Source organism: Argiope bruennichi, chromosome 4 (assembly GCF_947563725.1).
Source record: "Argiope bruennichi chromosome 4, qqArgBrue1.1, whole genome shotgun sequence".
NCBI classification, from domain to species: Eukaryota; Metazoa; Arthropoda; class Arachnida; order Araneae; family Araneidae; genus Argiope; species Argiope bruennichi.
This window is the reverse complement of record NC_079154.1, coordinates 67,764,308-67,836,396: the sequence shown is the minus strand read 5'-3', so window position 1 is coordinate 67,836,396 and position 72,089 is coordinate 67,764,308. Positions and strand designations below refer to the sequence as shown.

General features: G+C 29.2%; 1 protein-coding gene across 1 annotated transcript; it reads left to right on the top strand.

Moving 5' to 3' along the window:
• Positions 1 to 13,270: 13,270 nt before the first annotated feature.
• LOC129966346 (serine proteinase stubble-like) lies at positions 13,271 to 57,417 on the top strand. The gene is made up of 5 exons (XM_056080768.1): positions 13,271 to 13,339; positions 51,962 to 52,071; positions 53,843 to 54,123; positions 54,927 to 55,078; positions 56,647 to 57,417. Exons 1-5 carry the CDS (start codon positions 13,271 to 13,273, stop codon positions 56,812 to 56,814), a joined length of 780 nt encoding a protein of 259 aa, XP_055936743.1. The 3' UTR covers positions 56,815 to 57,417.
• Positions 57,418 to 72,089: the final 14,672 nt, after the last annotated feature.

Here is a 72,089-nt window from a genome sequence, read left to right as displayed (position 1 = left end):
AATCTGTCAAAAGAACTTCAAGGATGGTTTATGAGACTTCCCTCTTTTGATTTTTCTCTTACTCTTATCGAAATTATTCGAGGTAGAATTACAACATTTGCTCAATAAACTCTTTTCTGTGTCTGTTTATAATCATTTGTAATATGCAGAGGATGTCAGAGATTGTTTTACTTCATGCTTTAATATCATGTATAAATATATTTTGCCGCAAATATAGTAATAATTACAGGATTTTGATACCTTATTTGATTTATAAAATTGTTTATTAGTTTCTTCTCAGTCATTTTTTATCATGAAAATTATAATTATATCCAGATAATGAAAATTGCAATAAATTTTATATAGTCTTCAGAAAATCAGCATAGATATTTTCACTATCTTTTATAATGCAGATTTAAAATTTTATTTGATTATTTCATTCTAATTTTTCTGGGCATCTGTAAATTCCATCGTAATGCTGTTTTCCTTTTTGCACAAGTGCACACATTGCAAATTATTTCCTTGAAATACATGTATACAACGTAAAAAATAATTCATTCGGAACTTAACAATTCATTTCCATAACACTGGCTGGTAAAAGAAACTTCTGTGCACACGGCTTTTTTCTGCTACTTATAATGGCATTGATATATGTCGACAATTGACAAAATTTCACATTGCGAAATAACATTGACTAACATAATATGATGTTGCCCAAGTCCCAAAGAAAACTAATGCTAACTATCATTCAACCAGACTTATATCCGTTTGCCATTATGTGGGTCAGTAGGTTAAAATGTGGAACAAACGTGACTTTGTTAAAACGTGCATTCTTATGTTTATGTTTCATAATTAAATTGACACCTTTGTTTTATGCTGTGCAGTATTATTAATAGCTTTAAAAATTATCTTTAATCCCCAAATTATCTCTGCCTAAAGGTGCTACTCTATTATAAATAGTATTTTTGTAGTTTTAATTCTAGAGATTGAATAAAAATTCTAGATTCACACCAAAAATCTACATTCTTAATTAGGGCACGTCAATGATAGGCAAGGGATTCGCGCTTTTATTCAAGAAGAAGGATATATGACCTTTATTGGGAAAAATGCGAGAAAGTTTATAAGAAACCAACGTCGCTAATTTTGAAACAATAATAATAATAATAATAATAAAAATTGAGGCCTTATCTAATGTGTGTCTTGTGTACATTCGATTGAAATAGCTTTATGTGTTAAATGATTAATTTTTATAATACAAATCACAAAGCGCTGTGTGAAGATTTAATGAGAGTTAAATTGAATATTGCCTGCTCTATTTTTCAAAAGAACGTGAAAATTATTTTTATATTAATGATAAAGCTATTTTTATCTTGATTTTTTTTATCATGTGAGAACATGATGTTGTTTTGATTTAGGGTTTTAGAAGCCTCAAAATGCGTAGGCAAAAATAAAGAGCATGGATCGTAAGAAGATATCGTTCGAAGAAGAAAACGGGAATCAACGCCAAACAGAGAGGAGGTATCGAAAGGTTACATATATATTTTAAATTTTCATTTTCAATTTTTCTAGCTGCAAAACAAAGTTTAGGAGCTCAAACAATTTTGAGACTAAAAAAAAAAAAAAAAAAAAAAAAAATCCGGCCTTGAGAAAAAATTTTGGAGGTCAAACGATTTTGAGATTGGGGGCGGAAGGGAGGGGGGAGATTAAAAAAAATCGTTTTTTTTTTTTTTTTTTTTTTTTTTTTTAAATATCTATGAAGGCATAATCTGATAATCACGTGATTGCTTCAATCCTGGTTTAAACTGATTTTTTGGTCACGAGAAAAAATTTTAGAACTCGATTGATTTTTAGTTGAATAATGTTCTCTTCTGAAATTTGCGACAGCATATTTCAATTTTATTTTCTTACTCTTCCTCCCATTTTTTTCTTTTTTTGTAATACTTACCAATATAAAAATTCTCCTTAATGGCTTCGACAGTCAGCAATAAGCTGCGCTTCAACTATTGCCTCAACTACTTTACAAAATAAAGAACGATATTTTTTTCCCCTTTTACAAAAATCAGCAGATCACAGGAGACTCTTAACAAATAGATGTCAATTTCTCTCACGGGTAGAAATTCCCCCCTCCAGCAATTCCGGGGAGCGGTAAACATTTCGAAATGTAAAAGTTCACAGACGCTATTGAAAACCTATCTTCGCTTCAGTTGCCTCAAATGAAAGCGCGCTTTCAGCCCTAAATATAGATCCCGAGCTCTACTATTCAGGAAATCTGGGGAGAGTAAAATGATTTGATCTCTCTCTCACGGCTCTGAGTTCGACATTCCATTTTTGTTAAGCCGATTTATCATTTTAGGGGTATTTAAACTGATCTTTCAAAGTAGGAGAAAGTTTTCATTACAATGCAAAATACGGAGAAAAGCAGCATGTTGTCTTTTTTTTTCCTTTGTTTTATTGAATCGATTGCTTTAATGAATTAATAATTTTGACTACATTTCTATTCACTCTATGCAAAAGTTTCTTTTTTAAATGAATACATCAAAATTATTTACTGCTAATAGAAACCAAGAAATATCTTTAAATAAAGTGTTTCCTGCATTTGTGCTATCAAAAAGTTATAAATGATGGAATCACTAAATTTTCCACCTGCCAACTTCATTTGAAATCTATTGCAATGAATGATTTTTTGATATCAGAAAGTGAAACTTGATTTAATTTTTTTTCTATTTCATTCATTTTGTAATAATCAAAAATGTAAAAAAAAATTGATAGATTAAAAAAAAAAAGATTTTATTCATATTTTATAATGGTTCATTTCATATGTACCGTATACTTTATTTGGAATAAAATTATGATAACAGAAAGTGCAGCTTGATTTTTAAAAAAAAAAACTTTTTATCCGTCTTATTCAGCTTGTAATAGTTGATATTGAAAATGTAAATAAGTGTGTCATATTTAAAAAAAAATGCTTTTCATTTTTTTCGTAATAGTTTATTTTTTTCCTAAAGCGAGTCTTGTAGGATTCAGGTAGGCAATTTTGCTACACGACAAATCTTTGCACATAATGTCTGAATTCTTTAAACATCTTGAAACAAATATATTTGAAAAGATTTAAACTATTAGTCCGAAATATCGCAGCACAATTATATTTTAGGTTTGATTAGTCTATTGTATTTTTAAAAATATATTCGAATTTATCTATAATAGCCATAACATGATAAAAAGAATGTGCTTAATATTATCGCGACGAGCACGAGTACAAATACTATAAAAGGGAATGAAAAGAATTGCTTTAAAACATATTTAAATATATTTTTAATTAACAAAATTAGGTAAAATAATATTATACTTAAATTAAAATAGCATTATTTAAAGGTTAATTTTTTTAAAGCTTTAAAGTGGTTAAAATATGTTTTTTCAACAACAATATGCTTCAAAATTTTTGAAAGGGGAAAAAAATTAAAATTTTGTTTAGTTTTTAGTTAGAAATCTTTTATATGTAATATGTTTTATCTCACCAACGCTTGGAAAGTTATTTGTTCCTTCCTTTGACTGCTCTCTAAATTAGAATGATTCGAAAAGGCATAAACCAATGAGCAATTTAGAAACAAATTGCTCACTATGGTCGAGATTGGTTTTAGAGCCTTTCCTTCCAAACAAAACACAAAAAAGTCAATTTCCATCCATGGAAGTAATTCATCACCAGATCTAAAATTAAGGCAGAATTTTATCTCAGGTGCAACCAATATACTCCAATATCTACGAAAGATGCCATATTTATCTTAATCTAGACATGCCACATTAATTCGATTGGAAGAAGATCATTCAAATATCAATTTGTTAATTTTTAACAATTATTTCATAGCTATTACTTTGTTTTTCATTCACATGCATTATCTAGACGGCGATAAAATTTTGCTCGAGAATGGTATCATGAAACATTTTCTAAGATGAGGAAATACGAGAAGAATTGTTTTAGAAGCCATTATCTATATTAAAATGGTAAATCTATTCTATTTCTTGTTATGACTTATTTTATAAAATTAAAGAAATTTCTGAATTAAAGCCATTGTGCTTTAAGAATAGAACTGTGTCTATTTTTGAAGATGGATACTGTTTCAGTCTACATAAAGACAATCAATAAATTAATGCATATAAAATCCAAGTTCCCTTTCATCTCTGAATACAGTGACTTATGATTTGATAGCAATAATCAATTTCTACACCTTCAGGAGCTTTCTCCTTCGTGAAAAAAATAGCATACCAAAACTCCTATCGGACAATGAACGAAAAAGGAATCTCGTCCAGATGCATTTTCGCAGAAATGAAAGCAATTATTAGATCTTCATTCCTTTTCAAATGCTGAATGCCCCTCGTTAATGAGCAGTTCTTTGTGAGAATAGAAGGATCTCTACTGGTAGAAATGGAGTCGAGGGCTTTATAAAGCCCGCAGTAAAACTAGAAAGTATAGATAAAAGAATGCATTTCAAAATAACTGATGACAAAAGAAAATTTGTGAAGATATTAAAATTATTCTTTGCACAGGAAATCATACGCCTAAAGGTGAATTTATGGATATTTCGTGGAAGAATTGTTTGAAAGATATTAATGAAAGAGTTTTGTGGAAATAAAATTTTTTACTTTTGGAATGAAATAAGATTTCTAAATGAAATCAGAAGTATAAGTCACTCATTAGGAACTCCATTTATTATAAACAACTCCTATTATAAAGATGTTTTTGAGGGAAAGGTTGTATTTGACTGAAATTATTTATGTCAAATATCCCAAAAGGCTTCATCATCTGAAATGGTTTCTTCATTCTTTATCATTTTAAAACAAATCATTTTGTTCTTACTTGTAAGGCAACTCAATTTCTAATTGGATGTGGTAAGCATAACACCTATTTGAATGAATTCTATATATCTCTTACTATCTAAGTTCCTTCTTTTAGAGAGTTCAGATATTTAATACTAATTCACCGAATTCTCTTTCAAAAAGAGTTGATGCACTTATAATCTATCGAAAATAATAGTCTCATTACAGAATTCAAAGGTTGCATATCATAAATTAAATTTGTTTGAAATTCATTTGCTGGTAGCTCATCATATTGTCAACGGATTCCAAGTCGTTGATGATATAAAATATGATGACGCTGACAATTTTTTTATGAGTAGGTGATATTAAAGATCCCAAATAATGAATTTTATCGAATTTAATGTTTGATATTCGGTCTTTAGCACCATGAACAGCAATACATGGTATTCTTTTTTCTTTATTTAAAGCATATAATCATGAATAGGATTTTATGCATTTATTCACAGTATTTTGTCCCATATTACGTCCTAAAATTTCGATTATTTTATACATTTAATTTTACATTTTCGATTTTAATCTATTTTTACCTACCTTATTATTTCTTATCTGAAAATAGAGATCCCATATTTGGACCATGTGACCCCTTTGTATAGAAATGAATATATTTTGTCAATATTTGAGACTATGCTTTGTAAATTACTTCATAACATTGCCTGAGCACGGAAAGGATCCTTTTAGAAAACTTTGTCAAGCACAAAGCATTTTAAAATGATAAATGAAATAGAATATTTAACTTTTTCAACATAAAAAGTGATTAATATTACTGAGATAATTATAAATATTTAATATGGTTTCGTGCATTTGGATTCATTCATGAACAATTCACAAGTTTCTTCATCAAAATCATTTAGTACTTAAAAAGTGAGGGAATCATAAACGTTTAATTCTTCTTTATTTAATTATGTTAACGCAATAAATTAAGACAAAGCAAAACAAATTATACTGGTTATTAGAAAAAATGGTTAAACCCTCTTATCTACTAAAATTATGAAAAATTACTTCTTGTTTTACATTAATTATTTTTTTTGTCAGGGTTTAATATTATTCACAATTTTTCTTACTTATTTTTCTCCAACCAAATCCCTTTGTTAGTCTTAAAATTACTGCTTCTTAATAATGACGTAACATAGATTTTTTAAAATTTTTTCCCTATCCGTATAAAAAAGAAAATACTGCTAATTGAAAGATTACATGTTTAATTTGTAGAATTTCGAAACTTTTAGAATGACTAAATCTTTCTTCTAATCTTTACCCAATACCATTAAAAAAATAACTACTAATTGAATTTTTTTTTAATCTTGGTATTATTATACAATAAAAGAACAAATTTAACAAAAATTAAATAGAAGAGATTATATTAATAAAATACCCGATTTTTAAAATTTTTCACTCCTTATAGTTTATAAAAACATTTAATTAAGTTTCTGAAAATATTTAAATATTTACATTTCGAATCATGGAAAAATAATGAAAAATAATTTATTCCAGATACTTAGCAAAAACAGTTTTCTATAATACCATTCAATGTAGATTTTATGTAAAATAAAGTTTTGTTAAGAAAATTCTCGTGGAATTTCTGATTGAGGTAATACTTAAGATTCTTACAATTTTATGAATTATTTATCTAGTGTTTACTATAGCAACTTGTGAAATACAAATAAATTTCTAAAAGCATTTATAACAATACACTCTTAATGTAATAAAAAGCATAATTTAATTTAATTATTTTTTATTAACCTTTTATAAGGCCATGGGAAGTATGCTTCCACCAAATTCATCAATCTTTGGGTGAAATTATGTAGATTGGCTTAAGTTCTGACAAATTTTTCAATAAGACAAAAACTTTCTTCAGCTCCTTTTCTCGCACAAAATGGTGTGTCTTGATTTGTTAATTAATAATTAACACAATAAATTAATTAATCAAATTAAATTTATCTGATAAGTTAAATGAATCACTTTCCTTAAGCCAGTCTCATTCCTAACAGTTTTTTACTATACGATGACTAGAAAAAAATGGCCTTTTAAAGGGTTAATTTTTATTTTCTCTCGTTCAGCTCCACTATCCCCCTATTTGTGCAAAATTGTAAAGATTCGATTGGAAACATTTCGGAGCACCCACCATACAATCCGAACTTTTTACACTCAAATGTTTATGTGTGCAAATTTAGCATCCATGAAAACATTACTACCTATCAGAAGTTAAACTCTTACAAAGATTTCATATAGACCGACGGTTCTTTAGAAAATTTAGATATTCAAACCGATCCCGTGCTGGTTCAAATTCTTCAATGTGAATGGAAGTTAGTAAGTAGTGAAGTAATAAATACTTTTATTTCCATTTCATATTATCATTCATTTCATTTTTTTATTATTTTCAAAATTACGAGCGTTACTTATTTATACTCTCGTTTCCCGGGAATTTTATAGGAAAGTATCTCAAATGATTTAAGAATCCTCACATTACACTTTATATTTCCCCAGCCATTTCGAAACATGTATAAATGATGACTGAAACAAAAAATTACAAAACCTTAGGAATCAATTTTCATGTGAAAAACTTGACTGATTTTTTTAATTTATTAATATTTATTACATTAACGAATTTAAAAAGAAACTCCCAAGGCTCTATTATCCATAAAATTTCCAAATTAAAGAAGTTGTGTAAGCACCTTAATAGCAAACATTTCACAAAGCTTTATTTACTTAATAAATCATTATTTCAACAAATGCTGCTTAATTTATTCTATTTTTTGTCGTTCTATTCAAACAAGACCTGCTTCATCACTTAGTTCTGAATTTTTTTTTTAAGCATGACTTGGAAAGGAAAGAAAGAAAGAAGCTTATTAAACATTTTTTTAGATAATTGCTCGTGGAGAAATCGTTTGCCATTGATATAAGGGGAGAAAGATCTAAAAAGTAAGTTGTTTTTAATTAAAAGGAAATAATGTTATGAAAATTGCTATCTTTCTAATATGGTGTGCTGGGAGAGGTCCACTTTTTTTTTAACGTCGCATATTAAGACTTCTGATTCTTTCATTTTTCATTTCTTTTTTTAAAAATATTACTAAGCTATTTACTTTGAAAATGTAAAAGAGGATTAGATTCAGTTTAAATTGCTTTTAGATTTTTTTTTTTTTGCTAGTACTGTATGCACTTAAATGAAAGTGAGTGCCGAAGGGCTCAACCAAACAATTTTGTGCAAAGAACTTTTGAAAATAAAAATGCATGTTAATACGTTGCTTTGAAAAAATTATGCATTAATATTAAATGATTTAATAAATCTTATGATAAATTTCAATTCAAAGCAAATGCAATTTCTAGTGGCATTTCAATCAACCATTAGTGCGTAAGTATGAAAAAACTTTTCTATTTATAGTCTTGACGCAATGCATGATGGATGTTATTTTACGCACAGTAATGCGCAAAACAACACGGAATTAGTTCTCAGATGGCATGCATAATTACATCGCAATCAGATTACTATGTGATTGCGATGCTGCGATGTCTTGTGAAATAACACCACTTTCTAGAATAAGCAAAGGTTTTAAATCTGCTTTTCCAACTTCTGAAACAAAAAAAAGGAACGTGCATTTATTTGATTAAAACTAAATTTAGTTTTTGTTTCGAAAGATGACATTCATCAGAATAATTTGTCATCACTTTCCATAGTTTACGTAATTGATATAACTCTTTTTCCTTAATGTTATTCACTTAATTAAAAAATAAATAAATGGGGCTATCTTTCGTTACATTATTTAGCAAAAGTGATCAAATTTTTTGTACAACACATTTTGCCATTCGCAGATCATTTAAAATTTGGCAAAAGGCTTTAATTAATGACCCATATGCTGCATTTTTAACTCGTACTTTTACATTCTAGTTTACAAAATATAGAGGAAATACTGTAATCATAAAAAAAAAAAATTGAACTCGAAAATTTGACCTATCACCGCGTTTCAGATCTCCTTAGTTTAAAAAACACATTGTCTCTCTCTTTCTTGTCTGTCAGTTGTAACTCAAAAGCGCTTTGAGTTAGACAGCTCAAATTTGATTTATGGACTTACGACCAAATAAGTAGATTTCCATCGCATTATGAACGAAATCCATGCAAAGGACGTTTATCTCTCTTCCTAGTCGAGAACAAGAAAACTCGATAACTACAAAGCACGAAGAGCTGGGTAGATAACATTTGATACACAGGTTTAGCATCTAAAATATAAATATTAAATTTTGAATCGAATTTGTCAAAGAGTTGCACTCTTTCAGGTATGTAAATGTTATAATTCATAAATGTGAGGGCTCATGTTTCTCAACTGATAACAACTGTAATTTCGTTTTTAATTTTGATTTCAATCGGTCAACAAAAAGATACCTGAAAAAGGCGAGCATATTATCATTATAGATTCATACCAAAGATCATACCTATCATTCATCCATGTCATGCAAAGTATTCGTGGCCTTACCAAAGGTCCACAATTTTTTGCGGCGACCTAGGATAAAAGAATTTATTAAAGTGTATGCGAGAAAGTTTCCAGGAGACCAAACCAATTTGGTTTATATAAAATGGATTATTTTTTATTTATTTATTATTATTTTATTTAATTATTATTTATTATACTGGTATATTATTAACAACTTACATGTCTGGCGCTATATATATATAATTAAAAATCTATCAGAAGGTTGCATAGGGCAGATTTAGAACTACAAAATCTTCTATGCATTGATCTTTTAGATTATATTATTATACATATTACCATACATATTATTATACAAAACTTGCTTATACTTAACATAAAAAATTAAAAATATATATTTCCGATACTACTTTTGTTTCAGAGAAAAAAAATTCTCTTATTTTAATAAACATTAAAACTATTTTTATTTTGTTACTTTTACAATATTTTTCTTTGTTTTAATGATTGGATTTATACATTCACGCTTCGCAACGACATTAACCATTGTTATAAATAAGAATAAGAATTTTTGATAATTTTTTCGAATACTTTTTAAATTGAATGCCTATGTCAGATTTTCTGTTGTTTTAAGCCATTATTTTGAATGACAGCATAACTTATCACTTGTTTTCAACATTGCTTTCTAAATATTATTTTTATACATTAATGATGCACAAATTTATTAGTAGTTGCAGCGAATTTTAATAGACATAGAATTACTAAATTGAAATGTTTGATATTCCAAAGAAGACCCACATTTGGGATTTATTATACATAATATAAGTTCATTATTATTACACAATATTGGTATACTATATACCATATAATTGCTTCGATTCTTTGACGTGAATAAACAATATAATGTTTTTTTACATAAAAAAGGAGATTTTTTTTTAATTTAATGCGTGAATTCCTTCTATGGTAAATGATGTGACTCTAATCTCTCCTTTTTTCTATGAAATACGACGTTCTCTGAATTAATTATCTCTTTGTACCGAATCTTTTGCGCATTCCATTTTCCTTGTTTCCAGTCTCTGGACAGTTTAGGTTTCCGGGCATCTGGAAAACCACACCGAAACCAGGTTAATAAGTGCATATTTAACCGCAGTAGTTCTTTGAATAACGAATAATAACTATGCATACGGGAAACCTCATTCATATCTCAGACAATGACACCTCAAGGTAAATCAGGTTGCAAACTCTAGCATATAGAACTTCAAGAAAACTTGGTAATATTCTATTCAAAATAATGCTTTTCATAATATGTCCCCTATTCATATGTAAAAAATTTTCAACGTGGGATTTTTTTTTTTTTTTTTTTTTTTTTTTGCATATTTAAAATTAATAATCTCTATGTCCTAAAATATAGTCTACATTTTAGAATAATTTTCACCAAATTTATTCACAAGAATTGCTGTATTTGTTAAATGGAATAAATTAACGGCATTATATGCATAAACATTATTTAAAATATAAAGTAATTACAACTGAAGTGGGATTTTGCCTTCTCTAGGATAAAATTACATGATTAGTTAATTATTTATTTTATTTGCTACTCTTTAATAGTTTTAGAATGCATACTATATTTTTGGAAGAAGGTAATAAATTTTTTTCTAATTAAATCATTAAATTGCATGAATGAATAATTATGTCTAGATAATAAGATATTGTGATATATATGACATGGATTTTATTTCCACAGAAAATAAATATTAGGACAATAATCAATTTTTGTAATTCAAATAATCACACAAAAATTACAACAGTATAAAATCATTCTTTCAAACCATGAAGATATTGTTTAAAAGTGATTTTTACAGTCTCCAAAGTTTTGTGATATTTATTTATAGCCTTATGTTTATGAAATAAAATTTGTGAACATTTAAATTCGTTCGTGATATTTAAATTCGTGATATAAAATGTTCGAGATATTTATTTATAGCCTTATATTCTTATATTAAAAATGAATCTATACTTCCTTCGATACTCCAAAAAATATCTTTTGCATTTCTTATAATACAGAAGTTATATTAATATACAGAAGTTATATTAATATACAGAAGTTATATTAATATAGTATAATATGTCCCCTATTCATATGTAAAAAATTTTCAACGTGGGATTTTTTTTTTTTTTTTGCATATTTAATGTGTTTTGAATTAGCTTCAGTAGCATCCGAGATGACATTTATAACGTTTTATGCAACGTAATCAAATCTTGAAATGTCCACCATTTCCATCCAGTACTTAAAATTTCCATTTATTTGAAACATTCAAATTTCTTTAGCTCTATATTTCGGAGATAAAAAAACAAACAAACCTATAATAACTCCATCATACTTAAAATGATCGCAACAGATAAGCACATTTTCTGTGATCATTTTCTGTTAAAATTGTAGAATACCTTTAATAATATTGAAGCAGAATTTTAAAACTGGCATCTAGGAATTTGTCTCATTTGTCTGGTTTGAGAAATAGAGAAGTCAAAACAGACAATTTCCTAAGAACATTGAAGGATACCAATACCAGAAGTTATGATAATTCAATATGTTGGAAATGTAGTTGTCTAAATATTCCAAGTTTTTAAGTTCCGATTTATAATTAATTTATTGATATCAGATCTGTGGTCTGGCCAGTAGAAATTGTGAAAGATTTTGAATATGCAAATATTTGTTTCATATTAAGTCAAACATGCACGAAACTAGAAGGATTAGTCACCTCGAAACTTTTTAATGTTTTCTAATAAATGTACTTATGCACTATTAACTGAGTGCCACTCTTGGATAATATTTACAAAATTGTCCATTTTCATGTGATCTTTGGCAATTGATTCCTGGCATACGTTAATACATAATAATCGAATATTCATTTTGAAGCGATTGAACCCACAATTTGACAAAGAACTGCAACTGTTGTCACAAGATCACATAGCAAATTTCACATATTTAGGTCACTGCGTTTTTGAATTCGCTTGTTTACAGGCTAATGAAAATGCAGTCCAACAGATAATTCACTCCCAAAGGCCTCCCATTGGTGGGGTGTGGAGAGAGGGGTGCCAGCTCAGGTGTCGTCTTCGTCATCTGACCGCGGTTCGAAATTAAGAGGTCCGTACCAAAATAGCCCTAGTGTTGCTTTAAACGGGAAGTTAATATAACTAAACTAAACTAAACCACTCCCAAAGGAAATCTTTCCGAGTCTGATAGATGCCTAAACTTTAAATGTTAAATCTGTTCATAAGATTTTATCCATATTGTTTTCGTTTTGTATTTATCGTGTTAATTTATATTCGGACAGATAGATTTCCTCTGAACGGATTTCGTTAAAAATTTTATAAGATATAAATTTGGTGTAAAAAATCATATACCAGTGGTCATAGGTCTTATTTAAAGCGTTTTCTGAATTATCCATCCTGTTCATAGACATGTGGCGCCATCTGCCCATAGCAACCCAAAGTCGTCAGACTCACTTGACGCAACAGCAACCACTCACCCTCACACACTCGTCATAACGCTTGGCGCTACTCAAATGGGTACAGGCACATTAGATTCAACAGCTAAATACATCACCACTCAACAGCCATCGTCTCAACTCCGACTCACTGGAGGGAGAGTCTGTGGTGAAAGCTTATAAGCCAGTTAACAGCTACGCTACACGAACACTGGCTTTTGTATTGTGGTCATGTTACTCGGCTGCGAACCACAAGGTCCCCGGTTCTATCCTCGCCCATACCAAACCGCCGCAGACAGAGCGAAAGACAAACATGGCTTAAAAAAATATGTTTTCCGGACCAAGGAGGTCAGAAACGCGGAGATTCGTCAAAATCTTGAAGTAAGATTTTTTAAAGATTAGTCTTTTCTCTTCATACATGAGAATGTAAAAAAAATAAAAGTCATATGCACTGTTGAATTATTTGCTTTAATATGAGGATCTTTATAGGCCGTCATACTGCTAATTAATTCCGATATGCGCGATGTGGCATTCACGGCGAAACGTTCTATAGGGCAGGTTATTGGAGCTATAGCATCAAAGTTGGTAAAGCAGCTCTTTTGATAGCAAGTTATGCCTATTAAAGGTTTCCAAAAATCTTTATTGCTCTTTTTACTTAAAAAATAATAAAAATTTTGGACTCAGTAACTTTAAAGCATATTACTGTACAAAAATTTTTTAATACTATTTTTAAATTAAAAAGAAAACTACCTATATAGCAATGTTAATACTGTACAATATTTTACAAATTTTAATATTTTTACAAAATATTTGTATTGCATTTTAAAACAATAAGTTGTGATCACTTTTATTACTGAATTTATCCTCACATGCATCAGAATGATATTAAATATATATTTCTGTGTGTACGTTGTCGCTGCTATATAATTAAGAGAATACCTTAAAAATAGAATGAAAAACGGGAATAAATGAATCCAGCCTAATGCACATTAACATACTAAGACAGTTCGAATGAGGTTTAAGCCTCCTTTAATATTTTTTAATATTAAATATGATTTTAAGTCATTTAAGAAGCTTTATTTTAGTCCATATTTTAGTCCATATGATATATTATGTAGCTCCTATTTAAAATTAAATATCAGCCATTTAGTGAAAAACTTGATACTGTTTACATTTGATTCTTCTTTTATATTTTTCTTTAAAAATTTGCTTTTAACATGTAATCCAAAATAGTTGTATTTTGGTACTATTCAATTAAACTTTCTCAATTGAATAATTTGTTTGAATAAATTCATTGAGAAATTGGTTCAATACAAATTCATAAAAGCAATTCGGAGTTGGAAATTGGATTTTAGAGACAATAAATGTCAATGATTCTGAATGCTAGTAAACAAAAATTATTTAAAAAATAATTGTGATTTGTATTGAACAAATTTCATCATTCTTATGAATTTCCTGGAATGTTCGATTCATCTTTATGCATTAAAAATATTTGCAATTATGCAATAAAAAAAAAAGAATCTATTGATCCCTGCCTCCATCGAACTTTTTTAACCTTTTGCAACTTTTACTTATAAAGAGTGTGCTAAAACTTAACTCAAAATTTAAATTGGCCACCATTCGTGCAAATAACGTGTTAGCAATCCTGTTAAAAAACCCATTTAACAGCTGATAGTTTAGAATTAGTGAAAATGGAGAGTTACACGATAGAATTTTTTTTTAATTTATGAAAAATATTTCAAAAGTATTGAAAGTCTGGCGGTCACAGCTCGAAAATTTAAGAATGGACCCCCTAGATCGCGTGATTTAACACTATTGTATTTCCTTTTATGGGGTTATTTGAAGTCAAACGTCTATGCCAACAAGCTCACAATTCTTCATCAACGAAATTAAGTCACATTTATGCCAAAATAGTCATGGAAAATTTCGACAAAAGAATGCGTACGTGCCAGCATTTGCTCTATGTGTTATTCCATACATAACTCTACCCAGTGCACTTTGCGATTCAATAAAAATATAGCAACTAAAGAAAAAAACTGTGTTTCTTATTTAATTCAAATCTTGCGTTAACACGTTGTTCGATAGTGTAAGTTACATTCTTGCTAATCCTAAACTTCAAACTCTCAAATGGTTTTTAAACAGGGTTGCCCACACTTTACTGCACAAATAGTGGCAAATTCAAATGTTGAGTTAATTTAGAGACACTCTTTACATAATTGAAAATCCGAAATTAAAAAATAAATTTTTAAAAATCCACTATTCACTCATTTTAGAATGTATAATTAAACTGATTGTTCTTACATTACAGATTAAATCTACCAGTTAAACCTATGGAGGATAAATTCTGCCTTTGATATCAGATTTTTAAACACAGTTGACTTTTTCATCCCAGCATAAATTTTATATTATCTCCTTTTATTTCACCAGCAAGCTTTTTAATTAACTAGAAATCATTGTGTTAACTGATGGCTTCACAAATAACATTTAAAAAACTGCCAAAATGCTAAACTTGATTGCGAAAGAAGAAAGCAAATTAAAGAACCTATTTTACTAAGAAATCTGGAATTGTATACAACTAGGTAAAGCGATGTCTATGAAATATAGTTTTTTAGTTCTTTTTTTTTTCTTAAATTGGAGAAAAATTGCAAATTGGCAATTAAATTACATGAGTAGAATATTTTTTGTGTGTTTATCCCGAAAAAAATTTTAAATTCATATCTGCTAAATTATCTCAACAAACTAATAAGGCTATTTTAATAAATATCGTTATTTTATTGAACTAAGAGTCCATAAAGCGACAGTGATATTTATGAATACCATATAGTCTTTGTATGGAATTATAGCACATATGAATAAGTTCATTGTAGCTTATAAGTTTAAAAGTATAATTCACATTCTATGCACATGTGACGCACGGGAAAATCGGTTGTTAAGTGGTTAAAAAAAACTCATATTTTGATAATCTGTGCCTTGTTTTCCTGCATTTTGCCTTTTAATCACAATTTCACTAAATCTGAAAACAGTTTAACCTAGATTACCAACTTTCTCCACTCATTACAAATTAAATTAATTTTAACGCAAATTAAAGGTAAATATGCACTTAAAAAATCTTTCTCAAAGTATTTCTTCATTACGTAATAAGAGTTTAGAGATGATGTAATAAGAGTTTAGTAAAATGAACAAATTAAATAATCTGATTTAAAGCTTTTTTACATATTCATTATACTCACAATTACGTGGAATACAGCACCTAATTAAGACCACAACAAACTCTTTTGCCTTAAATCCTTAATTTCTTTTACAGAAAAATCTTAATGAGGGGACTAATGGACAACAAATTATATTAAAAGGAATATAATGAGTTAAAACTTTTTTGTATTTTCTTTCGTCATTTAATACGAATAAGTTAATTACAGGGGAAATGCATTGTTTTAAACAAGGAAATGCGACGTATAAAGAAACAAGAGAGAACTTTTAAGGTTTATAAGATGGATGTCATCTCTTTGTAACAGTAATTACTTTTCAGACTGAGGGAGAACTTACGTCAGCAGGAAGTCTTATTACTCATATGCTTACCGTTTCTTTTTTCTCCTGTCCATCTTGGACTCCTTTTGTATGTGTGTTGATTTGCTAGGTTAGCGCAATAAACAGGGGGAAAAATAAAGCAGGAAAAATTCAAAATGCATTTAAATTATACGCCAGGTTTCCATTTCCCGAAAAAAACTCAGAAAGAATCAAGGATTTTCGATATATGGCAGTATGATGATGTTTTAGGCTTGATTCACCTTATTTTTAAAATTTACTCTTATGTACGTTACAGCGATTATGTGATGTAAATTAATGTATTTCGTATTATCGCCGCAATGCGTGTGAGTACAAATCCAAAAACTAACTCAAAAGTTTTTTTTATTAACTATTCCTAAAATTATTTTCAAAAATAAATTACATTTCGGAAGAAAAACTGTTTAGAAACAAAATTGTTATTATTAGAAAGTTTACTTTTTAGTTTTTGATGTGGTGTGAATATGATTTTTGTGCAATGAAATACTCTGTAGTTATTCCGAGGAAACGTTAAAATTGACGTTAATTTTTCATTAAAAAATCTATTCATCTATATCTCTCTATATATATAATGTTAATGTACGTGGCGCAGAAATCGTTCTTATCGCTTATTTTCTAATAGCAGCAGTCAAACGTAAAGAAACCATCATTCGAATCAAACAGTAGCATTGAACTGAAAGCTCCGCTTAGGTTTATCAAAGAAGCTACAAAATGTTATTAGAAATGTTCCGGAGATGATTCATCTGAACACAAAAAAGCAGATTCATTCAGAGGAAAGAAGAAATTAAATAGATTGTTGGCAGTTAGTTTAATCAAACGCAAAAATAGACTTAAGTGTCGTCAGATAAGTTATCATTATGACATGTCTACAGAAACTTATGTTCGTATTTTACAAAACAATTATCTTACAAAAATAGTTTTCGAATTAACCTAATATTCAAAAAATTATATTTTTAAGGATATCGGTTTCATTTTCTTGCAATTCCTCCTCCAAACTTTAATAATGTTTTCAATGTATTATCTGTAACGATGTTTCAAATAATATGATGGAATTCAAATTCATCCATCAAAACATTCAGCTGTGTGCTTTTGCCAATCATCAATTCTGTAACAAGATTTTCACTTTCGCTTTTATTTCATTATATATACACTTGTTAATTTGTAGTAGACTGATTCACTTCAATTTACAAGGGGTGCTCAAATGAAAAGGTACGAAACGACACTGTGGATATAAATGAAGACTTTATTCAAAGTATACACCATAGGCCTGAGCGCAACGATCCCATTGATTAACGAGCCGAAGGATTCCTTGTTCCCAGAATTCCTGTGGCCATGACGAGACTCAGTCCTTCTCTGCGTCTTTGAGTTCGCAGTCCGAGTTGAAGCGCTTCCCTTTCAGATGTTTTTTCGGAACCATTCAGTCCGATGCGTACTGTGAGACACTCCGAAGACTACGCAGGTCCATTAAGAACAAAAGACCGGAGCTTCTCACGGTGCGATTATGCTCCATAACAACACGCGTCCACATGTCTCCAGGATCACACACGTGGAAGTGGTCAAGTTCAAGTGAGAGCAGCTCGACCATCCGCCCTACAGCCTGGACATATCGCCCTGCGATTTTCATGTATTTGGTCCCCTGAAAAAAAAATCTGAAAGCGATGTGCTTCAACTCGGACGGCGAACTGAAGGACGCTGTGAAGGTCTGAGTCTCGTCACGGCCACAGGAATTCTGGGAACAAGGAATCCTTCGGCTCGTTAATCAATGGGATCGTTGTGCTTAGGTCTATGATCTATACTTTGAATAAAGTTTTCATTTATATCCACAGTGTCGTTTCCTACCTTTCCATTTGAGCACCCCTTGTATATTTTTCAGACATACAAAACAAGATAATTTTTTTAAATGCATTCAATATTAATCATTTAACAGTCTAAGGAAGTTAGTATCAATAAAAGTTTGAAAATACCTTTCTTTGAAAGAACGCGCTTCACAAGGAATACCTACTAGTCAAATTTGGTAGTTTTAGATCCAATCATTTGCTCTGTAAAATGTTTTATAACATTTTTTTCATGATTTATGTCACAAAAAGCAATTTAAAAATACTATGTCAGCCTATAAGTGTTATCTAGATAATGCAAGAAATACATCCAAAATTCAAGTAATTTTAGGACTTCAAGCAGTCAATTTTCATACTGGTATAATTAAAAAGGCTTTTATAATGAAAAACTGTATTTTTCGTGTATTTGGAATAATTTATGAAGTAATAGGAAGTGATATTAAATATAAAGCATTAGTCCCCAGTCCCTCCAATAATGTTCATTATTTTATGTCTAATTAACAACTGGTTTTAAAGAATATACCTTGTAATTTTCCATGCCTTCCATGAATGAAAGTTAGTTATTAAAAACGATTTTATTTTTGACTACAAGTAGGAAAGAAAGCAAGAAAACTGACATCAAGAAGAGGAAAAAGAAGTGATCCCAGAAAAGAATCTGAAGATACCGATCTGGACACCTTTCAATAAAAAGTGGAGGTTGTGAAGATGAAGGAATTAATCCCATGGATGATTTACATAATTGATTTTTCAAGAAATATACATATTTTGAGCGATCATGTCGAAGGTACCATAATTCGATTATTATTCGTAATGTAGATTAGTTATTCGTAAGTTTGGTAAATTGATGTAGTTGACTGTGATTGGCTGAAAATCTTGGGTTTTAATAGCCTCAGTTTCGCTAAATCATAGTTTATTTCTGTGAATTAAATAAGTAAATGTTCTAATTGAAATAAAAGCTGTATTTTTTACTACTAAATTCAATTATTGTATCTTGTTCACTTTAAAATGCGTTACTAAGTCTTAGATATTCCCTTCTGATGCTATATTTTTGTTTTTATAAATATTTAATTTTTTAATTTTTCTTGACAAATTTGTTCATAGAACTATTATAAATTACTCCAAATGGAATTTATTAAACAATTATGATAGTTATGATATAAGATATTCCATAAAATAGGACTTATTTAGATAGAAAAATAATTAAAAAAACGGTACTTTCAAGTAATTGGAAAAGCAGATAAAATAAATTCTGAGATAACAAGCAATAATTTCTTCTCATTTCAAACATATTTTCTTCAAATCAGTTTATTATGATCAGAAATCCAAAACAAGCATTCCCAATCACCATAGCTTCTGGGGTAATTGGAAAAATAATGTGGTAAATGCAAATGGCGTTGTAATTGAGGTTAGTTAACTAATAAATTTAAGGGAAATCATTGTATAATCATTGTAGCATGATCATGCACTAATATAAATTATAATTTTTTTCCCACGTGGTTTTCTTTGAAGTCAAGGAAAATGACAAAGTCTGAAAAGTTCGTTCCCAATTATCCTAATTACCTAATACATTTTGTACTTTTTTAATAGACTAGTTGAAACCAAATTCAACTCAGAAATACAAATTTTCATTGCAAGTTCATATTCTGAATTTTATTTATCGAATTCATGAGTTTTTGAGTTATAAATGTACAGATTGAGAACTCTAACCTTTTTTTCTTTTCCTTTTTTTAAAAGATAATTTTAGTTTCTTAGTTTGCTGTAGTTTATGTTGATTTGCCATCAAAAGGCCCAAACAGATATACTTTCTTTAAATGGATTTCGTTTAAAATTTTATAAAAAATCTACACATTTTAAGCAAAAACCACATACCAAATTTCATTTTCTGTCTTAAAGTTTTTTTTTTTGTTTTTTTTTTTTTTTGTTTCATTTAAAGAAGACTGGTTTAATACAAAAAATATACTCTTAGATTTCCGAATGGTCTAATGTATAGAAATTCATCAAAATCTCGAGTTTGTCGACAATTACAAAAGTAAAATGTAAAAATGAATACAGTTATTGTCATCAAACACTTTGCTTCAGAATCCCAATACACATGTTTGTTTATCATTCATTCATTGAATTTCAGATTTTTAATAGAAGAAAAACGGTCATACATCCGAGCATTCACTTATTTCATCCATTTTGTTTATCAATTCTTTGTTTTTATGTGCTTAATTGATTTTCTTTGAGCAGTTTTCAAAGTAATGGTTAAATTTATAAAAATTTCTACAAAACTAAACTTTCAGAATTAAATGAACTGCATAACTTCGTTGAAAATTCCAACCTCCTACGTGCATTGATTGAGCTAATAAAGGGCTTCTACTTTGTGAATAGCTCATTAGATGATATTTCTAACTGGGTGAATGGATACTGAGATGTTGCAATCATTTTCCAAAGAGCCATTTCTAAAGAGTTTATTTAGACGTATCTATTCCTGGAATTCAGTGAATGATTTTCAATACATTGACTGTCTATTAACGAATGAGTCATCTTTCAAGCTTTTCACATTTTCTATCATAATGAACGATTCTTAGTTTAAAGTAGAGGTTTTAAAGAGTATATTGAAGAATGACCTAAATTTTGCAGTTCATTACACACAACTTTCTGCATGCTAACTTTTAACAAAGGATGGTACAAATATTACTCTAGCAGAATATTTTCTGTTCAATTCAAAGTGAGGCAAGTACTGTACCAGTGGAATATTTCCTATTTCATATAAAATGATACGAGTACTGTACGAATAGAGTATTTTCCTTACACATAGTACTATACCACAAACGTATCAGAACCTTTTTTTCGTAAGGAAATCGTGTGATCTGTTTTCCTTTACTCGGTATTACTTTTTGTTCCATTTTATATCTCTGTGTAGCACACCATTAATCAGAGAGTTAACAAATAGCAAAGCAGAGATTCAATATAGGAATCGGATGAAGGTTATGCATTCAGTCTTTTGGTTTTGCTCTGTAGAATATTTATTCAAAAACGGTTGGAAAGATTTTCTTTGTAACAATGAATTATTCGCAGCTGACGGTTTGCAGTTGGAAAACTTCCTTCAGGAGAAACACACAAAATTTCAAATGTGAACTAACCCCCCCCCCCCTTAAAAGTCTTTCGGTAAGACAACCTGCCTTTACATATTGTAGCTTATTCAGACTTCTGTTAAGCTGTTCTTCCAAAGTTCCACAAAGGCGCATTGATCAGCAAAGAGCTTCATTCGACCTCTTTCATGAAAACTTCTGGAATTTGGGAAGACATGGTGGACATGGTTAGAATTCTATGTATTACGGCAAAATTGTTTACTAATGAATGAAAACAAAGAATAGGTAATTTAATAGTTGTTAGAAAAGAATTTCGTATTGTATCTTTCAGTGACTTTATGGATTGGAAGAAACGGGAAAATGTAATAGGTGTTTTTATAAGGATATATTTTTATAAATATATTTTCTGGTATCATTCATTTATAATATAAAAAATAATCTATTCTTTTTTTAACTGAATATTTTTTATAGTTTCATTCTAATTTTTATCCATTCATTTTCAATTTTGTTTCAACTAAACCCTTACTAAGTTTTGTGTGCGCTGTCGAGTTTTAAATGATGTCATTCTACATTATTTCCGTTTCAGCACCGTTAATCCGACATGATTCGATTGGATAAAGATTTCTTTTTCTGTTGTATCAGGAGCTTCTACTTTACTTCTATTACAACAAAAGTGTTCCATAACCAAATTTTTTATTTAATAGAATTACAATTATTCTTATAAATTATCTATACATCAAAAACTTTGAATACATTATATTTTATGCTAACTTTATAAAATTAACTACAGAAACTTATTATTTTATTTTCTTTCATATATATTAAAAATTTCGAATATATATAACCTACTGTTAAAATAAATAAAACAAAGAGCGGATTTTTATGAAGAATGTACCTTTAATAGTGGATCTATTATACTACAAACTAACTTTTCAATAAGGAATCTATAATTGAAATTTTTTTAAAAATATATTTTGTATTGATTAACATTTTTCATTAAAAATAGATTCTGTAATATTTAAATATAATTTTAAATGTTGCGGAGTGTGTTAATATAAAGATAAAATAAAATGTATTAAAATAAGGGTTCTACTAGTTCGGAAAATAGCATTAAATTAATTGTTTATAATTTAACTTTAATGCTTTTCTTCAAATATTCAAATTCGAATAAAATATTTGTGTTCTAAATATTTTCATTGACTGTCGATTCTGAATAATCAAATATGGGAAATGATAGTTTTGTTTTAATTAGGATTCAGAACTGAAAAACTTAGAACTTAAGTGATTAAATGAGATATAACTTTTACCGGTAAAATGAGATATAGCTTTTGCCGGTAGCAATTCATTAAAAAAATGTATTTTTGAATGTACTTTGAAATCCTTTTGACAAGGTATGTTTAGTGGCTATCAAAATGAATTATTACACGAAGGATTCATAAATTTCACTTATGATGATTAAAACACTATAAATTTAATTCATTGATCTATCTTAGTTACATAATAGTGAGTATTTATATTAGAGTCACATTCTGACACAACATTAGAGGTATTTTAGACAAATCTTTAAATCCATATTAAATAGCAACTCCTGATACAGCTCTTCTTTTCAAAGTTCCCACACCACACCACACCAGCGGAAGACTGTTCTACCCCTACTGAAAGACATTCACCAAGGATGCGTGTACACGGATTGCACTGAAAATCGAATACATAGCCTTCTGCCACATTACCATTGTACGATTTATTAAATCTAATTGACTATATCAAGCACCAAAACAATAGCAAGTCCTTCAATTTTTATGTAACTTCAATTAGACAGCAAAAGTCACTTAAGAGATTTTTTCAATCTTAACCATAGTTTAAATCTTTCAAATATTTTTTTTAAAAAATCCCAAAATAAATTTGTTAAAACACTTGTTTAAAAATCTTTTTCATTTTCTGTCTCACACCCGAAAACAATGCTGTTTTATTCTTCTAGTCTTTATTTGGGTGAAGGTTGAAGGATCGATTCTCTTACGTTTGGGTGTGTTTTACTTCACCTGGAGCAAGAAACAATTTTCACTCGGGTCCGATTCATTTCTTAGTCCATGATGCAATTACCAGTCCACCTTAGGAATGATCTTTGTTCAAGAAATGGGTGGAATTGTTAGAACTGAAGAAATTTCAAGAAAAATCTGAAAGCATTTTACGTTTTCTACTTTCTCTTTCTTTGTGTTCATTAGGAACCCACATTCTACAACGAATTATACTTACACCCGCATCATTCCGAATACGGCAAACAACGTAAGAATTAAAAGAATCTGTATCTATAAAGGTGAATGCTTGTTTGTATGTCTTTTCACACAAATCTGCAAAGTTTTTTTTTAATTATTTTTTTATGAAATTTGGCACACGTGTTCTTCAAAATAAGTGAAATGTCACTGTTAATGTCTCTAAGTCCAAAGTTAATTAAAATTTCAGCTAAATAGAAACTATATTTTTTTCTCTAATTTTATACTTTTTAACTTGAAGGACAATATTTAACAATGTGTTTATTTTTATATTGAAATTCAAACTAATTTCGTACATTCAATCGTGATCATTTTTTTCAGTATTAAAATTGAGATAAAATGTTGCTAAGAATTCACAAAAATGTCTAAAAGTCAACTCCAATGTAGGGTTTCCACTTGTTTTTTTTATTTTGGAGTCTATAAACTTTAAAATTTGCATACACAGTAATCTATAATAAATGGATTCCATAGAATTCCCAATTCTTCTGTTTTATCAGAAATAAACTGAAATTGTAAATAAATGTATTCTATATTAATAACTGAACAGCCAAGAAAGTAAATATTTCGAGTGAAAAAACAGGTCGCCAAAGGTGGTTAGTATAAATGTAATAAACAGTAAACACGCAAAAGAATAAGAACAAACCACCTATTTTTTGTGGTGCTTTGGAGAAAAAAAGCTGATTTAAAAATACAACTGAATTCTTCAAATGAATATAAAAACAAAGGGAAAAAATCTCTTAAATTTTAAATGTGTTTTCCTCCTTTGTGAAACTTTTTTTCTGATTACAGAAGTTGCTTAATCTGAATTTATACAGATGTTGCATTAATAGATTTTTGTGCTTCTATGTGTGGACAGGTACAGATATTCTTTCAGGAGCATTTTTATGTGTACAAACACACATAAGTGCTACTCCGAAAGATTGTTGACTTATATGAACGTACAGGTACAAATCCAGTTTTAGTATTTTTTTTTTATTTTCTGAAAGTGCACAGATACAGATTGTGCACCAAAATAATTTTTATTCTTGTTCCTGAAGAGTTGCAAATTATCTGCCAGAAGAATTTTACTGGGAAATTTCTTGCATCAAGGAATTAGAACTGTACTCATTTCGCAGCATCACTGATTTTGGATTACTAATTACCCTGTGGAGAGTATTAATTTATCGTATTATTCGTAATGGTTTGTTATTAATGAGGGAAGACAATAACAGCCACTCCCATAGGTGAAAAAAAGTCTTATTTTTAATGATTTAAATAGAGCGGTAAAATTCCGTCTCTGCGATCTCCGTGATTTAAGAAAAATTATTGAATTTCTCTTAACTGCGATCATAAAAGAAGTTTTAGTTCAGGATGTATTTTAATTTTGATATTCATAACAAAATTAATGAGAATATGGATGTTTAAATGTACTAGCATGATTTTCGTCTTTTAAGAAACTGCAAACAATGACTTAATTATAATTTCTAGAATTAAAAATTCAATGTATAAAATAAATTTAACTTAATATGCAATGCTACATAGAAAAGCATCATCCGCCAATTAGAATTCATTCAAAATAGTGCAATTTTCGAATGTAATTAAATTCTGTTAACCTTATTTCTACAAGTTAAAGAAAATTCAAGATAAGAATTTTCGAGCCGGTGAAACGCCGAAGCTTCCATTGTCAAAATCTTGAATGCTAAAAATATTGTTAAAAATCAATGCGTCCATGTTAATAATACCTTACATTATTCTCGGAATTAAAATAAACATATTTAGATTAACACAAAACATTAATACAAAATATTATATTTGATATAATATTTTGTATTAATGATTTGTACAAAACATTAATATAATATAACATTTATTACATTAAATATTAATATAATATAGGTTATTCATTACTTCTGATATATCTACTCACCAACAGGTCTATTTATTTTCAGAGGATTTAGTAAAGAGTTATAAAATTATATTTATATTCGCAGTATGCTTGATGCCTTTTTATATAAAGAAGCGTATAAAAGTTCATGAGGCATGAAAGAATGAAATTATTGAAAGGAATATTTAGTTGACACACTTTTACCGCGATATGTGGGCTAAATGTTTCCGAATTAATTTTAATGAAATATATTTATAACTCAAAATTAAGTATCGTACCCTTAAAGCTGCATCATTGGAATTTAAACTATGTCACGTTTAAAGCCGTACAGATGTAGTTAAAAATCTAGCTTTATCTTATATTTAACAGCTTGACATACTGTTAAAAATTTGGAATATGTATGATCAGAATGAGGCAAGAAAAGTTTAAAGTTCTTTTGCCCATTACAATGATTCCTCAACCTGTTGGATACGTGTGTGTGTGTGTGTGTGTGTGTGTGTGTGTGTGTGTGTGTGTGTGTGTGTGTGTGTGTGCGTGTGCGTGTGCGTGTGCGTGTGCGTGTGCGTGTGCGTGTGCGTGTGCGTGTGCGTGTGCGTGTGTGTAAGGAGAGTTAAAAATATAAAAGAAGACAATTCATGTTGTTGTTTCGTATGGCACTTGCCACGGTCAAGCCCGCTGTTACGAAGACAGCGATTTAAGCCGGTGGGGTAGCGTCTTTTGTTTTTCAGGAGCTCCAACTGGAGCCAAGAGTACGACTTTGCTACTCACGCATCACTCATTCGCTTGCACAACCCCTTTTTACAGGAGGGCACATTCACACATCTCACAGATAGAACAACGGAAGAACAACCATGCCCAAACCGGGACTCGAACCCAGGACGTCCAGATCAGGGGGAAGACGCGCTAACCCTATGCCAGGATACCGGCAAGACAATTCATAAGGCCAGTTATTGAAATTATGAATAAGAAAAGATTTCTTCTATTTTTCTCGAAAAGTTTTTTTAAAAAAGATATTCCGATCCAACTCTTAAAATTCGAAAATTTGTTTGAAGATGAGTGTGACTAAAATAGTTATGCAAAAGTTGTTCTTAGCCATTAATAGCTTGAGAACATTGTTAGATGGTGAGCTAATTTCTGTCTTTGAACAATAAAAATGGTTTGAAATGCTGTTTGCATGATAGTCTATCACATTCCAAAAGCTGTATTTTTTAGAACTGTCGAAAGATTTGGCGATAGCCTTCTTCAAAGTTCTTTTAATTTCAACATTAAAAGTCATCTGTTTTTTAATATACGCCAAGATACCAAGTTTGAAGGTATTCTCTCGTTTTGGATGCAAATTTAAGACTAACACATAATAAACATTGACATATCCAGCGGGATACCAATAACAGTCACGCGTATTCTTCCTTGAATCTGTCCACAAACCTTCAGTGTCACACACGAGAAACACACTCGATTTCACATCCATCCGGGTGACTCATAAAAATAGCGGAATTGATTCACATCCGAAGGCCTTCGTTGATCGTAATACCTATCACCATTAGATAAATACTGCATATGGGGAAGCAAACAACCTGTTTCCCAACCACCATCTAGAAAAAGAAGCTATTGACCCTCAAAAGCTCTTTACCTGGCAAGGTCAGCCCTAGGCGCCCTGGTGGTGACCTCGGGAGGACCCCGCCCTGGCAAAGAACGGCGACCCTGGCGGAACCGCATCACCAAAAAAAAACAAAAGGCGCCTAACTATCAAAACAAACATCCCCTCCATTGCTTTTCAATGTTGTTGAAAATGAAAGGATCACCACGCCTTCCTCAATGGGTCAGTAGGTCACCACCACCCACATCATCGGATGAGCGGTTTAAATAGCATCACTTTCACTCTTTAACTCCTCCATTATACACAAATCCATCTTATTGTTATTTTTCGGCTCGCGCTCCAGGGTGTGGAAGTGAAAAAAATAAAACAAAGAAAGAAAGCAATCAGATAAAACAAATAGATCTCGTTTCCATTGATTGATTGATTGATTAGAAAGAATGTGGATACGGACATTTGGCATTCTCGTGCTATGTATTTTGGATTTCGTTGCGCCATCAGGTGCTTCTAGTAAGTAACCTATATACCTATTAACTTCGTTATTGTTTTGATTTTTCCCTAATGCTCTAATAAGATTTGCGCCGAGATATAAGAAGTGTTTATACAGAGAAAAAAAAAATCGTAACATTTTAGCGTTATAGAAGACTGACTTTAAACATCATTTTTTACTGTGATTATAAAAATTTTGTGTATTTTATATGTTGTGTTATATAAAGTTTGTATATCGTGTAAAGTATGTTTTTTATTGTGTAAATAAAAAGTTCATTTTAGAAGGATGTAATTAAATTTCTCTTTTTATTGTTTTCCAAATTTCTAGGTGTTTTGAAATACAATGTTTAGTATATCAAAATTTTTGTGTAACGTTAATAATAATAATAATAACTATAAAAGTCCCTGGAAATATAATTTTTAGAGTGTATACACTAATTGTTGCTTTCTAAAATAACCATTTTTAAATTTATTTTTTACAGAAAACTAATAAAGAGAATATAGATTAATTTTATTTTATAAAAATTGTCACAAGCTCAAATGGTCTGAAACATGCTAAAGCTAAATTTATAACAAAAATGTTACTTTTCCATCTTTTTGAAAGATATATGCTATATTAAAAAGTAGCATTTTTGATTTCTCCTATACGTTTTATAAACCCTTTAAGTATCCGTGAAAATAATCATTACAAAATCTGGCACGATATGAGAAATAATCTAAGTCAGAGATTAGTATCAATCTTTATACTCTTTTAATAAAATTTGTTAATGTTACTCAAAACTTCAATTTTAATAAAAGAATTATTATTTTTTTTATTTATTTATCACTATTTTTAATTAATCTCTATTATTATTTTCCCATTTATTTTTTGTCATTATTTTATTAATTTTAGAATTTTTATAATTTTTTATTCAATTATAACCCTAATCTGATATCCAAAGAAATTGAATCAATACACTTTTTTTAATGCAGTATTTGCAGCAACTTATTACAGCATGGATGTGCATAAATTGGCTTCATTCATCTAATTAATTGCCAAAATTTAAAAAATCCGGGAAAATTTATTCTTATGGTTCTTATGGGTGGTGGTAATTTAAGAACTAGAGGATGCGAGCTTCGAAATCAGATTCCATTTAAGATCCTCCGCCTACATTGGCCTGAAGAGTGTTATATTTGTGTAACGAAACGTAATTTTAATAATCTGTCATGGAAGTTTGGAGATTTAGGTGCTTTTTCATTTCACGTCGAAAGACATTTGACAAGGTTTAAAAACTTTCATGTTTGACTTAAAATAATGTATCGAAAACTAATTGTTAATCTAATCAAACAACTATTTTTTAAATTAAAGGAACAGAAAATATGGATACATTTTTCTTCACTTATTATTTGCGATTTTTCACCTTTTTTGACGAATTTACATTAAATGTATCTTATGAATTATAAAAATAATCTTTTTTTTAATATTTTATGCAACAAAAAGTATGATTTTATTTTAAATATCCTTACTTTTAATTAATTTACTATTAAATTTATAAAAGCACCTATAGATCGGTGAATATCTTACAATAAATTAGATTGTGATGATATATTCATCCTATAAATATTTGCAATCATATCTCTAAAATGACCGCTATGTGAAGTATTAGAAAAAAGGCATCTAATAACTTTATGAAATAAATATTTTGGCAATATAATTGCAACATAATAATACACGAAGCGTTCACCACATAATGTAGAAAGAGCCTTTTGAATATTTATTTTAAGACTCAAAAGCGTTATTGTTGGTATTGCAAAATGTTTGCTATTGTATCTGCTATCTACTTCAGACTTGTGATTTATTATCTACGCAAAAGTGTTGTTGCGCTATTGCGAATTTGTATATCTTTATGCCTGTGTTGTACTTTTTATCTAGAGTATCCGTTTCTTTAATTTAATTTAACTGTTGCCATTTTTGACTATATGCTCTATAAAAAAATGGCACGTTTCTATGTGCCCGAATTTCTTTTCAAGCTTACAAACGAATTTTTAAAACATCCTGTACATAATAATTTATAATTCGCTTATTAAATCAATAATATATAAAATATACGGAATGCATTGATTTTAATTACGTATAAACAAAAATAAATAACAAATAGTAGAATATATATAAAGTAAGAATAAATTAATGTCATCTAAAGGGATAAAAACCTTGTAACTTCAAAAACTGGCTTCTTTTGACTTTGAAAACTGGCTGGGAAACTTCGCTAGGGTAAATCCGTTTATTCAGTGCACCGTAATTTATAAAAGGGAAGCAATTCTCTGGCAGTAAATTTAATAAATGCAAATATTGAGTGCTTGTAAAAGCAAACATACTAAGTAAAAGTAAATTTGATTGAAAAGATAAAAAAAATTAAATGTAGCTGAAAAAAATCATGAAACGAAGAATGAAGGACCAGTCTATTTAATTTTGAAGGGCGTTTCAAGGGGAAAAAATTATCACTTTTTCTTTAAGAGTCGACTTATTCATTTATTGAAAGTAAAAATTGTTAGCATCTACAAAAATTGGTAAAAAGGTAAAAAGCTGACTAAATAAATACATAAACATTTTTTTTTCATTAAAGGTTAATATATTTGTTAAATTACAAAGTTTTTCCGAAAATAGAAAATCTGATATTAATTTTTGTTCTAAATGATTCATTATAACTTCTTTTTAAATACATAATTTACATTTATTCTTGTAAAAGAATCTAAATTCACATCGCTGAAGATATTATTCAATGATTGGATGCTTTGAATTCTTCTGGCAATATGCTTAATTCTGATTCGTTCAAAGGCTAATATCAACCCAAAGGACTGCCAGATATTATGCTCTTCTGCAAGATATTGCTTTATATATCATGGAAATAATGATTCTTGACCTGATCCGCGTTTGAATTTGATGGAGTTTACTGACGCTAAAACTATTTCCAATTATGCAGATTATAATTCTAACCATAAGGTATATGCAAAAATATGGCTCATAAAAAGGCGTATGATCATATTTTAAAAGGTTAATTAAAAATTATGTTCGATGTTACAAGTATTCTATTTGCTGATTTGCATAAAAACTGCTGTATAGGTTTTGAAACATTAAAAAATGAACAATGCTCATATAATATAGAAGAAACTTATTTTTAAAAAGGTAAAAAAATGAGTATTATGCTCTTTATAAAGGTTTTCTTTTAAAATAATGTGAGAATGAAAACATTGAATTCGTTAATTAAAATGTAGGCACTCTATAAGAATGTGCCGAACTATCATTAGGCATTGGCATTCTATGCATCGAGAGGCGGGCTTCCCAAACAACAAATGCCTATGTGTAAATCTAGTATGTGCAGTTCTTAAATGGAAAATTGTATCTAATTAATTCTGTTATATAAACTGGACCAAAAGTCGATGGAATATTTGATAGAATAAGCTTGTTTGCCTCTTTACTATCGCATTCTGTTTACTATTATAAATTTAGAATGGTTTTTATATATCTTTTGATGCCATTAAAAGGAACAGATATTGATCCGAATTTACTCTTTATAGCAATTTTTTCGTCCAGTTGTAAATAGAAATAATCGCCATTTTCAAATCATTCGAAGATATAATTTCTCATTGCAGGAAACTATAAGATGCTCACCTCTGAAGTCTGTCACAAATCCACTCTTGTACTCGATAGAATTGCTCTTTCTTTTTGCATTTCTTTGAGCACAAAAATATTATTCTCGTTCAATCCATTGAGCACTAAAGATTCGAATTAGTCTCAGCCGTATCTATTATTCACCAAATGTGCACATGCGTCCATTTGCACTTCGATTGGCTATTCAATAAGTAATTATGGCTAATGAACTTAATAACAGCTTATTCTGAAATTGAGGTTTGTATTACGAAAATCTGAAAAAAATTCATGCCTGCCTATTTTTGGGATTAAGTCCTGTTTTTAAAAAAACATGATAGGTAATCATTACAATTTTTTTTTATATAAAATAGTTTATCATCAAGAAAATAGTTTTCAATATTAAATCAAAAATTAAAGCAAAATCATTACAAATAAAAGGAAATTTGGTCATTCAAGTAAATGAATTTTTTTCTTTTCTTTTCGACGAAGAAAAAAAAAATTCAATCAAAAGAATAGCTTTTGAACACTTATTTTTCTTTTTTTATTATCGTATTCGATATTCCATTAATTTTCTGATCTATTTGATGTAATAAAATGTAAAATAAAATGTGGTTTCCAAAAATGTACTTATATAAAAAGTCGTTTGTCAAATATTTTAAATTAACATGGTATTAAATAACTTGGACATAAAAGGAATTTTCTTTTATAGAAATTCACATTCAGTGAAATTTCTGGAAGAAAACTAGAGCAATTTTTAACGCCTATATCCTAATTTGAAACTTTTCTTTATTATGAACATTTAAGTCTTAATACAAAATGATAATTTTGAAGTCCGTGATTATTAAAAATGTACACCATAAGCATATATTAATGTGTAGTATATTTGACTTCAAATATTTTATGTTCATGACAGACATTAAATATACATAACCAATAATTTCAATTTATTCATGGTCTGAAAATAATTATTTCCCAAATATTCGAACTCGGGCTTCATTTTAACTTTGAGTTACTCGGACTCTTATTTTCCGTTTCTGAATCTTAACAAACGTCGAATCCAAAATACCGTAGTATATACATTAAGTTCAAAATACTTTCTTACAGTCTTTATTTCCTGCTTTCTGCTTTCCTATTTGAACTACGTCAGTACTGGACATGGTTCTAACAAAGAATTTTTCTAATGCATCTTAATAGTTAAAGTTTTATCATAGTTATGAATAATTATTATTATAATACATGTATACTGTTTTCCTATATGTTTCAAAAAAATATTCCGATATTATTTAAAAATAAATTTCACTATTTTGAATACATTTCGATATGCATTTTAAAAATTAAAGCATACTGAAAATCTTTACCTCGATGCATTTATTATTTTTGGTGTGTTATTTTCTGAAAATGAATTGCATAATGATATTTCACAAAAAAATTTAATCAAATTAATAGTTTTAATCAAAATCCTCGTAAGCATGTCTAGAGATAAGCAGATCATTGAAACAAAAGTGAAGTAATTGTACCAACAGAAAGAACCATGATTACTTATAGAAATCATACAAAGAATAAAAATTAATAAATATCTTACATAAAACCTGGCAATTACATGGGAATAGGTTGAACCTGAAATGCATATTTAATTTAAATAAATTTACGTTCCGTTTTGAAGATACAGAATCACTATTTTTGAGCAAGTCTTATAAATGACCAGATGACGACATCTGAGCTGCACTCGAGAATGCGAAACAGTATTTATGGTGGATAAATAAAAACGGGTAATTGCTTATTTGTAAGTCCTTTGAGTTTTCTTGGTAACTTTCCGATTGCGTCAAAACTGCCAAGCTTCATTATACATAAGATACTAAGATGGATCCACTACCTGTTTATAGCGCGATTTTCAGATTATGCCAAACCCGCCAAATTATGTAATCAGGATTTCAGATTATGCCAATCAAACTGCGAAATTAACGACGGCATTGCAAAAATAAGCAAGAACCTAAAAAGATGCAACAGAATACGCAATGAATGAATATGCCTTTGGACGGAACGGCATGGTTTCAAAAGATGGAACAAGAATATAAGGAATGCAAGATAAACATTGTTTCGATATGATAAAGCATGGCTAAAAATAAAACCAAATTGGAAAAATATTAAAATTGATACATTTACTCTCAGGAAATAATCATGAAGACGAAATAATGAAATCAATCTATCCTCAAATAGTTAGATTGCCTTTAGAAGAGATAAACTGTTCCATTATTAATTACATTATTGTGACCAATATAGTTAAAAAATACTGAATACTTTCATAAAAAGTAGACATTTTAAAAAAACTGATTTTACTTCTATCATTTGAACAACCGGATGCACTGTTTATGAGGTTTAAATATCTTTCACAAAATTTATCATAACAATACATAAGAAAGAATGATTTTCTCCTGATTTCTTCACTCGTTATCAATTGAAAATATGATTGGTTTTGAAATTAATTAGAATCACTGAACCAAACTATATTTCATTGCTACAACATTAGTCCTGCGTCATTAGTGCCAAACTGTAGATGATAGCCGCTGCAGGCACTTAATAATTTTACAATTGCAATTTATGTTTATATTTTGTTGTCAATATCCCTAACGAGTTAAAATTTTAGTACTGCTTCCCCTTTCATTAGTGCAGCATTTTCTAGAAAGGATTTTAACCAAGAAAAAATTCTCACACAACTATGTTCCCTCTTCTACAACATACATTTTGGCACCCATTGTTTTAAGAAGGGAGGTTAATAATTTAAAAGTTTGATACTAGTTCATTCCACCGCTCAGATCGTTTTCACATTAATAATGGTACATGATTCGGTAATAGCATTGCATTTATCACGAAATGTACAAAGTGAGAGTAGTTCCACGCTTTATTTAGTGCACAAAAATTACAGAGTCTCTACAATGTTTCCAGAATTAAAAATATTATGTAATAGTACAATATATAATATTATAGCTGTGTAGAATACTAAGTAGGAAAAGTAGTTTAGCCTATATTATTTTTTGCTGTCAATACTGCTTCTGTCAGTGGTTCGCTGTACACAAGAAGAAGCCTATATTATTTTATTATCAAGATTACTTTCCAAATCAAATGAACTTTCGGTTTGAGAAATCTGTTGAGGAAACAAAGGTTTTTCTTCTGTTTCAGATTAAAAACAACTAGTACCTAGCGAGTTCTAAAATTCATTTAAATTTGTTAGGGCTTTAAAAATATTTTCACAGAAAGCATCTTTGTCGGTCTCAGTTACTTCTAAGTGTAATAAATTAGAAACGGAGATAAAATCAGATAAAGAAAAATTATTCTTCAATTCTTGTTTATGTTTCTTTATATCTAAATTTTCAAATCTTTCAAAATTTCTCATTCTTTTTCGGGAAAAATGATCAAAATTACTGTAACCTGACAACACAGAGTTAAGCAATTTGATTGAATTAGTTTTAGCATATTTAAGGGAGTTAGCAATTAATTGAATGTCGCCTAGTTTAAAAGACATTTTAATGAATTAAAATAGAACTAATGCACATTTAAGCAGAATTAAAATTGAAAATGAGAATGAAATAAAGTAACGCACTATAAATTACTAACTTATCAAGAATCGCATTTATTTAGAGGGAAAAATACGAGGAAAAAATTGTGCCTACCTGGTTGGAAGCAGTCGAACTATTCACTCTTAAAAGATTCACACATTTCCAAGTAATTCAATTTCTTCTGTAATTTAGAAATGTCGAACAAGATGAAGTTCCTTTTCTGAAGCGGCCAGTATATGACAGCACAGTTGCACAAGAACACGAAGTAATTGAATCTTGAAATTTTTCACTTGAATCATATCCATCAAAAACTTGCACTAACGTCCATTCATCAGTTCTGTAAATTATCCACAGCAAAAATCCACTCCTATGAAAATTTTTAGTATCAATTTAGCTCTTAAATTGTACTAACGGCCACAGCTTTTTCAACATTTTGGCGGGATTTGCTAGAGGTATTCACGAGAAAAGCCGAGCCCCCAAAAATGTGGGGAAAGGCAACGACCATCATTAATATGTGAAATATATTTATTAAGACTACAACTTACGCTAAGGATAAAACATTACTAACATAGAGCATAAAAAGATACATGAGCGTCAGATGTACGCCTTACAGGCTCACTACCCAATTCTCGTTTGCCAATAATGGCGGGAAAGCATCATGTGGTTAATGACGCAAGATGGCCAACATGGCGCCAAACAGAATATGAGATCTGATAACAGTTCCCACATACATGTCATATTAATTTGAACCAAATATGAGAATATGAACGTAATACTTTAAAATATAAGCTGGAGGAATAGAATTAAAATTCCTACATTGCAAAATTAATTTCTGATCATCATGTGCAGGTAGCTACTACACAAGGAAAATCCTTTTCCTCTTGCGAATTCAAATTTCAGGAAATTAATGCACGTTTTTAGTTCCTAATGCTCAAGTAACATATTTATTCATTTAGTTTTTGCAAGATCTTTCAGTTTGCTCTAAAAATGAACAAACAAAATCCTTAAGTTATTACTTTTATTGATGGGAATTCAAAAACGAAAATCGTTTTTTCTTTTTATCTTGAGATTAGTGGAAATTTGTAACCTGTAGCAGTTAGAAATATTCCGCGAATGTGGAAACTACGACTGCAATTATGATTTGGGAATTTCTTCCGGATTATGGTCTCTAATTACTTCGGTAGATTTTTTTACTGGTGTTATAAGACACTGCAAGATTTGTTCTCTAGTCAATCTAGAAATCATTTTCATGGGTGAAAAAAGTTCTAATTATAATCATCGCCATGATCGTTTTTTATTTAATACGGCAAAGAAACTCCAGGTAGTTACTTATATACGATTTTCCAATATAAAAACTATTTAATTTTTGATTTTTTTGCATTTTGTTCTTTTTTAAAAAGAGAAAAAGATATAACTAATATCTTCTGAAATATTCAGGAGTAGTATCTTGAACTTTAAAATAGTTTTATATGTAGAATTTGTAAGAATTTAATATTTAGCGACTAATTTTTCTGGAGTAAATTACAGTTGATCAAAAAAAAATCCTCTAGACAGACTAGAAGGCAAAGGCAGATTCCTTTACATCTAAGTTACTAACTGGCAACATAAATTGCCGATGTTAGAAAGATTCAAAATTAGGGCTTGAAAATCGCTTGTCAACCCTTAACTTATAAGATATTGCAGATATCGAAAACCGTCAAATACGAAAGTTGTTCGTCTTAATAAGGCGCTAATTTGGTAAATTGGATTTATTTTTCTATCTTCAACATTAAGAAAGTTATAGCGAAATGAAAATTTCCACCTCCTCCCTTTACCATTTTCACTCCCTTTAAGATAGATGAACCACTTACGAACTCGTCTGAGATTTTTACATTTCTTACAACATATTCAAATCCAGTTAAAATCCAAGCAAAATTACTCTAGTTATCCTGTTCAAAAGATTATATGGGCAAAACGTAACACGCTCACATACAAAATTTCAACTATTACAATAGCCAATAAATTTCTTGCCTTAAGACGCTTCAATAAAAAGTGCAATTGTGCAAAATTTAATAATAATACAAAAGTTCAAAATACATACAGTTTCGATCCCAGGTTCTTAAACATTTCTTGACTGATCGTTTAATGGAAACAGGGATTCCAAATGGAATAGGAATCATAATATGATATTCTTCATATTCTTTTCAAAACAAAAATGTTTGAATTGAATATGGAATGAGTTGTATTACTCCTTCATTTTCTCCATTAATATATAGTTTGTAAGCAGCGATTCGACCTGACTCTTACTACACGTAACACGCTTGCTATTCATATTCAGAATAAAAGCATTACTCAAAAGACAATTAAGAAGGATATTTTAAAAATTAAAAAGCACAGAAGCGTCTGTATGGAGCACTACAAACACAATGAGCTAATTCAACATTCCGTAAACATCAATAGTTGGTAGGAACAAAATATTTATTAAAAATGCAAGTGAAATAAACAAAATAAACTTAAAAATTTATTATCTATATACTTATATAAAGCTCCATGTGTGTGTGTGTGTGTGTCGGCGCTCTACAGAAAAGACCATTTGACCTACAGCTACCAAATTTGGTACGTGTATACCTTGGAGATCGGGAATGTGCACCTGGGGTCCCTTTTTTTGAAATTTTAATTATTAATTAAAAACTAACTTTCCCTCCAAAAAATCTTCATTTTCCCCAATGCCAAATGAGGAAGGCTTCGGTTTTTCCCCCAACAGTAATGAGGCTAGGGTTAACATTTTTCGGCCGATTATTTCAAACGATTCTGTTTATTTTCTTAATGTTTGATGCATTTAAAATGAAACATTGTTAATGAATCGATCTTTCAGATTCATTCTGAAGTACTTTTGAATTAAAATAACACAGAATAAAGGAAATTAAAAATGTCTAATCTGCATAGCATTACCGTAACTGGCGTAGAAAAATTCATGCATTTGCGTTACCATAACTGGCGTTGAAAATTCACGCATGCGCTTTGTGTTCTGATTGTTGACAATATTATCAACGGATGATTCTTGATTTAAATTATTTTCAGGTTAGTTGCATGCTTTTGTAATTAAATTGTATTTATGTTAGTTATATATTTTTTGTGAATGCTTATAGTTTTAAGTACATCGCTTTTTAAGTAGTTTTTTCAAACCTGTTTTCGACCGATTATTTTAAACGATTCATTTTATTTTCTTAGTGTTTGATGCATTTAAAATTAAACATTGTTTTAATTAATCGATCTGTTCATGATGAATCTGTAGAAAATTTTGTTGACAAATTCTTGAGACATAACATAAATTAAGAAATATATTCTTTAGTGCTCATAAAGTTTAACCGCTCAGTGACTCTGTTATCAATAATCATATTATAAAAAAATGCTTTGTTTCAGTAAAAAATATTATTATATTAATTGCAGATTAATTCTTTCCACTTTAATTTAAAGCATAAATTCTACGGGAGCTAACAGAAAATTAGAGAGATGCATATTACGTTATGACTGAAGGCTTTTATAATATTATAAGTGAATTATATGACTATCAAAATTTGAAGTTTTAAAATATTTTGATGAAGAATCTATTAAAGTAGGAATTGCGTAAAATATTTAATTATAAACGAACATTAAGATTGACGAACCGGCTGGTCGCCAAAGGCGGCTAGTTATTTATATATATTTTAAGAAGGAAAAAGTTTTTCGGCCTCAATCATTCATCCTGTTTCACCAATTTTTATTTCGTATGAAAGCTTATGGCGTCTAGATATGATGTCAATTGTAGAATGTTCATCACCACTCCCCATTCTAGAGATAATCAATCCAACTTCACTGTACTTCCACTATGAGAAAAACCTTGATATAATTCCCCAATTCCTGTTCCGAATTCGTCAATTTTTATTTCGTATGAAAGTTATAAATCCTAAGCATGCCATCAAGGATTTACCTTCCCCCCTCACTATCCATTTTGGAGACACCACTTACTAAATTATTACGAAGTAATTTCGTAATAATTTAGTAAGTGGTAATAATTTCGTTACCAAGCAATGTCCGGAAATTAAGAAACTTCAGTTCAAGAATATGCGCTCACCCTCTCACTAATCGGCGAAATTCATTGCAAGGGATATCGCAAAATAAAACTTTGACAGAGTCTCCAATGACAACAATTGCATCGATTTTACAAATGTAAAAAATAATTAGGAAAATCAAAAAATATCCTTCAACACCAACTAATAATTAAGGCTGGAAAATTGGTAAATTTCGTCACTTTTTATTTCATATGAACACTAGACATATCCTCAATGGCCTAGAGATATCATAAAATAAAACTTTAGCAGAACCTTTAATATAAACAGCAGGTCTGATATCACTAATTAATTTCATCATTTTCTAGGCAAAATTAACAAATCAGAATGCTCTATGTTTATTATTCGTTTATAGTTTGATTAAAATAGTATAATGTATGTAATTATGTCTTAAACATTAAATTCTATGTAGCAATATATCAGTACTTCTTAATCGCAGAGCCTGCACTATTAAAAAAAATCATAATTTATCCGTAGCCTAGTTTTCTTATCAGGAATTAGATTATCTTCTATAGTTAAAAGGGTCATCATTTATTTATTACAATCTAAAAGTGTAAACTGATTGTGAAAGCTCTTTTTCTTTTCATAAAAAAATATTAAATCGAATCGAAATAATCATTTTCCAAATCATGAAGTACACACATTCTTATCATAGGATTCTCATTTTAAATCTTTTGCATACTCCCTTAAATTCTCGACGACAACATCTATAGTCATGAAAGTGAAGTTTAGGTATAACAACTGAGACCTACTACAGCGCATCTAGTGATGAACTTTGAAGTTAACACTCCTATATCGAAAGCGGAAAAAAATAGGAGGGAAATGTAAATTACAAAACTGTAAAGCATTTTCAATTTAATAAAAGAAGCACCTGGTGCAGATAAATATTGAGAACAAAGCAACCAAAATATGCATTTGTTTCTTCGCTATTTTCGAAATTCTGATGTCACGTCGTTGTTAAAAAGAGAGAGAAAAAATAACAACTAGTTATCTCAAAATATCTTTATTTTCGTTGTTCAAACTGCTCTCCACCATCTACTATGTAGATTTGGACTAATGTTTGAGTTCTATTTTTCATATACTTTTTAGTATATCAATCGATGCACTAGCAGCTGTAATACATTATCAAAAGTTTTACATTGTTGGTAGAACGACCACATAAACTTACTATTTGAATTATACCCACATAAAAAAGGTAAATTCTGAACTTTTTCTTTTGCCCGAGAAAAAATAATATTTTCTTCCTTTATCCATATCTTGTAACGTCATAATTTTAGAAACACTAATAATACTAACTGCGTGCATAGAGCTTTAGAAACACTAACTGTACGTTTGTACATTATATAAATGTACGTTTGAAACATCTTATGCTATTCATTTGCACAAGGTATTTCTTTATTATTAAATGGGTAAAGTTCTATAATATTGTAATTGATACTTTCCTCCTATACTGCACCGTTTTCGAGGTAGGAACGTTAATTCCAAAGGTTTCCGTCAGATAGCGATGCAAGCTGTTCCATTGTAGTCGTTTTATTATTAAAAGTTAAAAGGAGGAAGTAATGGATTTAAGCGAAGATCCTTTATACATATTCACAACACTGAAAACCCCTCTTCATTTAAAATGACCAGAATCCAAAATCTTCAACATTTGATGCTGAAGATAGTAATTTTGGATTAATTTGGTTCAAAGCCTTTTTCTTTTCAATATTCTTTTCAACTCTATTCATTTCGAATACGCGAATCATACAGATGCAAATGTAAATTATTCATAATTAAATTAGTTGCATTTCACAAAAGACAATAAAAGTTCTCGTTAAAGATACAAAAGACTTCATTACTAAAACAGGATGAAATTTGATCTTTTAGCAAAAGGTTGAATTATTTATAGCTTTGTTGAAGCTATAACTTTTAAAGTTCTGATATTGAATACATGTTTATTTTTGGTTTTTAAAAGAAAAATAATCTTATTAAAATTCCTGGAACTAGAAATATTGTATGCAGAAATATTTTAATCCTTTACTAATTTTTATGTTATTTTGTAACATTTTATCGTTAACAGAAAAGTTTTAATTATTCTGAAACTGCTTGGATCCAAATACTTGGAAGAACTTCTTTTAAGAATGTTTCCATAACTGCATCCTTTGTAATAAAATTCTCAAATCAAAAATGATGTTGTTTTGCTATTCTGTTTGTACAATTCAAGAATGCGGTTTAATTTTTAAAGTTGTTACAATAAAAGAAAAAAAAACCGTGAGATAAAATTAAAAAAAAGAAAAATAGTTCTCGCATTCGTTCATTCATTCGTTATTATTTTTATTTTTATTTCATTTTTAATAATAATCTAAGTGAATCTGTTTAGTGATTTTACCCGAAACTGAAGTGGAATATATGTTATTGATAGAATTTTAATCTAAATTCACGAAGAGAAAGGGGGCCTTTTTATGTTTCAAAAATCTTCTCAAAAATTGCATTAGAAACTTTTAAAATCTGTAGAAATGAAAGTATGAGATATATGTTACTTGTATCGAAAATCAGTTACATTTCTTAGTAAAACAGATTGTTTACTGACCACAATTTGACTCATTTCTGACAGCTTATCAAGAAGTTCTCGAATATATATATATATATATATATATATATATATATATATATATATATATATATATATATATATATATATATATATATATAACATTATTTTGGTTGAATCAAAATGCAGCTGGTTATAACAAGCAGTGAAGAGACTTCGTATTTTATAATTTCGTTTTATTCTATTCCGAGTCGCAGGCTTGATTTTTTTGCAAGAAGACGCAGCACGGCCAAAAAGCAGAAGTAATAAAGAAGCGAAAAGGAGACGAACAAATGATCACTAGTCTTATATAAGATGGGATTTCCAACCACGCACCAAGTAGTGACCATTTTAAAACTAGTACTGAAAGTATTGTAAGGCGGCGATCTGCCAATCAGTTTTTTTTTCACTTTTCTAGATAAAAGGATTGAGTTATATCCGCTTGTTTGACTAGCAGGGTAGTATCAATTTAGAATATAAATTTTCTTTCAGAATAGCATTTATATTATTTTGATTTCTTAAAAAAAAAAATTGTTAACAGCATAATTTAAAATAAATTACTTTTACTTTCAAGTAATATCTTTGATAATTCAAACAATTTTAGATGTCTAAAACGAAGGTAAATTCTGTTGAAAAATGAAATATGACGATGCTTTATAATATTTATCAACTCCCACATAATTAAAACCAGATAAAAGAAAATAAAACCAATATATTATCAGTCATAAAACTAAAATATTTACAAAGAAATAATTATGAATTTGATCGAGAATTAAATTAACAAAATGATCCTAAAGTCGGCTGATAATTTTTTTTCATTTTATCAAACTTAACATTTATGAAATGTAATAATTTAAAAGAAACCCCATGAGAAACATTTCATTTGTCCTATATTTAAAAAATTCTTGCATTATTTTTTATGAAAATTATTTTCATTTTCTTAAAAAAGAAATCCAGAGAATCATAAAGAAATTTGTGGTTTAACATTTAGATTTTTTAATAGAATAATATATAAAGAGTATAAAACTTTGAGTAACCAAATATAATTTTTATTCTTTCAAGTATTTAAATATTTTACAAAACAAAATTTGAAACTTGCAATTTTAAAAATACCACTTGCTTTTTTTTTCCAGAAAAATAATTGTATGTAATAAACATGCAGAGTTTTTCAGTACCTTTGACAAAGACAAGTGCACAAAAAGTGCAAGACAGTGAGTAAAAAAAGTACAAAATAAATTTTAAATTTCATCCGTACAATTTACCACTTGTTTTTATTTTTTTAAGGCAAATTAAAACATTATTCAAATAAAAAGAATAACTTCAGAAATTAAGAAAACAATTCAGTTGACCTTTGATAGTTTTGTAAAAACTTGGTTGGTATTAAAAATCCCTGTTTCATATTTTAATAATCTATTTATTTATTTTATCTTTTTTGTTTAAAAGTGATATTTCCTTTTCATTTACTTCATAACATTTTAAATAATCTGGCATGTTCTAATGAATTTAGAAGGAAAAAAACATTATATATCTGAAGCTTTTTAAAATGAACTCTGTTTATGAAAGAGAAAAATTAATTTAAAGGGTGGTTATGATTAAAATATACCTTTCAGTTAAAATCTCTTGCCTACATTTTTATTCATTAAAATATCTTATATCAAAACAAAAAGAGCAAACTGACAAATGATAGTACGTATTTCAGAAACATGCAGAAGTACTTAATATTAAAAATATATTCTGACTGAAATGTCTTGGGAAATCAATTGAGGAAGGAGGAAATTTTACGAATTTAATAAAAGATATCGGAGTAATTGTTATTTTATTTGTAGAAGAATCAATTTGCAACTGCTAAATTAGTTTCTTTTCCGCAGTCTTTAACTGTTGACGTTCATTTTTTTCTCAAAGTTTTTTTTTTTTTTTTGTACCAGAATGAATTAAAATAATCTTCTTCTTTCAATACTTTAAATATTGACTCGAGATGGACAAGAATTTTGATTCAATGTCCTATTTATCAGAGTTATGTTTAAGTAGTAATTGTCTTTTATAAAATAGTTATGAAATGAAAAATTCCCTAAGTTAATAAAAAAATAAATATTATTATAAGGTTCTTTGAATATATATTAATTATCGAGGAACTGTCTCTTTCATCGTTCATGTAACGAGTGTCGACTCGAATTTATCGAATTTTGAAGAAGAAATTCTCAGAAAATATCTACATCAAATAGAATCTCGTATTTGAAGGATTTGTTTTTTAATGCAAGTTTCCAAACTACCGATTTTGGCATTATAAACTCTTGCCACATTCTCAGATAATTTTAAAAACAAGAACTAAAGTAATTTGATTTGAAAGCTTTATAAATATACAGATTATATTAGATAGAATAAATATTTAAAAACAAATTATGTATATATCATTTGAACGATATATGGAATAATAAATATAAATCCAGATTAAAACCTAAAAAAGACTCGTAGGCAATGTATATTTCGAAAACCGTTTCTCTTCCTGAACTTCCAAAACCAAATACGTTTTGTTAATTTGAACTTAATTACTATTATTTTTCTGAGCAAAATATTGCTGATCATCTTAAAGAAAGTTTCAGTAAATTTAGCTTTAAAAATTTTAAAAATTAAATTTAGAATTTATCCTAAGTAAAATAATTTTTTTAAAAATGAGACTTTTACCACACAATTTAAATAATTGAATCCAAAATTTGTCAAAGCTGTTGATTTGTGAGACAGTCAGCCAATTGCAAAGAGCATTAGATTACAATAGTTTGTGTGTCAAAACAAGAAAAAAAATTGGGAATAATGATTGTGGTTTAATCGATTTCTAATTTTTTATGATATTTACTTTGTCTGCTCGGAAATCCATCTTTTTCTAAATTTTGTTACATCTTGCTAAAATTTAGAAAGAAATCATTCCTTAACAAACTGATAGTTAAGTCTTCACAATGGTAGATTTGAAACCAGTTGATTTAAAAAGAAAAAAAAATTATATTCATTAGAACTAGGCGCATTTTTTCCTTTCAAAAATGATTATTTTGTGTTATACAAATGCTGAAATCTTCGGATTACATATGAATCATCGTTAATTAATGCTTTATTTATCTATTTTGCATTGTTACACAAGTGATTGTCAAAATCATTTGATAAGAAATTTTGGAATGGATCGTTTTTATTACGTGAATTAATCCCTTATTTCTCTTTATATATTGCATAAAAGTCTAATTCAGAACTTATTTTTATCTATTATAAGAACTAATTTTTATCTCAAATTAGCATCCAATTCTCAAATTTTTATTCAGAAATATTGCATGGAATAACAAATTGCACATAAAAGGATTTTTAATATAAAACATTTCTAATTCTAACCATTTATTTATCTAGTTTAGAATTATTCTATTTCACTTATTATCATCTCACTTTTAAATAATATTGTTTAATTTTGTTTCCTGTTTGCAAAAACGGAATTTTGTAATAGCTTTTCAATTAGTTCCTGATGTGTTACAGTTTTTAAATTTAGCACAATTACGTGCTTTCGATGACAATACATTATTTTAATACTTAATTTTAGAGCTTAACTATCACTTAATTGATTCATTTAATTAAATTTTTATTCCATGAACTTAATGTTACTCGGTAATTTTTGAGAAAAAATGATTTCGAGTTTCCTTAATATTTATAATAATGAACTATAAGTTCAAGAATAAAATTAAAAAAATAATGAAAATAAAAAGATTTCAACTTTTCAATACTTTTTTTTATTTCCTTAGTTGAAATAGTTTAAACTGCAGTTCATAATAATAAAAGAGCGGTAATATTTTGCTGCATGAAATACGCATCAAGGAATTTCCAAGAATGGAAAAATTTATATGCAATATGAAAACCTCTTTTGTTTATCCTTTTGCCGAGAGGTATTCTTCTGGGAAATGTCACTGGTTCCCAAATATAGTAAAGGAATGCAAAGCCGCATCGTTCTGTGCTCTGCCTTTTATTTCATATAATATGCATGCACTGAGATTCGGAGATGTTGCCCCAGGATATCTGACTATTATTTTTCTAGTCGTTTGATATTTTGATAACGCCAAAAAAAAAATTACTTTGTTTCTTTTTTTTTTATCCCTTTTATGAGAGAAATAATAAACGATATGAAAAAGAGATATTTTTCTCGAGCCCGAAGTGCGAAATAGAAAACAAAATAGGCAGGGATTTTAAATGAATACTGGAGGCGATGTGAATTTTGAATCGTTTTTCCATTTTTTGAATTTTTAACCATATCAGTGTGAAAAGATATTCCCATGAAAATGGCAGTTCTTTTCAATACCTTGAAATCACTTGAGGATTACCAAAGGGCTCATGCATTATTTAGATTAAAAATTAATGTTCCCTGAAAATTCCCGTATCCATTTGAAAGGAAAAATATAACATTTATTCTGTCATTTGATGGACTGAAGCCAGTTTTGTTCCTAAATATTTCCACCGCCATTTTTTAAATGTATTAGTAGTTAGTAAGCTTCAGCACAGTTATTCTTATCATTAGTTATCAACATGATGATAAGGTAATCAGGGATCTGTAACTTGAATCTGCATGTAGATAGTTAGCTATTGATCACTCTTAAGTATATGCTTAGGCTTATAGGTAATTGAATATAATTGTCAAATAGATTAGCTTGATGGTCTTGTTCAAGTCGCAGACTATGAATTAATTCGTAGAAACTTAATTAACTATTTTCTTAAAGACACATATAGATTTGTTAAAAAATAATTGGTATTTAAGATAAGTGAGTTCTAGAAATATAAATATAAATCAAAGCTGAATTGCATGAATAGAAAAATTATTAGCAAAGTGAAAGGAAACATAAACATATAATAGAAATATATTAAAAAATGTAAGATTATAACATTTCCTGGTATTTTTTGAACCATTCTTTAATACAAAAAACTTTCTGCTGTTCATAAAGAAATGATAAGCTCCTCATAATTTTTATTTTTGGTACAAATTTAGCATTATAAATATAATGCAATAATTGACTACATCTAATTTCATATTTCTGTATATTGTTCGGTAATATTAACATCAAGGTAGAGATAAGTCCAAACGTGTAATAACACGACTGATTTCGCAGTCGGCATTTGTGAAGAATTTTTGATTCGAATGCCGACTACAAGTTAATTCGTTCTCATTTTTTGTATTTCCTTTTCCAAAAGAAAATTATATTTGATAGTTTATCAATATTATTATTAATAAGATTAAGAATAATATAACATGACCGAATCACATTGGTAATTATGTTAACGGTTTATGTATTATTTCCTTACCTTTGCCTTTCATGAGCATTTATTTGTCCATGCTGCGATGTTCTCTTAAGAAGACGGCACTGTCAGCACTCAATGTATTTTGAATTTTCGCTGAGGCCATGGTGGCCTGGTGGTAAGTTCTCATCTTTGAAAACCTAGGGTTCAATTCGAAACCTGATTCCACCGAAAACTGTCGTCCGTGGGGGCCAAATTTCCTCTCGCTAATGTGGAAACGTGAAGATAGGGGTGCCGTTTCGTCATTTGACAACAGGTCAGAATTACAAAGTCCGTCCCAAAAAAGCACTAATGTTGCTTTAAAACGGGACGTTAATATAATTAAACTAAACTAATTAAGTTTACACTTTTTCCACGGCTCAATTTTCTGAATTTCTAACAAGTGAGCATTTCAAAAATTAAATTGGCGAGACGCGTTTGACTTGTGTCGGTTGGCCACGATGTCTATTACAGGATTTTCCTAATACAGTTGGAACAACTATAATTATAGTGTCTGTATGCTTGCTTTAGAATCTGAAGCTGTATTGTTTCAAACTGAAGATAATAAAGGAAGAGTGGTCATTTTACTCTGGTCAGAAAATCTTTTTACTCAGCTGCAGCTATAATAAAAGATCTCAGACATTAGATTCTAGTGAAGTTATTGAAATTATGATAAAAATTTACTAATGTGTTTAAATTATCAAGTATAAGTAACATACAGCTATTGAAAAAAAATTAAATCACTCTTTTTTTTCCAGAAAGAGGTCAGTGTGGAAAACCACTAGGACGAAAATCAAGAATCATCGGAGGAGAAAACGCTGAGAAAGGAGAGTTTCCATTTTTGGTAACAACTTTCCTTTTTAATAATATTTTCATGCTACTTTATTGTCTTCTAAATATAATTTATGAAATTCTACCACAGCTTTTTCAGTTTGCTTCATTTAAAATTTCCATTTTCAGATCATTTTATTTTTTAAAATTTATTTTTAATTAAGATATAGAAAACTTATTGATCGTTTTAGATATAAGTGCAATAAATTATGCAATGAAATGGAAGTTCTGACATTTTAAATATTTATTAATGTATTAAACATTCATTAACGATTATTAACATTTAAAATATTCATAAAATTCATTTAGGTTTATAACATCAAACATTCATTGATTAACATTTTAAATATTCATATCATGAAACGAACATCCTTTCGAATAAAGATGGATTTTTTTTTAGGGGGGAGATACAAATTCTTAAATATGATCCATACTTTAAGAGTTTTTAAAAATCTGAAATCCTTTAATAGGTGTGTTTAACATGATATAATATACATTTGCAAATTATATTAATTAACATTTATAAATTTTGAAAATCCAGCAAATTTTCTTGAAAGTATATTTGTTTTTCATTAAGAACATTAGAAAAAGAAATTAAAACAAATTATTTATCTTTTGCATTAAGACCACCGTTGATCTTACGCTAAATCTATAACGAACTTTTCATATATTTAATTTAAGAAATAATAATAAAAAATTAATAAAAAATCGCTTTTCTATTATTGACTAAATTAACGTATGATTATCGCTATTCTTTTTTTGAAGCAGTAATATTACGATTTTGTAAGTTCTGACTATGCAATTTTCATTTCCAATTTTATGGTATCAATTATTTCTATACATAGTATACTATACAAATTACTATACATACAATTACAATACATACAATACAATTTCTATACATAGTTTACTATACAAATTAATTGAAAACATTAAATTTTGATTGTATGTAATTAAAACATGAAGAAATATGATGGAGCAAAAAGTTTCAAATGGAAACTCTACAGAGAAAGAGAATTTTTATTAGCTTTGTAAGCATTATTCAATTATCTCTGTAGAATAATTTCGCCATAATACATGTAGATTAAGAATTATAAATGATATGGTAGTGCAACAGATACTAATAATTCTCACGCGCAAGCAAATGTGGGATAATTTATGCATAAATGGTAAAATAAGCTAAAAAATAAAAAGTAAAATAATATAGTAAAAATAATAAGTAAAAATAAAAGTAAAATAATAAGTAAAATAAAAAGTTTTAAAAATATAAAATAGATGGACGTTACATTTCTTCTTAATTTTTCTTTTTACTTATTTACTTGGTTTCGTCATTCGCTTTTCTGTATTTTTAAATATATTTTATCGATGCCATTAGCATATTTTTGCCTTTTTTTTTTTTTTTGCTTTGAACAGGTTTCTTTTTGAATTTAAACCTTGCTGTACTTTTGAATTTGATTACTTTACTATTAACTAGCTAAACTTCTTTCCTACTTTTTTAAATTTTAAACTCGGTAGGCTTTCGAATTTAATTACTTCTTTATTAACCATTTAAACTTTTTTTATAGAATTAAAGCTTCACTAACAAGCACGGAGTTCGAAATCTTTATTTAAAATAATAGCTGAAGATTTTTATTTCAGCGAATCAAAAAAAGTACTTGGTTCAACAAAAACCAATTCCATAGGAATATTTTTTCTCTTTCTTTTCGTACAACCCTCAATAAAATATATTAAACTTGAAATCTTGTAACGTTCGATACACTATTTTCTTTTTACGTTTTGTAACATTTTTTATTCATAATAAATTTGTTTCACAAGTAGTTTGAGATCTTCAAAAAGATTGGGTAGACTGCTGACGAAAAAGAAGTTACTTTTAAAGATTAGATTAGAAACAAGGGTGAAATTGAATTACTCGAGGGTAATCCAATAGGATGGAAACGAGCACAAAAAGAAACTATAAAGCAACTTCAGGTGAATTCTTTCGCTAGAACATGATAATGAGCTACTTTCATCTAACTTTTGAACTTTGCTGTTCGAATCAGAAATTTAAAAAACTGCATGCACATTGTCTGCACACAAAGAATATATAAATATTCCCTTTAGGATGATATATTTGCTGTGCTTGTATGAAATTTTCTTTTGATATGATGCCACATTTAATTTGGTAGTCATATATTGAATGTTGAGTGTTGATGTCTACAAATGAAGTTGACTACTAGTTGAATCACGGAAAATCGGGAATATTAAGCCTCTTGCCTTTTGCTTGATTATTAGGTAGATTCGTAAAAGAAGACTAACTATTGCAATAATTCTCGTGGCAAAACTTCGGTAAAATTTCTTCAGTTCTTTACACACACACACACACATACTCACACACACACACACACATATATATATAGAGAGAGAGAGATAGGTATCGTATAACTAGAGTAATTTTGTTTGTTTGGATTTTAACTGGCTTTGAATATGTTGTAAGAAATGTAAAAATCTCAGACGAGTTCGTAAATGGTTCATCTATATTAAAGGGAGTAAAATTGGTAAAAGGGGGAGGTGGAAATTTTCATTTCGCTATAACTCTCTTAATGTTGAAGATAGAGAAATAAATCCAATTAACCAAATTAGCGCCTCATTACAACGAACAACTTTTGGATCTAAATTTTTTCAATAACTGCAATATCTTAGAAGTTAGGGGCAGAAAAATGATTTTCATGCCCAAATTTTTACTGTTTCTAACTTCAACAATTTATGTTGCCAGAGAGTAACTTAGATGTAAAGGAAATTTTTTTATCTGCTCGCCATGTCCTTTGGCAGCACTCTTGATTCCATTAAGTTAGAAATATTATGATTCATGAGTCGTTTTTGAAACTGAATCTGCGCGTCAAATATTTTACTTGTACTCAATCTCTGACATCCGAATCCGAATATTTTCCAAAATATGTAACTTTTAATATTCTTTAGACTTTCCAGTTTATTGATACCCCTTTTAGCATTGTACTTTTTATTCGTTTAAGTTCAAATATTTCATCTTTTAACGTAATATATATTGCTATATTCTTTTAACTTTTACCACAGCATGGTTAAATCAAGATGTAGTCCACAACATATCAACTCAAACATATCAATCTAGTAATCATTTCCTGTTTTAAGAATGTAATCTACAGTAGCGTCTACATAATGCTTACAAATGGGGAAGCAATAAAGCTATGTCCATGCTAGATTTGCTAGCGTTTTCTTCTCATTTTGATAGGATAAATGCACAATTTGTACTCCATTTAGACATCAGTTAGCAAAATACATTCAAAAACGTAAAATTCAGTATCTAATCTCATACGCAAATTTTCAAGGAAATGTTATGATACATTAATAGATTTTATATACTTCATTTCATTTAATATCTGAATATGATTCTCCTTCTTTTGCATGATTTCTGTCATCCCAAAATCTACATTGGGAAAAAAATGTGATGAAATTTTGAAACATACGCAATTTTAATGCGATATATATAAATATATTCAAATAAGTATAAAAAAATAAAAATTTTATCAAAGGAACAAGAAGTATAATGTTTTAAAATATACCACAAATTTATTTATGTTTATTATACCATCGTTTCACAAAATTATTAATCTTTCGATTTATCATGTTATAAAAAAGCCCCAAATTTGGCTTCTTATTTCAGAAAGGGATAAAAATTTCATAACCTGAAATTTCCACATATTATTGTATTTTCATAAATACACCTTTCTTTTTTTAACAATATAAAGTAAAAGAGGGATAATTGGAACATAAATAATGTTGGTTAAGCTTTTCACAAAAAAATATAATTAAAATATTTTCCAATTAAGTTTCAATTACATTTTTTTTTTTTTTTTGACGAGAATGCATAATATTCTGCAGTTCATGTCAACAGGTTGAGAATATTTTATATTTTATTATAATATATCTAAAATAATCCAAAGCTGAAGTATATGTTTTTGGCAATGATACTGTGAGAATAAATTGAATCTACTTTTGAAAAATTCATAAGTCTTAATTTGAGAAAGTGAAAAACCTGATTCCTTTGTAACCAGTCTTTATAATTCAAAATAAATAATAACACTTTTTAAAAACTCGCCTTTATTAGAGTATTAAAATATAGAATCTTCTTTTGATTGTTTTCTTTTTTTTAGGGTTTAATTTACAACTCCTTATTAAAAGTAGTGTGGAATCCTGAAATTTCCACCAGGTGGTACCACTTTCTAAATAGTGCAATTCTTTCTTTTAATCTTTCTTCAAATTCTACTAGATGGCGCCACTTGCTTAGAAGCAAAAGTTAATTAAAAGTTAATTAAAGTGATAGTTAAATTCTGAAAATGCTAAAGTGTACAAAATAACAGAATTACAGTTCGTTAAATAGTGAAGGAAAAAAGAAGGCGATTGTGAAATTCTATTTTTATGAGCATCCATACGACAAAAGTTAAATAAAATTATTTTAAAAGTTCAGCTTTCTAAATAGTCATAATTCATTTATTCTCATTAATTATTGAAATTATATTTTTAATCTCTCATTTCTTCACAGGTTTCTCTCAGAGGGCCCGAAGAACCTCGAGCCGTTCAAGTGCTTCACAAGTGTGGTGCTGTGCTGCTCAATGAACGTTGGCTATTGACAGCTGCTCATTGCGTCTATGAGTAAGTTTTAAATTCTACTTTTTATAATTTCTTTCTCTACGACTCTAATGAACATCAACCAGCAAATGAAATTCAAAAATTTCACATTTAATGCTCTCTCTCAATTTTAGATGACTTACAGCGATCTCAGTATTTTTAATTGATTTTGCATCCGGTGTTTATGACTCCAAATGTAAAAATCACCGGATATTTATTCATTTTGAAACAAATATGCAACAGTTTGTGAAGGATGTGAGCAATTTTAAATACCACTAAATAATTAATGATAAATTCTATTGTGTAAGTGTCTCAGCAAAAAATGAACATATATAAACATCACAGTCATAAATGTTCGAAAAATACAGATGAAGAATTTATTTCTATTACAATTCAGCAATCATTATATAATAAATAACTTTGCCTATTAAAAATGTATTTATAAAAAAAAATGTTTTAAAAATTATTATTTTAAAAAACTATTAAATTTTTATAAAAAAATTAAAAACTTTTACTGAAAAAATGTTAAGAGAAAGTGAAATTCTTATATTAATTGTCTTTAAATTTGTATACTCAATGAGGACAAAAACGTTTTACTCATTTAAAAAAAAATCCTAAAAATTTCTTTTTAAATCAACGCACAGATATAAAAATTATTTTAGCGTTTCTTTATTATAATTAGGCGTTTATTTAATGATACATCTAAAATAAAAAATAAAAAGTATATAATTGAAGATACTTAATCATTTCAAATCTATTTTAAAATTATGATCAAATTCTTATATATATTTATAATCTTTTTATAACCGTCCACCTATTTCTGTATTTTCTTTATTTCTAATAAAAGAATTTTATTTTATTTATTTGAAACTTCTTTGATAAACCTAATTCGTTAGTTAATATGTGCATAAAAGGGGTTTTAATTATAGTTTCAGACTGTGTAAATTGCAAACTGTCGAAGTGTGTGAGGGAAAAAAACAAAATGAAGATCTTCTGTCATAGATATCCTTTCTTTCCATCTCAATAAATCCCTCGGGGGTGGGGTGGGGGCTCATAAGCAATGATGAGAAGTTACCGGTATGGTGGTTGGTTCTTGGTCGGGCAACAGGTACCCGGCCTGTTCGTGTACCCTCAGGGGTGGCTTCCTCCCATCGATGACGGGACATACTTCCTTAGGGAAGAGATGTACCGTTGCCGGTGATGGCCCTAGTAATCAACCATAGTTCCCGTCAGTGGGCTGGTCATTCAAACTTTTCCGAATGCCGTTTGGGCGGGTATGAGTAGTCAGCGGGTCAGATTAGTTAGCCATTTGGGCGGGTCTGATAGTCTGTAAAATGGAATGTTAAATTTAAAGCAATGGTTGTTTGAGTTCAAGGTAACTCTTTCTGTAATTCTTAGACGAGTAGAAATGCCCATTCATAATTTCCTGTGTATTTCTGCAGTGACTTGGTGCTAAGGTTTCAGGTTCGAGACCCGATTCCACCGAAGAATCGTCATGTAAGGCGGGTCTGATGCACATTAAATTTATCGGAACCAAACGTTCTCTGATGGTGTAGTATGGAAGATTGGACAGAGGGTGCCAGCTTAGTTAACGTTCTTGTCATCTGACTGCGGGTCGAAATTACGGGATATGTCCCAAAATAGCTCTAATAGGGCTTTAAAACGGGACGTTAATGTAATTGAAGTGAACTGCGTATTTCCAAGACTTCAATTGCCAACTAATGTATGCATATTTCTATTATTTCAGAATTTTACTTACATTTACATAACTAACTGAACATTGTTCTAATCACAGATATCGAAGAAAGAAGTATCTCGCTACTCTCAAAGCTCGCCTAGGAGAATATGACGTATCAGCTAATTCGAACAGTCGCCAGGACATTGGAGTTGACACTCTCATCACACATCCGCAGTACCAGGACCCGTACAGACAGAGCAATGATATTGCTTTGCTTCGTTTGAACAAGGACGCCGTCTTCAGTGATAACGTGTGGCCAGTTTGTCTGCCAGATCGAAAGACGGAAGTTACGGGCATGAACGCCACAGTGGCTGGATGGGGGCAAACTTCATTCAATGGTATGTGTATCTCAAATCGATTTTCCGTGTCTTGTAAGTACATTTATTCCGATTCAGGTTTTTGTGGTTAAATTAAGAGAATTTGGTTGATGATGTGTTCCAATGTAGAATGTGTAAGTACGCATTCTGTAAGGATGTTTTAATTTTATTAATTTTCTCAGGAATTTCAACAAGGAGACTGTCAAGGATGGTAAGTGTTTTTAATGAAGGGTTTATCTAAAAACTTCCGGGTACCGCCTCTAAAAGGACAGCAGAAGAGGAGGAGGTTTGGGAGAACATGAAGTTTCCCTAGACAGTTTCCTTGTTTACTAGATAAAAGAAATCGTTCATTGTAAGCAAGAAAAATTTGTATTTTGTCGTAAGTATTTTCAATAATTTCCATGTTCTGTTTTCATTTTATTTCCTTTTATGTTTGATCTAAGTTTAAATAGATTTTAATTAAATAAAATCAATATTGGTAAGTTTATTGAAACAAAACCCTATATAAATATTTGATTGAATTCTATTTTCCCCCCACATATTTAGCATTTGTAGCAAAGCCTCAGAAAAAATTTAATACAATTAAAAAGCTAAATTATTATAAAACTTTTCTTTTGCTTATTGAAATTTAAATGTATGTAAGCTCTTATAACAGGTGTTTTTACACAACACAATAGAAAAAGTGAACTTCTATATATTATTACCAACAAAATAACCCTTTCCGCTAACATTCCAATGCATCAAAAAGTGAAATCATTGCTGAAGGTTGCATTCTTAAACTTTTGACATTGTAACTGATGAGTTTTCTTGCTAAAACTTAACAGGCGGACGAAAGAACATCCTTCAAAAAGTGAATGTGCCCGTACTGACCAATGGTGCCTGTCTAAAAATGTATTTTGAAGCCGGACATACATATCCCCTCGAAGACAACCAAATGTGTGCCGGTTACAGGGAAGGAGGAAAAGATTCGTGCCAGGTACGCTCAGTCTTTTTGAATTCAGAAAAATTATATTCTTCTTCTTCCAAAACTATTATCGAACGGTTATGTTAACATTTCTGTCTGGTAAAGAAATGTAATAGATAAAATTATCTTCCAAATTACACAACTTTTTATGATATTTTCATGTTATAAATTATGTTCATACCGGGAGTTAATGTTAGTTTATTATGACATTAAGATCTCACCGTTAAATTGCATTAAAATAAAATAGCAAACAAAATAGTATAATACAATCTTTTATAATAGCAAATTTGCATTACGCTCATCGGAATTTCAGCGCAAAGGCAATTTATTCTGCATGTGTATTATAATACTCCTGCAGGATAATGCAGGTATTATAATATGAAAAATGGTTTTGAGCACTAAATTTGGAAATGTTGTAGATTGGCCAAAAATATATTGACTGTTTGTATCCTATAATAATCAGGAAAACTAGCTGTTTAATATGCTAAATCGTTGCAACAAAGAGATTAATCTCTTTAGAATGGATATTTAAGGCCATTCAACATAGTTTTCGTTTTAAAAAAGAATATTACCTATTATCAGTCATATAGACATAGTAGAAAATGGTAAAATATTAGCTCAAAAGGTTTTGATATGTATATTCTTCGACATAGTTTTCTTTTTTAAAAAAAAATATTAGTTATTATCAATCATACAAACAGAGTAAAAATTGTAAAATATTAGCTATTACAAAAAGTGTGAAACATGCTAAATTTTACTTTTAAAAAAACCACTCATCTGCGAAATAATCCATGTTTGATTTTCAAAATAAAAGATAGACATTTTTTATTAACTATAAAAGAATTGAATATTATAAGAAATGGCGAAGTGTATTTCATTTATCGAGAGCAATAGTTTCATGTCAACATAATAGCGTTTCTTGTTTATCAAATGAAAAAAATTTCTGTTCTCAGTTTAATACGTATTGATACGTAAGAGATGACAATGCTTTATAAGTATCTATGATGAGAACTAAGAAAAATTTTGTTCTATAGGTAGATTAAGATTTTCTCATGCCTTTTCTTAAAATTATGATTAAAAACTTTAACGCATAATTATTTAATATTTTTGCTTCTTCTTTTGCACGGATATTTCTGCTACCAGCAATCAAATATCAATTTTTTTTCCTTCCAATATCAAATATTTTCTGCTTAGTTTAGTTATATTAACGTCCCGTTTTAAAGCAACACTAAGGCTATTTTGGGACGGACCCAGTAATTTTGAATTGCGGTCAGATGACGAGGACGACACCTGAGCTGGTAACCCCACTCCAAATTTCTGTATCATACCAGCGAGAGGACACTTGGTTCCGACGGATTTAACGCGCACCAGACCCTCTTACACGACGGCTCTTCGGTGGAATCGGGTCTCGAGCCTGAAAGACCCTGGTCTTGAAGACGAGACCTTACCACCAGATCACTGCGGCTCCAATGATTTCTGCTAGTTAACATTTTCTATTTCCTTCTTTTATCTAAATTATTTCCTGCTTATCAAAGGACTGTCAGTTTGGAGTATTAACACTGAATATTGTTCATTTGCAGGGAGATTCCGGTGGCCCTCTGTTCGTAAATCAAGACAACAAAATGACTGTCATTGGTCTAGTGTCAGCAGGTATCAAATGCGGAAGTCCCCTGTTGCCCGGCATCTATACCAGAGTCATCTCACACTTGGATTGGATAGAACAACAGATTAAAGATAACGACGTATAGCTTACCTTTGACATCAGCAGCAATCACAGTCGCTCCGGCAAAGGAGTAGAAAGAGGATTGATTTAGCTGACGAGATATATTTCTACTTACATTACGCGATGACTAAGCTGTTTTATGAGTAAAGCAAACTCGGTAGCAAATGACGAATCAGACGATGTTTGTTGGAAGCAAAGATATGAATTTTGTTGTTGGTCCCCTAAATAACATATAATTAGAGAGATAGCCATAGTGTTTCTATTAATGGCAAAGCGCCCAAACTATTAAAATTTTCTCATCATGTATATAGTATCATGTATATCTCATCATGTATCTGTATAAAGATTTGTTTTGATAATATTCTGCAAAATTAAAAATATTTTAAATGAGGATATAATATTGACATCTCATTTCAAGTTAAATATATAGAAAGCTTAATAGGAGTGGAAAATTATTTTATGTATGTTCGAAATTTGAATGCTTGGAAAAAGGAATTCAAAAGATTATATCTTGATAAGTTTGTGTTTGACTGGCCTCGCATTGCTTTCTATTCAACTTTTAGGCCTAATTCATAATTAATTTCATAAAATGAAATTAACTTGAATTCATTTAGAAATCGAAATCATCTTTAAATGGTGGTATATTAACAATAATGAGAATATCTATTTACAGTCTTTTTGATGACACAATTTTTTTTTTCATTCAGAATTTAAAACAAGAATTTTATAAATCTTTCCTGACGTTTTTGCAATGAAAAAGTGCCAAGCATTCGTAATCTTAAATGTTCAAATCAGCATTTTTTCCTTAAAAAAAATTAAATTTCAGAAATTTAAAAAAAAAACTATGAATATTTGTGTGTTTATTGAAGTTTTTGCGAAACTATTATATCTGCTTTGTTTTCTATTATATAACGTCTATTTACTTGTTTTTTTATGTTAATTTTTTTGTCTATCTAGTCCAATTCTAGTCATTCTAAAAGCTTTAAATTCCTTGCGTGAAAGCAGCGATTTTAATGCTATTTGTATTAATAAATAAAGGCTGTGATTTGCTATTTGAATCTATGTGAAATATTTGTTAATATAATGCCATCGTATTACTTTTCATATTCTTTATTATGTTAGTTTTTAAATAAACATCTTTTAACTTATTGAACTGTGATTTATTCATGTGTTTACAAATAAACTAACAAGTCGATATTTTTGGTTCAAATGGTAGCAAGGTTGAGGGCAATAGCGTAACAATGAGGGGAGAGTGCACATTACCCCCTTGCCAGTCTTAGTTCAAGACATATGTATGCATACTATTCTTTAAAGCCAAATATGTAGAGGGAATAAAAAAAAATCAAATCATTCCTCAGGTACCTCTTAAGATTAATACATCTTTAGGATTTATTACTTATAGGGAAAAGAGTCCTATTTTACTTTTATTCATTATATTTTGCCCTTTTTTACCTTTCAAATATTTACATTATAAAATCTAAAGAGGTTAAAAAACTGATGATTATATAGATAATGAATTCGAAAAATTAGCATGAAGAAAACTAATGTTTATTTTTGAAATTTCGTTTTGAATCAAAATTAGTGAAAAGAATCAAATTTTACAGATAATTTATATTAAAATTTTCTTCTTAAAATACGATATCTTTTATTTCGATAAAATCTACAAATACAAAGCAGAATTCGGATATAAATTATGTATAAATAGTATATTTAATTTCAATGAATTCTACTAAAATCATACTGTGATTGTCCTAATACAAAATGTTATTCATTTTATATTTTATTTAGATAAAGTCAACAGGAATTCAACAATGGTGATTTTCATATCAAAACATTGATTTCCAATATTTAATCCGTTAAAGTGAATCAGTATTAAACAAACGTGAATGCATTGTAGTATATTTACTAGACATGATATGCATGCATAAACACAGCTTAAAATTTAGTAGGTATATGCATACATATACCACGCAAATTTAAAATTCTGTAAAGCATGATTTTTTTTATTTATTAAAGTCAAAATTTGTATTTTTTTTTTTTTTCTTGCGTTTGCAATCATATTCAATTTCCAAAATCACAAAATTCATTTCCTATATTTAATTAGATTCTGCTGTTATTAATTAAGTATTTTTATTATTATTTAAATAATAAGTATTTAAACTTAAGTGAACATTACGCCAATGTTCCAACTCATACGCCAATATAAGCACGCAGGAACATGAATAAGGAATGAATAGCAGTATTACACTCTGCTATTCATTACGCTACTTGAGAAGTGTTTCATTTGCAGTTTATTGCAGATTATTGCCAGTAGGTGGCAGCATGACTAAAATGAATAGTTAATTTTAACTCGACTAATAAAATGGGTAATTACAATAATTGTTTCAAAGTTTTCAATGTATAAAATAATCTACAAAGTAGAACTCAAGTCGAATAAGTTCTTTTTATTACTATTTAGTTCAAAAGGAGCGTCAGTAGCTAGCAATTTTAAAACATGTATTTTTCCAAAAAATCAATTTTTTTTTTAAGTAATAATGTTAGAAAACAACCAATCTCACATAAAGGTTTTATTCCCCTCCATACTTGACGAAAGACCATATAGCAAGTGAGGATTTTAATTTTTTTTCGATTTTGATTCTTTTCGAAACAGGATTATTAATTACGGAATCAATTCTAAATATAATGTAGCGGATGGTACTGAGCGAGGATAGAACCTGGGATTTTGTGGTTCGCAGCCGAGTAACAAGACCACAAGACGAAAGCAATTGCTCGTGTTTCATAGCTGTAAACTTATAGCTGTTGGCTTATAAGCTTTTCACCATAATAAATTCAAAAAATAGAAGTTAAGTTCCTTTGAAGTAGTCAGTGATTTACAATAATTAATTTCAACACGAGCACGACACCTCGGGTATGTCATTGTTATGAAACTCGTGCTTTTCCACTAATGAAAGTTATTTTTTTTTTCTATATATATACAAATAAATAGTAAGAAGAAAAGTTAGATTAATAACATTGAACACTTTCTATAGCTGTAATGTTCTGTATACTACTTTCTGTAATACGTATACGTCATTATCTGCTGACTATCTTATTAATTGACTTACCTTATTCATTATTTAATTACAATATGAATAATTATCATGAAAATTATTTAATGGTATTATCCTACTATTAACACGAATTTAGATTTGACATATATGTAGATTAAGCATAGGTTATCTAAGTTTCAAATTGAAACTAAAAACACATTTTACACATAAATGCCAAACATTTTGCTTTTGGTTTCCAAATAAATTATTTGTGATATATATGAAAGTATTTGATGTTTAAAATATTCTAATGTTATATTCTAATACATAACGCTTCAAAATCTGTATAAACTACTACACAGCACATACTTTTTATATATTTGATCTTCAGTTCTCTATAACATTTTATGATCCAACAAAGTAAAATTCCTTGTTTACTAAAAACAGAACTAGAAAAAAAAAATGTGCACATGAAATTTTTCACTTAAATTAATTTACGAGTCAAGTTGCATAGCTTTAAATTAATCCCAATATCTTAACAAGTTTCTGAAACGTTATCATTCCAAAAAGCAGAAAATATATCTCCATAATCGCTTTATTTGAAGATTTATATACTTTCAATAATTTCTTTTAAATATATAACGCTAAAGAACTCGCACTGCGGTTCCTACAAAAAGATGGAATTTAACATTTGGGAACTCGTAAATTCTATAGTTACATCAAGAGCTGAATATTTGTTCTAGAAGAAAATCTACTAGTACTAGATTTTTGGAGTTAGTGTTACCCTCTGTTGCATGAAATTATCATCCATCGCATCGATATAAAGGCTCCATAAACATATAGAAGTCCGTTTCTATATATCTGAACACAAATGATAATAGGACAAAATACATGGAGGTCTAAGAATCCATTCAAACTACATAGATACAACCTAATTCATTAATTATCAATGGATAATAGTTTTTCTTCAAATCAAGCAACAGTTGCTGTCGTTTAATAAACTAAACTCGAACCTTGCCTTCAAACGGATATTGTTCAATTGATTTATAATCAAACTGTCGAACAATAGTTTGAAAAATTTCGTCATTCTTAGAAGTTGGTAAATATTGTACAATATTGTTGATAGGGCATTCTCTATTAGTATATTCATAATACTGTCCGATATTTGTTAAAATATCTTACAACAATGGAGTAAAATCGTTTTACTGAGGTGAAATCGAGGATTCTGGCATTTTGCCAATCCTGCTCCAGTGTAATAAAGTCATTGATTCCATTGTGAAAATTCAATTGTGATGATATTAAAGAATGTGGCCGTTATAGAACAACGGACAATCTATGCTACTATTATAAATGTGAAAGTTTAGATGGATGTTTGTTAATCAATCGCGCCAGAACGGCTAAACGGAATTGGACGAAATTTAGCACAGAGATCGATTATAGTCTGGAATAGGACATAGGCTACTATTTATTCCGTTTAATTGAGTGGTTAATTTTTTGTATTAATTAAAAACTAACTTTCCCGCCAATCGTCTTCATTTCCCCACCGCCAAATGAGTAGCGCTTCAGCTGTTTTTTTTTTTTATCCAAGCTAAAGAGGTTAGGCTTAACATGTTTTCGATTGGTTATTTCAAATGATTCTGCTCATATTCTTAATGTTTGATGCATTAAAAATTAATTAATCGATCTTTCGGATTCATTCTAAACTACTTTTAAATTAAAATAAAACAGAATAAAGGAAATAAAAAACTTTTAATTTGCATTGCGTTACCCTAACTGAAGTGCGTAGAAAATTCACGCATTTGAGTTATGCCAACTGGCTTTGAAAATTCACGCATGCGCAGTGTGTTCTGATTGTTGACAACTATATTTTCATTTTAATTCAAAGTTTAAAAATTGTGTGTATTATACTGTTGTAGCTATCTCAAACTCGATCGATAAATAAAATAGACTTGGCTTGATTTTAAAGACATACGGACTTGATTTTCTATTTTGTTTTATTATATACTTTTAATAAATTTATCTATAGTTTTAAATACATCGTTTTTTAAGATGAGTATTAATTTTTTTTTTCTCTTATTATTTGATACTTTTTCGAAATGGCCAGAAAACGCAAATCTTTCGAAGAGGAGTAATAAAGCTCGTAGCTAGAAGACCTGTTTGCAATTTTAGTTAGCATTTGCGGACTGACAAACCCCCTCCAGCTGTGAGATACGTACAAGGACGCTTTATAAAAAGATATCGTGTATAGGTAGGAGGGCACTTACAATGACCTAATCATTAACGGAGCTTTGGTATTGATTGAGGATAAAATGATTTCGATATCTGGAAAATGTATAGCTGATTTCGGCCTACCCACACCGCAGCGAAGAGGGGAATTATCATGCAAAGTTGTGAAGGAGTTAAACTAAGATACCGCGATCTTAGAAGTGCAGTTTAATGAAATGACACTATGATTACTTCCCAAGTAGCGTCAAGTCTATGAAACGATTCTGCACCAAGTAATAGTGAGGAGGAGAGATTATTCTTTCTTGGAGCACCAGAGGGTACGGGTAAGACGTTTGTGCGGAATCTCTGCTAGCCCAATTCCACAAGGGCCGCAATATAGCTCTGGCTATAGCTTCCTCAGGTATTGCCGTAACTTTACTTAACGGTGGCCGGACTGCACGTTGCGTTTTCAAATCGCCGCTTAATCTTGCAAGCGAAGATACTCCAACATGCAACATCACCAAAAAAGGCGGCCGGTGAGTTCTTTTGCAGCAGTGCAAGTTAATAGTATGGGACGAATGCACAATGTCGCACAAGCATGCATTAGAGGCGTTAAATCACAACCTGCAGGACATCCGCGGCAACCAGGCGGTGATGGGCGGCGTTGTCGTTTGGAGCGCAGGCGATATTAGACAGACACTGACAGTTATTGAGAGGGCCATACCGGCACATGAAATAAACGCATGTCTCAAGGCGTCGCCACTGTGGTCTAGGACTGCAAAGCTCCATCTTACGAGCAACATGCGTGTCCAACTGTACAAAGAAGAAGAAATGCTATAGAAGATGAACTTATCATGCAAGTTTTTTCCAATTTGGAGGTTAATATAAATAATGAAGAATGGTTGTGTGAGAAGGCAGTGCTGTCGCCAAGGAATAAGTGAATCAATAAAATAAACAAAAAAAATTTAGACATGATTATCGGAAATTCAAAACTATACACATCCATAGAAACTGTGGTGGCTAATGACGATAGGCTGACGATGGCTGCCTATCCTGTTGAATTTCCCAACTCTGAGGAGTGTTACAGGTGTATCTTCGCATAAGCTGAAGCTTAAATTTGGCGTTCCAGTTCTGCTGATGCGAATTCTTGATGCACAAAGACTGTACAACGGTACCAGGCTTCGTATCAGAGAGCTTGGCAGTAATATTATAAAAGCTACCATTATTACAGGAGCTTCTAAAGGAGACAGCGTTTTAATTCCCCGCATATCTGTTATTCCAAACATCTTGCCATTTTGTTTCAAGAGGTTGCAATTTCCCTTAAAATTGGCTTATACAATGACGATCAACAAATCCCAGGGCCAAACCAGGGCTTAATGTTGTATACATTATGGTAATAGAATAAAAATAAATTTTGAAATTTTCGCGTAGATCTTTCTCAATCAATTACAAGTGTCTTGATTATATCATATCAGATTCTGCTTTCAACAGCACTATAATGATACGGTTTGATAACATTTTACATTTTGATTTTACATTACAGACCGTCAGTTCTCATACATACACATCAAAATTTCCACGCGAACAAAGTCGCGGGTAATAAATAGCTAGTTTTAAATAAAGAAGAAATAGATGATGACTAATTCGCTTGATGCTATTCCTTACAGAGTCATGAAAAAAATTCCCAAGACAATCAAACTACCATTCTTTTATCATTCAAAATACTTAAGTAAATGTAGAAAGAATCCATGTTTGCACTTGTCACCTTTTCTGTTTTCGATTTGTCTTTTATCTTTTTAGTTGCTCTCCCATCAAATATTAAAATAGCTCTGACTTTTGTTTTATTGTGAATGTGCGGGATTTTAAATACATGCTTCTTCTTTTTTTTTTTATTTAAAATGAGACTTTCATGCACCTATTCAACCAAAATCAAGTTTCATAATACGTTTGAGATGCATTCTTTTTTTTCTGTAGCCACATATAAATATCTTGCATCTATTTTCCTGTTTTAATTTTTAATTTCAGTTTTAATAAAGTTTCTAGTTTGTTTTTGATGCGGTATGAGCAGACCTAACCCTTAACTAATTTAGCCGTTTTAATATTATATGGCTATAAAATTTCTATACTTACGCTATAATAAATAAAATAACAATTGCGATTTTGCTTGCCAATAATAATAATCAATATTCACCATAAGTTCATTTTCCTTCAATAGATGGCGCCACCACAAAAATAAACAGTTATTAGGGGAAAATGTTGCTTTGATAAGCATTGGCAGATCCAAATTGCAGAGTTGATCAGATGCATCTCGAAAATGTTAGCACGAACTGAATATAGAAGTGGCGGAATTATTTGCAATATCCGAATTTTCTTATAAATCATATTTCCAAGTACCGTCAAGTGAGAAAAAATACAAACAGAAAAATGCTATACTAAAACTTAAAGCAGATAAGGATATTTTAATAAATGCAGCATTTTCTTAAAGATCTCTTACATTTTGTTACTTTTTAATTCTAGTCATTTGTACCTTGTTAAAAACAATAATATATTATTGGAATTTAGTTCTTCATTGCATAACCATAACAAATAAAATAAATGAAGGTGATATTTTTTTTTTAACTAAATTACTTTCAACTATGCATGAACATCAAATTACTTCAAGGCGGTGCGCTAAAATTATGACAGTGTTCCGAACTAAAAATAGCATATTGAAGTAATTTTGGGTATATTTTGCTTTACTTTTCATGAAATGCATAACTAGAAGTTATAGATTAATGCTGATGAAATAAATTTTATTACTTTTAAGAAGTTGAATACATAACTCTACTGCAATTATAAACAGGAAAAAAAAATTTAATTAAAGAAAAACGATTTTTTTTTTCATTTTTTATGGATTTTTAAGTCTCCTGCTTGATGGAAGATATCAATCAATTAAAAAAAAATATTTGATATCTTCCATCCAAATTTTGTTTGTTATTAATTAGCGATATAAAAAAAAATGCGACTTTTTTTCAGCGTACTCTAATACACATACAGAGGCAAACACACATAAGAAATAGTTGTCAGAACATTTAAAATAATAATTTATTTCTGAAAATATTTTTTTCCCAGATATTTGTGGAGAGTTAAGTTGTTGTTTTTGTGTTGTTGTTTGTTTGTTTGTTTTTTCTATATCATAATTTAAAAAAAAAAAAAAAAAGATTACAAATTATAATGATCGGAAAATTAAAGAAAAAGTGACAATTTCTAACTAGACAGAAAGTAAAAAATGTTTTTTCATCTCACATGAGCGTTTTGTGCTTCAAAGTATAATCGATTGTATCAAAATATGACATAGAATTTCAACTGTAATCACAAGATTAAACTCTAAATTTCATTTATTTAAGCCATTGCGTGTTTTGAGTCAGCGCATTTAAATGCGTACAAATGTACATCTGTTCACGACAGACGGTCACTCGTGAACAGGTTTGTTCAAACCTTGATGGACATATTTATTTTATATTCTTAAACTGTGTATCAAACGTAGTTACAAAATCACATATCAAATCTCATTTATTTAATCCCTTAAGTTCACATGCTTGAAAGTACATATCAACAGACAGACTATCAATATTTTGACGAATTTCGTTCAATTTTTAATATAGACTTTAATACTAAAGACTTAAACAGACTTTAATATAGCACTTTGAATACAGTTGTTGTTGTTTCTTATGGCCCTTGCCATGAACAAACCCGCTAATACGAAGACAGCGATTTAAGCCTGTAGGGAGTGTCTCTTGTTTTAATAGCGCCAACTAGGGCAAGAGTACGAATTAGCTACTTCACGCGTTACATTCGCTTGCACAACCCCTTTTTACAGGAGGCCACATTCACACATCTCATAGATAGAACAGAGGAAGATCCCAAATCGGGACTCGAACCAGGATGCGGGGAAGACGCGCTACCCCTATGCCAGATGGCCGGCACTTTGAATACTAAAATTTGCTACTAAAATCGTGTATCTTGTTTGTAGTTACTTTTTATAGTATTGTAATTATAGGATAAATAAACAGACAAACTTCCTTTGTATGAATGCCAAAATTCGATAGAAATCAACAAATCTAATATAACGACCCTATACAAATTTCATCTACTTAATTGAAAGTGTTTTTGAATTATCACCTTCACAGAAAGATAAACAAAACTCCACTTTTTTTTAAACCGAAATCAGGAAGTAGCTCCTAAATGTGGGGATATGTCAACAACCGATTTTCGAATTTTTTGACTATTAATGAACTTTCTTATTGTAAACTTCAAATATGAAAAAATAAAAAAAATACAAAGAAAATCTTTTACTCTTCCTACTAAACAAAGTTAAAAATATTAATACAATATGAGTAGTAAACATAATAGCGTTCCATTAAGTATAATGAAACATGTGAAGATATTTTCAGATGTTTAACATAATACATTCCAACTCAGAAAAGGGATGCCACATGATGAAGAGGGCAATTGTTTATGGTTTTCGATTTAATAATTTCTCTCCAACTGTAATCTTCCTAAAAATAGATGGGACAATGACACTTACGATCAGTCGCATTTGCGCTCACTCATTAACTAATGCCATTTATGCTCACACTGTAGATTTGCTGGAGTTGGATTAACTTTAGCAAGAAAAGTTGGCGTGTGTCTACAGGGGCTACAAAGAATGCATAAGTCTCGTTCTGTTAAGAGACGAGAAATGTCTGAGGAATCTTTCTCATGGAGCAATCACCTTTTTTCCACTAAGTAACATCATTGAAATTTTATTTCTTGATCTGGTATTCAGTGTTTTTTTTTCTGTTGCATTGACTTAATTTTAAATATGGGTTGAAGGTTTCGAAAGATCAAGAGGACAGCCATCAGCTGTGTATACTAAAAATATCGCAGTAGCCTTGAAAACGTGACATTCTTTTCGTTGATGCATGAAGCTGCATTAACGAAAAATCCAGAAAATATGAAGGCACTTTGAAAACAAAAGAAAACTCTGTTTTCTCCGAGATGCCTTTTTCATATAGGATAGATGAAGTTAAAGAAGTTTCTAAGAAACAGTAAGCAAAAAATTAAAAGAAAAGTTCGTCAGATGGATGACTCCGTCTCAAAATATATATTTATAGGAAATGTCTCTCCTTTTTCAGAGTAGATATGAATTTCCCGTTTTTCTTATTCATCGAAAATTTCTTACGTAGATCCAGAAGCACAGTATAAGGGATTAGCAATGAGTATCTGTTAAATAAACTTCACTTCTAACCGCTGAAATGTTGAAACATAAATTCTTTTGCTTTCTGATACGATTGCAAGTGAATCGAATGAAAGAATTTTTATTTTGAGGATTTCAAAAGCCAAAAATATTCTTCAAAAATGTAAAAATTCTACTCAGATGATGCATTCAAATCTTGCCCAAAGCACTCTCAATAAATCTGTTTCTTTACACTCAAATATCGGGAACATTTTAGAAGTTAACAGCATCACAGTTTATTTATACTTCCAATAAAAAGCAAGATACTAAAGTAAAACTTTTCAATATTTTAAAAGAGCCTAATTGGAACCTTGAATGTTTGATCATAAATGTTGAAACAGCTGCTATAACAGACTCGAAAATTGTATTCCTCACATTAAAAATAAGGGCTTTCAATTTTCATTTCACTCAGTGTTTATAGTGACAACTGTAAAGTAACGGCTTCACAGATGCCAGTAAGTCCAAAACAAACTTCATGTTGGTATGCGTTTAGCTAAGACTTTGGGAAATTTATCCAAGAACAGAGGAACTGATTTTGTTTTCTAAAAAAAAAATCTGAATATAGTGCTTTTAGATGTAAGGAAACATTTAAATTTAGAAAGAAAACAGAGAACAAAAAGGTACGTAAGAGTACAATCGAATAATCTGATAAAAATAAAAATATTTCTTTGAAAATTATTTTAAAAACTGGCTTAATGTTGTCGCCAATATAACAAAATTATTATACAAGTGTTATAAAATAATAAAAGAATTTTATTTAAAAAACAATTTATAGTAATAAAGTGGCATTAAATGTGAAAAAATAAGCAACTGCAAGTTTGAAGAAATGAAATATGTAAAATGTTGTTTTGACCATCATGGATAATTTTTCATGTATTTGTTATGCATCTTTAAATCCTTTGCCTGACATAATTTTTTTAACTTGTCATCATAGATTAAAATCATATTTAAAGAGCAGAGAAGCAACAGATATTTTGCTGCACTTCATTTTTTTTTTGTGGTGAAGTAATTAGTTTGATCTACATTATAAATTCTGATAATAACCTTTTCCTAATAAACGATTTACATATATTTTACTTCAAGTTTTTTACTAACATATCATTTCGTCATTTAAAATATTTTAATATTTTAAAGAAAGTGTTAAAAAGAGCACATATCTATTGCTAAATTAATTTTACAAAACAGCCTAAAAAAATTACTTGCTGATCATTTTGTAACAGTCTCAAAACAGCATTATTATTATCAGTTAATGCGTCCATTAAATTTTTAGAACTCTTCCTATATTAAATCGCGATAATAATGTACTTCAACAAAGGCTGTGCGACCTCGAAACTAAATTTCATTGCTGGTTATTACTACCAGCCGTACATCAATTGCATTCAGTCACATTTGCGCTCATTCATTAATTAGTGCTATATGTCCTCAAGCATTAAAATGGTTGCCATATTACAGAGTTTATTTTTGTCTATAAGATTTGACGCATGGACACTGAACGACACTAGATAATCAATCAATGCTGGTGTGAGTACGACATTCCATGTCCCTGACAACGGAATGGAGCTTCTGGAGTAGAAAAGTATTGATGGCCCCAATTATTATTCTTTTAAAAATAATGACAAATACTGCGCATGTTGAAAAAAATAAATAAAATTTAAGAAATTTGCTTCCAAAAATTTAATTAAAAAAAATCACGTCTGTAACTTGCCGTACCGAACACATTTATAAAAATTATAATATTGATACTAATACTAATTTCATCTAATAAAAAGGAAAGAGAATTTTCAAACTTAATCTTCATATTCTTGCAAATTTATTTTTTAAACTAGCTTAATTATTTAACAGAACGAAACAAAATACAGAGAAAGTATTTTAAACTCAAGTTTAAATGGATATTAATAATATTTAGTTCAACCAATTATTCACAAAATACTTCAACAGTACAACTGCCTTCTAATATGCTTGGACACCCGTTAAGTGATAAGCTGGGAAGAAATTTATATCATTTGTTAAACATATGAAAGATAAACTATTTCAAAAATCATCATCATAGAAGATACTAATATATTAATGGATAAATGAAACGATATGAATATTTATTACATTCTTAAAATGGTTAGTGCTCAACATGATTCTGAAGATTAACATTTAAATACAAGTCAAATACAATAGATTTCTTATTTCCTTTTCTATCACTTAAATGAATTGAAAGACTGAAATACTAATTTGTCATATATTATTATCTGTTTAAAACTTCTCTAGATCATCAATGTCATAGTTATAAATATTTTCAAAAAATTACAAACTATTATGCAAATCATCTTATTCATTTGCAGTTATTGAAAATAATAAAATAAGTCAATCGTCAACATCACACAAAATCTGATTTAAATTTTGTGAGATCTAAAACTATATAAACCAAGAAGTCTCATGCAGATTCGGTTCAAATATTTTCCAAGTTCTTCATTTAAATTACTGCAAAGAATTCCAGAAATTTTAAAACTATGCATTCTTTTAATTTAAAAAAGATATATTGACCTTGTAATTCCTTAGGATAAACAATAAACAAAGAATTTGCTAAGAAACAAAAATTAAACTAGTGGATCCGTTACAGTTCAAAATATTTCCTTTCTTGAGCAATGGTTTCTATTATTAATTTTTCAAGAAAGCGCTGTTATTGTATTTAGGAGCCAATGATATTCAGATATCGTTACTCATATATTTTAATCAAGGAACGGTTGTCCTTAAGCTATCATTCCAAGCAGCTACATTTCTATTGAAGGCAAGTAGGAAAATACTCTACTTGCCTTATTCAAAGTAGAAATTTTCTTGATTATAATTTGCTGTAATAATTTTATTCAAATATTTTAAAAAATAAAATTTGTTGAATATTTTGGGTTTTGTTGAAAAGTTACTTTAGACTTCAATTCATCACTTAAATTTGATGATCAATAGTATCAAGGGGACTATTACTTCGCACTGACAGCAGTTACAAAAACTATCAGTCTTTTTAAACTGGAATTGAATCAAAGCAAAAAAGATATCAAAATATTGGTTCAAACATAACAGAAACTAATGCTGTGTGTCTTTGAATCGTATGTGAGGAATAAACGAATAATAATTTTAAAAAATGATTCAGTTCATAAAACGTCAAACTTGAATTCTAACTTTAAGTGCTGACATGAACTTAAAAATCAAAAGCCTTATCAAAAGATGCACTAATCATATCATTTATCGACTAATTAATTTAGATTTTTTTGCTTGTTTATATAGTTGTGTCAGTGAAATCAGGATTTAGAGCCAAAATATGCGCACTGTCATAGCGTAAAAATTCAGTATTCTAAATTAACATATAGTCTTCAAATCTCATACGTGAAAATGTCCTCTTTAGACATCTGTATCAAAAATAAATGACATTTCTCGGTATAAATGCAATATTAATAATATGAATAGAATACAGAAGATTTAAAATATTTGCTTAAAAGGCATTTATCGTAAAGTTGTGTTAAAATAGACAACGTTTATTTATTTATTTTCCAAATACATTCCTTTAAAAATGTAGAATCCTGGAATTCTATTATTTAACAGCTGTAAATATATATAGCAACAATCATACTTGATTCTTCATAATGTAAAGAATCATATTTTTAAAAAATACATAATTTAGTTTATTTCCTCTCTTAATATCAAAATTTTGGACTTTCGACATAATTAAAATTATACTTCTCTCTCTTTTTCTGAATAATTTATTGAATTGTCAATAATTTAAAAGGAATATTCGACAAAATTCCATTTTCGAAGAAATTCATTTATACACATTTTTTTAGTTGAATTCCTTTTGCATTATCAGTCTGATTTAAATAAATACTAACTTTTACACCTGCTAAAATGATGGAATGGAAGTTAAAATTTTTGATATCTTTACAACTATATGAAAATAACAATTATTTTAGATGTTCGTTATTTTAAAATTTCATATGTCCACAGTTTTTAGCACCTACCTTTCAAGGCTATTTCAAAGTCTTTTTGACCATATTTCAAACAAAAAAGTAATTAAATAACAATATTTAGCATAAATTACAACTTTGAGGAATAACATTAAATAGACCAAGTAGGACTGTATGAAAGGTTATATTTTCGTTATCAAAGCAGTAATTATATGAAAATCTAAAAGTGATCCCAAATGCTGATAAAAATACACTGAAAAACAAATGTTGCTAGTAGAATATTTACTGCAAAATGAGAATATAATTTTTTGATATAATGATTGATTAAAAAAATATTTAATGTATTAACAAATAAGGCAACTGTTGCATTCAAGTTAAAATTCCGCTTTTATCAAATATTTTCGAAATATTGTCAATTTTATTTGTAATATTTGCATGCTAATAGGAAAAACAGATCAATCATTTTTTATTTATAACTTCCTTTAAAAAAGAACGTCTATGTAAAATAGATATTCGCATCCGATAGGAGAGTTAAATAACTTTCTATATTACTTCCGTATACAGCTTCTTTCTTTGCGATTTTTTAATTATTGATATAAATTCTCATTTTGCATGAAATATGTGATATATATATATATATATATATCAAATCAGTTTCAATCATTATGACCAAAATTTTCATTATGGCCTCTATATTAGATACATTTTTTTTGTAATCTAAGTATTTAGTGACTACCTTAAGATAGAGATTTTTTTTAAACATGAATGCGTTTTTAAAAATTATCCACAAATAGATAAAAAAAAGTACAATTTTATGCTCATTAACTCCAAATCATTTAAATCTAATAAAAGCAAAATATTTTAG

Bases quoted from the DNA above. Each gene is read 5' to 3' on its own strand.
- LOC129966346 (XM_056080768.1), top strand. From the start codon at position 13,271: ATGCGCGATGTGGCATTCACGGCGAAACGTTCTATAGGGCAGGTTATT. The intron at 13,340-51,961 runs GTAAAGCAGCTC...ATTTCTTCACAG, and splicing joins GAGCTATAGCATCAAAGTTG to GTTTCTCTCAGAGGGCCCGA. The intron at 54,124-54,926 runs GTATGTGTATCT...AAAACTTAACAG, and splicing joins GGGGCAAACTTCATTCAATG to GCGGACGAAAGAACATCCTT.